The sequence below is a fragment of the Strix aluco genome, chromosome 7, assembly GCF_031877795.1.
Source record: "Strix aluco isolate bStrAlu1 chromosome 7, bStrAlu1.hap1, whole genome shotgun sequence".
Lineage (NCBI taxonomy): Eukaryota > Metazoa > Chordata > Aves > Strigiformes > Strigidae > Strix > Strix aluco.
The window spans coordinates 34,379,469-34,451,557 of NC_133937.1; the positions used below are offsets into that span (position 1 = coordinate 34,379,469).

General features: G+C 38.2%; 1 protein-coding gene across 2 annotated transcripts; it reads right to left on the reverse strand.

Moving 5' to 3' along the window:
* Positions 1-1,304: 1,304 nt before the first annotated feature.
* On the reverse strand, positions 1,305-35,674 carry RAB11FIP2 (RAB11 family interacting protein 2). Of its 2 annotated transcripts, XM_074831377.1 has the most exons (5): positions 35,079-35,672; positions 23,272-23,714; positions 22,109-22,571; positions 9,725-9,770; positions 1,305-5,994 (listed from the first exon to the last, which is right to left on the reverse strand). In XM_074831377.1, exons 1-5 carry the CDS (start codon positions 35,429-35,431, stop codon positions 5,767-5,769), a joined length of 1,533 nt encoding a protein of 510 aa, XP_074687478.1. In that variant the 5' UTR covers positions 35,432-35,672; the 3' UTR covers positions 1,305-5,766. The 2 variants fall into 2 exon arrangements, with proteins under 2 accessions (XP_074687478.1, XP_074687479.1); XM_074831378.1 differs by lacking the exons at positions 1,305-5,994; positions 9,725-9,770 and adding an exon at positions 10,071-10,200 and having other exon boundaries at positions 35,079-35,674.
* Between the last annotated feature and the right edge of the window lie 36,415 nt (positions 35,675-72,089).

Sequence of the window (72,089 nt, forward strand, 5' to 3'; positions counted from 1 at the left end):
CTAGATATTTCAATAGCTCTTTAACTGCTAAACTATATTTAAAATATCCTTGAAATCCTTTATTAGGGGGTTGAGATGTTAAATAATGAAAATTCAAAAACCAACTCCATGCTGGGGAAACTGGAAGCTATTTAATCAAGCTGGGCTCTTACATTGTCAATAGAATTACGGTTGGTATCAACTAACAAACATTATGCCTCTGAGGTAGGGAAATTGTGCTGGCTCCATTTTCAAATGGGCATAGGAACTGAGATTAGTTACCAGATGTGAATTACAGATGGAAACTGGTATTTAATATGCAGCTTTCAGAAAGCTGCCTTTCTTCTCTGTCCTCATTCCTCATTTACTCACCCATCGGGGCAGTTGCAAAGTCAGTGAGACATGGGGGGAAACAGCTGATGGAAACCTGCATAACAAACCATGTGTAAGCACACGCACATCTCCAAAATTGACTATGATTTCCTGTAACCACCACATTTCAGGGATACCTCAAGGAGACAAACACTTTCCAAACTTCCTAAGTCCATAGTTGTACGACGAAGGACCTAGTCATGAAGCAAGTTAACTGCAAGGAAAGGAAACACATCCCAGTGAAATTCAAGACTCCAAGTAACTGGGTGAACTACTCACAATGTTGTTCTCCTGAGCCAGGACCACTCTTCATATCCCCTTAGCATCCAGAAAACCTACTACTGTCAGGGGACAGACTTTGCTGTCTTACCGCTCCAAGGAAAAGACGACAAGGCAAAAGCATTTTTTTTTTCCTGAGAAAAGCATGTTGAAAAACTTGTGGGAGCATTAAAAAAAAATACCTATGGGGCAGGGAGGTGGGGAAAATGCTCCCGTTTTCTGTCATTCTGTCTGGGTTTTATTCTGTTAAGCATGAAGAGAAAGATGCATCATGTTTTCCATATCAAAATTTGCAGTGTTTGTCCTCATGCTAAATGCAGTTCTGGCCTGCAGTGCCAAATATCTCCCAGTAATATTTACACAACCACAGAATTAGAGGAATGGTACATTTAAAGGGACTGCAGCTGACATATAAAAAAAGACATAGACATTAGCACATTTAAAAACATGCCATTTTTTTCACTAATTATATATTTTGGACACTACTGAAGAGATTTCCCTTAATGTCTACCCTGCAAACAGCTGGGATATTCATTTGGGGTTGTCCTTAAGGAAACACAGCTCTCTGTGGTCTGAGAGTCTTAACAGCATGGTTCTCACAAACACATACTTAAGCAGAGCTTAGGAGTTAGATGCTTTGCATAACACAGATTAATATCACAATTCAAGAAATATTGTGGTAGTGCATTGTGGTGCTTTATTAGTGTTAGACATGCAATATTTATTTAATGAACAGAAATTAAAATATTAAGATAACATTTTAATCAAATTAAAGGAGTTGAAGTTGCAATAATGAAACAAAAATAAAGTTTTTCATGCATTCTAAGTTTATAGTTCTCACATGTGCATATAGTTGTGATTCCGTACCATTATTAAATGTAGACAAACTACCATTGATTGCACGAGACGAAATCAACCCTTAAGTTATAAGTAATGTTCGTATCTTTTACAGACTTCCTATATAACCTGGATCTTCAGCTTTTTATAGTACATTGTAATACAAGACATCTGGAAGCTTCTAAGATGAATAGGAATGGCTCTACTATTTGTAACATACAGTGGTTTCTTCAATGTACAAATTATGAAAGATAAAGCAAATGCCCACCATGCTTTAGAAGACCATGACATTTTCAACAGAAACAAATCTCAAAACCCTTCATAAACAGAGTAAAGTGCTACCTATTGCATATTAAATACTTCCAGTGACTGTATCTGCATTTAGAAGTTACAAATCCCTGAAAATAGGGTTTCATACCGAAAGCGCTGACAGACCTTTAAATCTAGCATCAGCAACACAGCAGCGCTATAATCCTTCACCATGTACTTCAAAGAGAGGAAGTTAGTCAACATGCTTTAAATATCAACATTTTAAAAGCCCACAGCTAACGCCTCTATCATATCTACAACAGTAATGGATACATAAAGAGCAAAAAAGCATGAACTTACTTTACATACTTCATGTAGGACAATAATTTTTCTTTAAAGCTGGAAGTGTAAATATACCTCCAGTGCAGCAGTAAACATATTAAAACAGCAGTTCTGTTTGTTTTAAGATGCACCTAAGAAAGGGCATCCTGTACAGAAAGAAATGCAGACTAGTACCCAACGAGCATGAGTTTCATGAGGTCCCCAAATCATGAAACCTTTCTAAATGCAAGGCAACATTTTCACAGCTGGAAAATTACAAATAGTTCTTGATACAGAGCCAACAGCAATAAATGTAGTTAGGTATAATCTAGGGAGAATGCTACATTCATTAGTAGGTGGAAAACCAAGCTAAACGTAAAATACAGCAGCAAGAGGTAACATATATAAATATTAAACATCCTTCTTGAATGGCAGAAAGTTTAAATTTGTTACTTACAACATTAAAGCATGGCCTTGATATTTGTTCTTTAAAGTAAGTAAAGTACATGGCTATGAGCAGAGCTGTTTCAGAGGATAATTTCAAAGTATAGTGTGTGCATGGATGAAATTTTACGCTAATTTTTGAGAGGAAAAAAATCAAAATAATGTGGACACGTCAAAAATTTTCATCCCTACTTTTTAAAGGGCAAGAAAGACTGACCACAAGTAGCAAGTTATTATGTTTTTAAAATGATTTGCAAGAAAGTTTACAGTTTTATCCTATGGGAGAAACAGAACTTTCTTTGTTTTCCATATATAAATTACTCTGTATGAAATGTTTTCATTTGAAAGCTGTGTGGTTCAAAAAATACACATGGGGTGAAGATGCTTTTCAAAAATAATCTCAAAATATAGAAAAATGATTCTTTCCAAGCAAAAAATGATGTGCATGTAATCTTCCCAGAATTGCTCCAAAAGCAGCCTACATCTTTAGCTATAAGAACTCTACAAAAATATTTTCATAGTTATAAGTGTCCCATTCTGCCTCTTGTAGTAACTTTACCTTTTCCTAAACTGCATTTGTCACTCTCACCTCTTTCTTAACAAACTCTTAGAAACAAAAGGTGCTTTTATTCACTTACAGATCAGATAAAGACTAGATAGCACATTCAAAGCTTCACTAAATTTCTTCACTAATGCACAAAAATTGATCTTTTCGCTACCTTTAATCTGCTTATCGTTCTTGGTATGCAAATATGTCAAATGATCTGCTTTTAGTCAATTATGCAGTTTGATACTCTACATTTACATTCTAAAAGAAGTGATTTCAGAGGTGCTAAATATAGTAGAGTTTCATTTTAATAATTATAAGTTGGCTTGCAAGTAAAAAGTCATTGGAGCATATTCTCTGGTTAGTTTACTTGTTAAACCCCATTGGTGTGTATGATTTCATCCTTGTAGATACTACAGATGGTCTCATACCAGTTAGTTTGAAAATGACTGTGGAATTCAAAACAATTGCACAACACTTCCCCATTAACAATATGAGAAAACCACTTGCTTCGGCCAAACATTTGAAAATGTTTAAGAACTTTTATGGAAATACTGAGTAACTGAAATACATCTTGGTGTAATTAGGAAATTAAAATCTAATTGAGTGCAAAACCTAACTTCCAACAGTAAACGTACCATAACTTAGTACATAACCTTTGGCACTTTGAATATATTACAACAAATTTACAGTCATTTAGATCTTAAGTGGGTCAAAAGAACATTCATGTGGTTTATGAGGTACCAAACTTGATAAATCCTTAGGTTGTCAAAAGAGAGACTACCTGATGAAGTGGGCCCGCTTCTGTGCTACAAACGTCTAAATGCAGAGCACTACAATTAGGTAGGCCTTGAATCACTCAGGCTCCATCCAGGCACAATGATCTATGGTAACGGATCCCAACGGTGGGTTGGGAACACTCAAACTGCATACATTTTAGGGACATAGCGCTAGGGGGATGGGAGGTAGCTGCTAAAAAAAAGAAGAAAATAAAAAGAAAGAAGAAGAAAGAAAGAAGAAAAAGCCCAAAATAAGTAAATGAAATCTGAGAACAATTGTACAAAGTATTATTTCCTAACAAGAATAATTCTGTGCTGTCATACAATAGTAACATTGTCAAAAGCATTCAGATAGTAGAACTTTTTCAACTCTTCCAGATCATCGTTATTCAAGATACTACTAATTTTTGCAGTTTTAAAAATGAAAACATATTTGGATCTTTACAACAACAACAAAAATATTGGAATTTAATTTCAAGCTTTTTTGCCTCCTCAGCAACAGCCATTACATGGTGCTGTAAGAAAAAAACCAGATCATGTACAGAAAAAGAAGAGGAGGAGGAAAAGATAGTCAGTTTCCTTAAATCCAAATCTGAACTATTCTCTGTACTTTTTTTTAATATCATCTTACTGTTTCACAGCAATAGACAATCCAACTGAGACTCTTATGGAGGAAATTAAAATTAAAATCTATTTATGTTAATATTGTGAGGATTCTTCTCCTACAGTATTTTCCCATTTACGTTTATCACTATATTTTGCCAATTTATTGAATAACAGATACCTTTTTCATATGTCATTTTACAATTATTAAAGGATCAGGAAGACATTTACTACATTCTTCTTTCATTTGCCTCAATGAAAACTGACTTTTAGAAGTACTTACAAGGAATACATATTTTTTTGTTAACGAAGAGCCTTTCTAAGTACTCTATATGTGTTTCAGCAACATAGCCTATTTCTAAAGGCATATACTTTGTTGTCATAAGATTTAAAAAACCTGACAGATATATATCATGTAAAACTCAACCTTAAATTGAGTCAGTTCTATATTTTTTGAATTATCATGTCTATTTAATTCAGTCTGTTCATTTCTCCTACATTTTCACTGTAGCAGACTTTGACTGAACAAAGTATTCATATCTTTATTCCATACTTTTCTCCAGTCCTACCTCCGACTCTATTAACACTGTTCAAAGAACTTTAACACATAAAAAGGCATGCAATAACTTCATACAAAAAGATCCTCAAAACAACCTTGTGTCATGAGCTTGCTACCAAAGTTCAATCATTATACACAAAATTTAGCGTTTAAGTGTAAAGTAACTGATTCCAGCATGTGCCATTACTGAAATGGCATGGTATTTTTCACATTGTTATACAAAAAGCACATTGTATAGAATACAGCATTTACTCCGCAAAGATTATGCACCAACTGTTTTCCTCTAATATGTGTAGAACAAACTACATTCCATTGCAACAAAACACACTCAGGTTTAGTAAAGCGTACTACACTGGCTTGAAAACAGTGGTCTTGATGGCATGCTGTAATATCAGAATCGATATATTTGCATAACACCAATAATCATTCAAGAAAACATTCATAACAACAAAGGCTTCCCAGTTGAAACTGCCACATGGTGAATACTAAGCTATTATATAAACTGCATGGACATATTTAATGTGTATTATTAACCCTACTGTAAGTATTCTGTACCTAAAGGTGTTTTCAAAAAGAAAAAAAAAAGTTATTTAGGTAATCTAACAGAATATTACTTTTGGCAGTCCCTGCTAGTGTTTGGAGTAAAAAACAAACAAAAAAACCCCACGCCATAGTCCCATCCTCCCCTGATTCCTGGAATTTCTTAGAAGAAAAGGAATGAAGAGAAGTCAAAATGTTAAAGTGTGATTTCCTTCCACTAATGTATTCAGCAGAAAGTACCATCAAGTATCGCTATCTTAGCTTTTGGAAAATTTGCCAGCTTTTCGAGAAGGTTCATATGGCACTCTGAGAATACTAGGTGTTTCTTCCATTACTCGTACAAGAAGATTATCAATGTAATCCTCAAGTTCACGAATATGGGTGTCCTTCTTCTTAAGTTGCTCCTTATGTTTCACCAGCTCCTGCAAAACCTCTTCATAAGTAAGGTTACGGTATCCTGCAGTGGCATCAAATGGATTTCCATCCTACAGATAAGTTTAAGAAAAACACCAGAATTTATTAAATAGTTCAGTGTTCTGAACAAATTGATGTGTTATTGCTTTTCATATGTTTCTCATGTGCAACTCCTGACAGAAGCAACTTCTCCTAGACAACATACCTCCATTTGCTCTAGAGCTATTTCCCTCCAGCACCCCCACTGGTGCAGGCAACGGGAGATAGGCTGCCCAGTTTGAATTAAGTTTCTCACACTATCATCTCAGAAAAAAATAGTGTTCTCAATAAGATGTATACATAGTTAATGACCATATGAGCAGTAACCACAAGAACACTTTGCAGGTCCATTCTGGGAAATCAACTACGTGCTAACCTTAATTATAGAAGAACAAGACAAAGAGCCCTGAAAATTCAAGTCCTACCATAACTTTCCAGAGTTCTTGTCTTTTGAGCGTATCATAGCAAAACATTTACGTAGCTCTAAATTACATCAGTCATCAGCTGTCTTTCATATTCTATTTTTAGTCATCAGTGGTTCTACAGACCTTGGCCTCTGAATCATACAAAACTTTCAATTTTAAATTTCAGGTGAAGCTAAAAGGCTGCATCTTATTTGCACCAGAGCACTTAAGAGAGAAATGTGTACTACTAAAAGATATTGCTTGCCTGCTTGCTTGCTTTAAAGCAGGAGGGGGCCAGAATTAAGCAGGAGAGAAAAACTGAATTGTTTCTGTAATGATTTCTGATGACTCAGTAAGTGCAGGTATTAACACAGATGGACAAATTAGTCCCCTTAACAAAGGGCAACATGTGATCCAAAACACTATAAAATTGAATGTCTTATCCTGTGTCAAGAAGAATTAGCTGTGACCTTAAGTAACCACATTACGAAAAATTTGGAAATACATAACTGAGAAAAAGATTGTGAGAGGTGGTTTATAAAAGTATTAGCACTGTTAGACATGGTAAGCAGTAAGTTTCATCTGATTCAGAAACAGGGACATTTAAAAGATATGGAACCTCTAATTAAGTAAAATAATCTAACCTCTCAAGTCCTGTACCTCTAACAGGGCAGAAGAACAATGTGGGATAGCTTTTGTTTACAGTAGAAACTTGACATTAAAAATGATAAAGCTTGCACAGCTAGGAAGCATACGACATAATAAAGTCATATTCATTCCTCTTCCATGCTCCATTCCTTCTCTTTCCATATAGCTCTGTATTTGCACACTGGCATATGTGGAATCATTAAAATACGCAGGTGGGGAAAGTTTTCAAATAAACCTAATTAAAAGTGATGGTGCACTGCAAATAGGCTGAAGTACGACAGATCAATCAGCCTCTCTCCATCAATTATATTCTAATAGTAGCTCTCGAAAATGTGCTTTTAAGGGTTTCTCACTACATTTGATATTTAATGTCACGTTTATGTATGTGTATTCAGTATTTTAAACTTACCAAGTTACAAGATTGCAAGTGATCAGTAACTCCCACCTCATTAAAATGGCCAACTTGATGAAATTTATAAATTGGCTAGTAATTTATTTCCAACAAGTATAGAAGAGAAAATACCTTCACTTTGTGGTCATTACATTTTAGCACATTTTCTTCTACAAGAAAGAAGTAAAATTTTCTCTTTATGGTACTAAATTTTTGTACACATTGGAAAAGACATCATTAACACTTCCATGTCTGAAATACAGAGTTTGCCTAATTTTCTGATTTGGCAAAGGAACAGGAATTAAGATGCAATGATGTCTTTAATTATTTTATGAAGTTTACTGGAAAATTGTGTGTAATACATATGCTTTAAAGATGTTTTGTCATACACATGCTCCATATAGATCTTTGAGGGGAATAACCTATCACATTAATTACGTAAGAAAATCCTAATTAAAGGATGCTAGTAACTTAGAAATAAATACTGTTAAAGTTAAGATTTTAAATGTTCAGTTTGAGCAAGTAAGTGATACTTAAATGTTTAAGGAACAACTATATCTTTATAAAAACAGATACTACAATTCCAATACAAAACATTAATCTTATAATGAATTATTAAGAAAAAAAGATTCTAAATAACAAGGTATGCAAAGAAAAATTGTCTCAGCTACAAACTACTACTGGGGTACACACTGACAGCTACAAGAAATAGATAAAATGAAGGCCTGGCAATCTCTGATCATCTCTTTATTGTTCTAATGAGGAATTCTGCTCTGGGAATATCATCTAAGCTACTTTCACATCTTTTGTCCTACTTACTTCATCTTCCTTTCAGTTCTTAATTAGGCCTTAAAGAGCTCACACTGCCCTTTCAACTGGCTACTGCTCCCGTTTAAACACTGCTTTCAGAGACAGGTGTTGGCACCAGAGTAGAAGACATATAAACATAATTACTAAATGTGATGCACAAGGAAGAAATATAATAACTTGGTGAGGGCTATTATTGCAGAACCTAATAATAAATTACTTCAAACACCTTAGAAAGCAATCTTGAACATTAAAAAAAAAAAAAATCAAATGATTTCATTCAAAACTATGGTTGAGATATAGTTTCTTCTCCTAATTTGTATTTTGTATTAAATAAGCACCACCTCATAATCCTACAACTGACATTTAGGATAGCTTGTATTCCAAAAGAAAAATCATCAAGGAATTCTTTTATCACCTTTAAATCCTTTAAATAAAACAATTCACATCTTGTTTCTTAAAAGAATTAAACTGATGCTTTTACCAGCAATAAATTACATGATTTGCAGTAGTACATTTGCAAGCACATAGAAACTGTAATTATGGTTACTTTACAGACAATAGCAGCTAAGTTAAATCAATTTTTTTGATGTTGCTTTTTGTCAGAGATTAAGTAACTGCTTGGTAGAATTCAGTTTACTATCTGATCAAAGGCAGCCTTCATATACTCTGACATCTCCCACCAGTTACTTACATTATAAAAACTTGGGCATTTACAATAACATCAAATGTTATTACAAATCATTTACATAAACTAGCAAAAAATAAACAGTACAAAGTCATATTTGCCTGCGAAACTTGTTTTCTATATATTTTAAAGACTGAAAACAAACCCACTTTTAAAGATTTCATCTATTCACAGAACAAATTCTAGCAAGACCACATTTCCCTTCAAAGACACTGCATAGGAAATAGGTGGATTTTTTTGGTCTTAGGACACAATTTATTCTAGGTATTTTTAGAGACATCAAAAGAGTATTTTGAATAGTAACTCCTCGTATTTCTATTTTTAGTGTTTTCTGAGAGGATGTTCATTTATTATTTGTATTATTAATCCTATCATATATCAGTTCATTTCTTCCATTTTGATTTGTCATCTAAAGACTCTCCTCAAGTCTCCAACTATAGTGATAGGAAGCTCCTGTTCGGTCAATTAATACAGCACTGACTAATGCAGAGTTCCTCACCTGACTATTACTTCTCTAGTCATCCGAAATACCCCAAAGCAACAGTTTTCTTTTTACTTTCTGTGCAAAGATCTAATTTTCCCCTTCTTCTCTAAATCATCATACCAGAAGTACACTGCATATTGGGTGTAAAAATCTCCTTTATTTCCAAATTTATATTAAGCCGGTAATTTTCTAATTAGATTTTTCTGTATATGTCAAAAAACCCCAAACGCCCCCCCAACATTTCTTTGTAAGAGGTTAAACAAGAATAGTAGCTTATATTGTCTCAAGCACCAATTAGGTGGCATTTACTGATGGCTTTCCATAACACTTCATAACTCACCATTGTTTTCCTGAGGTCCTCAATACCAGAAGGATTCATATTAAAACTGTGGGAAAAAAATAACCCCCCAAATATTAGTAGTGCACACTTATCTGACCAAAACATCTACTAAAAGTCACTAATGAATTAGGTATACAGCTACAGAATATTTAATATTATTTATTTTTGCAATTTGTTGAACTTAGGAAAAGTAGAAAAATATTTAAAGTTAATGGAAATCTTCATATATTCTTCACTCACAATTTTTTGTATTTTTCATATTCTTTTTTTCATAACATTTGAATAAGTAATAAAGAAATGCAAGAAAGGATATTATGGATTGGGCTTCCCTAGCTCTTATCTCTAGACTTACCTTGAGCTTCTAAGCAAAATAGGATACTTTAAATGAAATATTCTGGAAACAGGTCCCTGGGATGAGATTGTTCAAAACCAGCAAAAACCCGCAGACTAACATGTATTCCCAGCTTTCATGGCAGCTGCTAGAGGAGAAAGGTCCTTTAGAAATTCCAGCTTAAGTCAGAGCCAAAAAGCCATCTTCTGTCAGCAACATTTGTTTTGTACTTTAGATTGAGTAAATAATCTATTTTTTTTATAAATCTAGAGATTATCTCACATATCCAAAAAACGCCACTATTGTATGATGTTGTTGAGATTTTTTTTTCTTCCTCAATTGCAAAAGTGCAGTTGATCTTGATAAAAGCAGCCACTGTCTAAGTGTCAGCCCTAAGAAACGGTCCACTGGTGTCTCAGGTTGATGTAATTATTAGCAAATATCTTCAAAAATCAGTGCTGCTATGTTCTTATGTACTTGCTACAGCAAGTTTGGAGTGAAAACTAACTCTCTGAAAATGTGTTCAGAATTTGGATATGGCTCACAAATACTATTTATTTGGTAGCATCACAGCAGGCATCATTCTTTCACATCACAGAATCTACACTATTTAGTTAGTCTGCATGTACTGGCTGTCAAGGGTGATGTTTGTTGACTGAGAATAATGCAAAAAGTTACAAAAATACGTTAACCCTTCTTGACATTTTATTTTAAAGGTAGCTTAAAGTAAGGAATGTATTTTGAGATTGTTCATGACTGTTATCTGAATTTATAAGCCATATATTTAATGGTGTAAAAGTGGAAGGGACATAATTTACAAAAGTAAATTATGTAAAATGCAAAATCCAGTTTTCTTCTGTAAAAAAAATTAATTACATTACAATTTTTTTACAATAAAATTTTTTATTCTGTACATTATTTTTCATATCCAAAGTAGGCAGACTTTCGCTCATACGGAATTCCCATGAACCATCTGCTGGACTGAGGATATTAGATAGACTGGATTACACAAACAGTCACAACTAGAAATCAAGAGGTGTCTGACGAATGAAGTTCTGGCTAATTCCCATTGTACCTGTTTGTAACAGTGATCCGCAGCAGTCTGCCTAGTTTGCTGGAGACCAGTTTTGAATGAGGGGCCTCTTTCATCGGGTTATTGTCTAAAAAGCCAAAGGCAGGAACCCTCCCTCACAACCCGCCTTTTAGTTTCACACTGATGTGTCAAACACATGATGAACTTGCTTCTTTCATGGCTGCCTTTTGTGATCCGAGGACAAAAAAAAATGAGTTAACTGAACTGGATCGAATTAGCTTGGTGAAAACCAAGAATGTGTCTATTTAACGAAGTGTGGCGTTAATTTGGGATATCTTTCTTTTGGGACTGTTTCCTCATGTCAGACAAGATATAGAATAATACGGCCTGACTGCTCAACTGAGTGACTTTCTGAAAGGTTAAAAAAGCAAGATCTTTCATTGCCTTGAATGACTTTATAGTTTCTGTGAAATAAGTTCTAGGACACTTTTTCACAGCAGCAGCTTAACAGAAAAGCAGCAGTTCCATATGAAAATTAGAAATATAAATCACTGGCAATATGGACTAATTTTTTTTTTTTTTTTTTAGCTAAAAACCCTGCAACCATTTCCATAACATTGTGGAGATTGTAACTGCAATTACAAGAGAGCACATCTGCGTATTTTACATGAAGCAATTTGAATATACTTGCAAAAAATGAAAAACTATTAAACAAAATATTTCCCCATAAAAACCCAAACCCCATGAATACTCTTACTCATATTTTAAAGAGATATGTGGAAAATATACTGCTTCTCAAGGAAGAAACAGGTGCTGAGATCGCATATAACATTTTTTAAATCAGATTGTCTGCTAAGTAAGGTGGGAGCTCCACGGCCTCGCTGAGCCCCGCAGGGATTCCTGCCAGCGCTTCCAGCCTGAGGTGAGCGTGAGCAGATGCAGGCTCCCTACCCGTAATTCACTGTCTGAGGACCAAGAAATACCTCAAAAGAAAATACTGTAAAATTATGAATGTGTACAGTTGGGGGAGTTGCCTGTTTGGTATATTGAAATTCATGAAAGCGTTTATTTTCTAATTTAAATTTCATCACAATAATAAACCCCTAAAGTTACCATCTCACTTGATTACTGGTAATAGCTTACAGAAAACATGCCTCTAGGACTACAGCCCACACGCTGTACAACCATCGTAAGCCTCCTTTGAGCAGCCATTTTCTTAACTTCCTAACAGCTTTCTGAAATCATTGATCTGAGCAATTATAAAAAATGATGTTATTTTTTTTTTGCTGTGTTGCAATCACAGTTCATAGTGATAATGCTAGTTATAGTCCCAGCTCTGTTTTTTCCCCAGGGTTTGATAAATTGGCATGGAACTTTTGCGATGGAAGCACGGAAACTATGTTCACAGCTTGGGAAAATAATTTCTTTTAGCTTTTTTTTGAGTGCAGTTTTCTGTGAACAGTGATTGTAAAACAAAGTGGCATTGTGGGATTCCTTAATTATTGTTTCTCAATTATGCCCAAACTAAATTTGCTCAGTTTACAAGCAAAAAGATGTTTCTTTTCTAACAAATGGACTTTCTGTCAACTCACCCTGAGAACTACAGTCAAACTGGGTTTCTCTGGCTCATCGTCATTAACACTGTGTGTAACTCCTAGATGTTGTCATATCTGAGTCTAACGCCTCCTCGCTGAACGTACCTTCTAACCTACACAAACTGGCTTGACTACTCCTCTTTCTGCTCACTGAAAAGAGATCATCTACCTTCTTGCTCCTGTGTCCTTCATCATCTCAAGGAATCAAGTAATTTTCCACCTCTTTCGCTTATCCAGACAGGGCAAGAAGCCCGCTCTCCACCACTGTGGAGTCTCATGTGCCTCAAGGTGATGTCCCAGGTCCCATAACAATTTTTAACAGTTTGTCTCATACAACTAATAAGCTTTCATTCACTCCAATAACCTTCAAGAGAGTTAGGAACTAGTAAAAGGGAGGTAAATCACACCAGCACAGATTCAAAGTCAGCTGCAGTAGGATCATGCAGGTGATGCTGACCAAACAATCCACTCAACTTCTACACTGCCTCTACCCCACTATAGGTCAAATAGACTTCTTTAATCTAGCACAGCAATTAGTTGTGTCCCCCATTTCACTCATTTGGGAATTCAATTAGTTTCCTTAACAGTTACTTTATATCAGATATTGGTACCAGATTAAATAATTTTATTGCTTGGGATATAAATTTTTCTTTATACATACATTTTTACTGAATAGTAAAGTTTGCTTGAATTTCTGGGGTTTTATTAGCTTGGATTTCAACTTCAGCTCATCTGAGGTGAAAACCCTCTCCTATCACCATGTTGCTGGGGGGAGAAAAGTGATGAGAAATAAAACCAGTATAAGCTAATAATGGAGACAGATGTATTATAATGCTAATTCTGTAGAGTGTTTTGGATTACTATTTCATAACCAGAGCAAACGTATTATTTTATACTTTGTTATTTTCATTATTTAAATACATTTCATTAGAACTACATGAAACTTTTTTTTCATAACACCTAATTTTTATGAGGTAGTTAAATACATCACATGCTGATTATTTGCAGTTTGTATAGAAACTTCAACACAGTGGAGTTGAGTTTAGGACATATCACAAGCTCAAGTTTATGGCAGGAGCTTCTAATTCTGTCTTCTGAAGTTTAATGGTAGTTAAAAATTCAAACATTAGGTCTAGTGGCTGCTTAAATATTTAGCTTCTAAATGCCTAGAGATTAAAACAATGTTTAAAAAAATATCTCTCCTATAACTGATTTAAACATTTTAGTGCCTGAATCATTTACTCTGACAACATAATGAATAGGAATCAGACTCCTAAATTACGCGTACGGAAAGCATACTTTCCTAAGGAGCAAAAGCTTTTTACTTATCTTTTGTTATTCGTATTAGTTATATGATCGTTGTACTGTATACTATTAAAAATTAAAACTAGGATATTTACATTAATCACTACTATTCAAAATACTGAAATCTTTTATGTTAACTTGACATCCTGTAAAATATCCATTATACCAATAAGCTCAGTGTGAGCTTTCAGGTTTTTTCCTTTAACATGGAACATCTGTGTACAGGTAATTAGCAAAGCTCTACCATACTCATCTTTCATTAGACCTGAAATAATATTCCTATTCCTACTTCTCGGTCTTTGGACTGATTCTCATTACAGTGCTTACGCATTTTTCTTTGGATTCTCACAACACATATCAAAACTTTGAAATATTAGGACGCCATTTATGTACTAGAAAAACAAAAGAAATGAATAAAATCAGATACAGTTAATGAAATTCAGAAACTTTGCTTTCCATAGAATATTATTAGCCTGCTGTGCCTGGCAATGCAGACATCACTTTATACTCTGAAAAGGAATGACTGTCATGTCTGGCAGCTAAGCAAGTATGGAGTAAGCATATTACCATTTACTTCCCAATCAGATTCTGGGGAACATCACTTAAGACACTTCACTATATAAATTGTCCTGCTGTCAAGCCATGTTCCATGGCCTTCTGGAGTTTGTGTAACCCCAGGAGGACACAAAAAGAGTATCAGGTTTTGTTGCTATCACTCCATTTTCTTAATATTATTATAAAGTCTCATGCCAAGAGTTAAGAAACTGGACCAAAAACTCTGAATGTAAGACACACTTTTTCTGCAAATCATTTGTTCTCAAGCTACATATTCTTTACATAGACTTCTTTGGAAATGGTCTGCTTGTGATGATGCTGCTGCACTCTATGGAGCACTTTAAAGATGGCAGAAGGTTCCATGAGATAAAGAAGTTACAGTCTCAGAATACAGCGCTCAGTAGGTCCTGAACAGTACGCACTTCAAGGAAGCAGCCTTTTCTCTTGTGGCTCACGTATATTTCAATTTTAGTGCAGCAGAAACACAATAACGCAACTATACAGAAGCACAGAAACTTTCAGTTAAAACAACTTGAAGAATTTAACAAAATTTTGGCTTTGTGTATAAAAACCTTCATTTTGAAAACAGACAGGGATCCACAATAGGCTGATGACCAATTCTGAGGTGTCTGATACTGCTGGAGACACAACAAGGGAAAGTGGAGGCACACAGAGCTGCATTCATGAGCTCTGTCAGAATGCTAACCTTCTTCCAAAAATACAACTATCTTAAAAACTTGCACACCACTGGACACACTACTTGCGCAAACTCACTTACTATTCAGGACTTACAAGACATTCTAAAATCAAAAATGATCTCACACAGTGTACTCAACTGAATTTTAGTTTAAGTTTCTGGAAACAAACAACAACAGTTTTACACAAAAAGTTAATGTTTTTAAGCATTTAAATATTCATCCTTTTACTAGGCAGTTGTACTATGGCTAAACAACTGATGAAGTTTTATTCTCAAGAGGCCACTAAAGAACTGTTATACTAAAAGTTCTGCCAGCACCTCCACTAGAAGACCCTAATATTAGAGATCTAGAAGTCAACCAAAAAATCAAACAACCCTGAAGTAAAATTTTACATTGAAACTTCCAGAACCATTTTTAAACACTTAAAAAAACAGCACTAATACTTAGTTCTTATAATGAAATGGAAAAAAAAAACTTCATCAGTTTTACACAGCTTCTGCATTTATTAATAGAGAAACTGGATATAACTATTTAATTATTTTTTTAAAAGAAAACATAACAGGCAGTGCATTTCCCCTCAGGATAGATAACATGCCTTCTGCATCCACTCAAAAAAGATTTCACGTGCCCTAACGTGTACCGACAGACAATGAAAGCTTGAAAAAAAATCTTGTCACTCAGCCAGCAGGATGAACTTTCGAAACAGACAGTTTTGACACTTTCCTAAAACACAACTAATTAGGAGTAAGTGATTGCCAGTGAAGAGTTTGCAAAAGTCAAGATAAATACTAAACATTTCTATAGTATCTCTCTAGGAATTGATTGCTTCAAACCACCCTAGTAATATCCCAAATACTGTGACTATTGCTTTGTAGTAGCTTTAGGCAAGATTTCAGTATTATTCTCTCATCACATGCAGGGATCTTTCTAAATTGGATGAGTCTTGGCAGGACAGACGAAGAGACTAAGAATCCTTGCATGACTTCTAGTTTTATACTTTCCTGTTACCTCTCACATACCTGTAATGTCTTTGTTTTACTGAAATAATGTTCTACTGATAGCTTTACCACAACGAATTAACAAATATTAACGGTCTACAGTATAAGTGATGCACTGTCATAGTCTATCAATATTCTACCTAGACTATATATAATCACAGTTGACTAGAAGTATCTAGTCAAATTTCAGTAGAGAACTGAAAAAAACCCTTTCACTTCAAGAAAAGCAATGCAGAAGTATGCTGTTCTTAAAATAAGACGTGCTAACACTGACAGAGGTAACAAAATTCTGAAAATAGCATAGTTCACCTGATGTCATTTTTTGACTAATAGAGAAACATACAATAAAATTTTGGAACAGACTTTATTACTCTAGCAAGCACAGTAATAAACTTGTTAGAGATCAACATTTCTGAACTGGATAAGTAGTGAGTTGTATTGTACACTGGGAAAGGATGACCTACTTGGTAAAGAAATAACACAGCTATTACAACCTTTTGCTCTGACCAGGCAACTTCTGAGGTTCATTCCAATGGAGCTGTGGCCAGTAACTATATGCCTCCAGCACATCATACGTAACAGGCAATATTGAAACCATTTAACAGTCATTTATCTTTGATGATGCTCAAGTTACTGCACTAATAACTTATCTTCACTGTGGTTTAAACTAACAGATTTTACTTTACAACTGCAGTTGACTAGAGCCAGGCACCTGGTCTACTAACAGCTCAACTGACAAGCAGCAACCTAGAAAGCCAGAGTAACACCATGATTTTGCAAAAGTTTCTCTAACTAGCTGACCTTCACACATACAAAATTTTAGTATTTGCTGAAATGTAACAGACAGATGTTCTTTAGACTTAACAATTTAATGTGATCTGAAAACACCGTGGTTATCAAGAGCCTCATGTTTTCATGGCACCTCACTTGTTTGGTTTTTTTTTTGAAATCTAGTAATGAACATATCAAAATGCAGAGACATTGCTTATTTCAAACATTGCATCCATTGGGAAAAATGAAACTACAGACACAGATTTGTTTGGAACAGGCACCACTGGAGAGGCAGGGAGCTGTAACGAATGCATGTGATGACAGTATGGGGGAGAGAGGCTGAACAAAATAACCACATTCAGAAATGACAGACAAAGCAGAAAGATGCAAAAGAGACGAGTTTAAGGGTTGTGTTGTTTGTTCTTTTTTAGTTGCAATTTTTAAAAGGCTGAAGCAGTAAAAGAACACAGAAAAAAAAATATTTTTGTATTTTATGCTCTAATTGACCAATGACTAATGTCATAAATATGAGCATTACTCATAGTTGTTACAGTGAATCCTAGTAAGAGATATGTTTCTTTATCCCCCACTACTCTGCCTTCCACATTGCTTAGAATGTAACATATTTATTGCCAGAACTTAAGATATATAATCAGTATGCAGGCACAAGCTTTACCTTCTTTCCTCTAAGTTTAACAATACTTAGGTCATAGAAGTGCTACTTTAAAGGGGTTTTTAATCCATCTCTCTATATATGTGTATACATATGTATATAGAGACACATACTTATATTGTTTCTGTATACGTATATATATATTTATATATTATTTTTCTATATTAAAAAATGTTTCTTAGAAAGCTCTCAAGCACCTATCAATTCAGTTTCCCAGATCTGGAATTTGATCAGACTAGTAACAACCTGTCAGCTTTAAATATTGGACTATTTGTTTCCCTGTGTCCAGTGCCTAAGATCTTGTTAATTACCTAAACTCTCTTTCTGTAGGTCTTGTTAATTACCCGTCTCCTGTCTCAGAGGACCTTGTTAATAACTTGTACAATCTCTCTAAAAAGGTCCTAATAACACATTAAAATTAAAGATGCTTTTCTTTTAGCACTTGTCAAGTGGTGTAAATTGAGAAATTTTCACATCAGTTGATTAGCCTACTGTAGTGTATTTTCCTAAACACAAACAATTTCAGAGAAATGATGCACAAGGTTTGGTCATGGCACAAAACAATCTTTGTTTACCAGGAGTACCCTCAATTTCTTTAACTGTGTTCAATACAAAATCCACGTGGCTCCTGACTGCAAATTAACCTCTTGAGAGCCATGACAATAGCAGTAATTGTAAGACTGACAGCAATTTAAGATAATATTAGCTAAAAGTTTTAAAACAGTGAATTAAGAAGTACAAAGGCAAAACTATTATTGGTAAATGCTAGCTAAAAATAGTAGTCACATTGTGTGCTTAAAAATTCTTCATTGGCTGTATGATATAAATCCTCTGGAGCTAACAGATTTTGTAATATTTGGAAAAACAACGTTTCTTGTTTCACTGTGAGACTGCAGCGTTTTTAAATTGTCAAGAAATCAGCTCATAAATATCTATATTACACCTACACCAGACAATAAAAAACCCCCAATCTTAACACTTATGTAATACTGTAATACCGTATCTATAAAACCCTTAAAAAAATACTAATTTATCCACTCAGCATTTGTAAGAGGTAACAAAATATCATCCCCATTTTACAGATCAGGAGCAGGGAGACTAAGTGATTTAGCCAAAGCCACAGAACAAGACTTTGCCAGAGCAGAGATTAATAGAAATTAGGGGTTCGTATTTTGTGATTTCCTGACAACTAGTATTATACACAAACCAGGCGGGTTTTATTTTGCTTTTCCAAAATGCTTCTTAAACCTTCTTGAAATAACAATAAAAAATAATAGTAATAAAAATAAATAATACTTTTCAAATAATCTTGGGATATTAGTTGCTTTTAGGAAAAAAAATCCTATAACTATCGCTGAACCACCTCTACATTTTCTGTATCAGCAGCTGAGAAACACATGGAAGATGTATTTATCTTCATGCTTTTAATTAGTAAATAAGAGTGATTAGTGACAGAATATTCATACAGCCAGTTAGGTCTTAGCGGGTGGTTGGGTGAAAGGTTACTCAGCAACTCTGTTCTGCAACTCACCTAGCCATCCATCAGTGAGTGATGTTATAAGCTGCTGTCCTGCTCATCATTACTGCTTAGTCAGCATTACCAAACACAACTGATTAGGATGAACTTGAGCCTGAGCAAAAGCTCCCCAAAGTCACTGAAAGGACTCCTGCTAACTTTACAGACATAGGTTCAATTGGTGCCAAGAACCTGACCTTCACACTACACACATGAAGGAGTTGGGTTTGGTCAGGTTTTTTGAGGGTGGGGAAGAGGGTTGCTGTGGGGTTTTCTCTTCCACTTTGCAGTATCTCCAGCCTGGTCCCAGAGACCAAATGCCCTTCTGTGGCTACAGTGTGCTCCTGGAATACATCTTCCAGCTGAGTTTCACCAGACAGGAATCCAGTTCACATCCTCCAGGACCATTTCATCACTCAAACCATGGCTTTGCTAAGTGCAGTTAAATGGGAGATCCACCTGCTAAGCAAACTCCTCATCCACAGCAGAACACTGATTTTGGACACACCTTAATAAAAAGATACTGCCTGGTTTACTTGCAGAAATGGTATCCATCCAAAAGAGCTTAATAGCATGCTGAGTAAATAAAAAATAATTCAAAGTCTAAATTCCCTGTGCATGCTTTCTGCATACTGAATTTCTTACTCAACCTCATTTATTTTGTGCCCACAGATTCATACAACTCTTTCTTCACAGTACTAGTTCAAAAAATTAAAAATGGATTCTATTCAACAAATCCTCCACAGATAAATGGTAAACTTAAACTGTAAACTTATTAAATATGCACATTTTGTATTAGTTTCTACTTCAAAAGAAAATCATTGTACAAGTTACATTTGAAAGAAAGTGAACTTATTCTAAAAGGTTCTCACAGAACATAATACTGGAGCATATAAAAATAGAGAGTTTCTAACTTAAATTATTGCACACTAGATATTCCATAATAGCTGTCTTACAGGAAAGGTCAAAACATTTACTATTTTTGGCTTTTTCAAAATAGCAGAATATCTATTTGTCTTATCATATGTTTATGTTTACATAAAAGTCAAGAACTAGTCAAAGAGACCCATACAAAGAGGGGGAACAAATGACTACAGTCCTTCTGAATGGGCACTGTGATGAGCTTTTTAATTACAAAATAAAGAAAAAAAAGTCCATCATGATTACCATTAAAGATTTATATTTATCAAGATCTGCTGCATTCAAGAACTTCAAAAGATTTCACTACTTGTATCTAGCATCTGCCTGAATAGATTTTTTCATTTAAAAAAAATTAAATGCTATGTAATTTTAATTGTTATTTAAATTACTTCTCTTTAAAGGAGCTTATTTAAATGGAAGTTTAACTTCTGACAAACCAAGCTACATCCTAACCTTACTCTAATCTAGAGAAATCCTTTATTAAATAAATAATATTCTATGACTCTGTCTGTAAACATGATATTTAAGACACTAGGAACTTACTTGACTTGTAGAAGACGCTAAGATAATTCATTGAAGTCTGTATGAGCTTCTAGCAACCGAATCTTTTCTATAGCACTTCCATTTCAGTTCATTTATTTAATTCACATCCATGATTAGTTTTACTGAGAAAACGATTATAACTTTAAATCAAGAGTGCATGCATTCTAACCTATGAATAAAACTGAGCTGGGATACAATAAGATCAGTCTGTTCTAAATTCTTAAAGAACAAGATAACAAGAAACAAATTACCTTTTTTTTTTAAAAAAAAAAAAAGAAAATACTACTGTGTCATTAATTAAGGAATTAATAATAGGGAAAAGGCAAATTTGTTAGAACCATGTTTTCCATTTAAAATGCTGATTATTTTACAACCTTAAAATTCTAGTTTGGAGCATTGTAATTTTAAATTCAATTTCTACTAAATTTAAGTCCTTAAATAGAAATGAATCATTATGTTGCAAAAAAAAAAGCACTGTTAATTTCTGGCATTAATATACAGAAAAAAAAAAGAATGCAAATGAATAAAAGTTTAATTATTAACTGCTTAAACATTTATCTGTTGAGAACAGTACATAGGTGGGGGGTGTGTGTGTGTGTGTACATATATATATATATATATATTAAAAAAAGAGAGTATATTTTCCTCACTAGCAAACAAAAGCCAGAAAGGAAACACTGTGGGATACACATTTTTGGTTTTGTTTTGGTTTTTTGGTTTGGTTTTGTTTTGTTTTTAAAGAAAACAAGTTAACTGTTGATAGACAAACAAAGATTAAAATGGATTATTTAAATCAAAGTTTCTTACCAGCCCCCGTAACTTAATTCACTCTGCTTAGAACATAAATTGCTGCCTCATGCAATGACTTGAATACACAGGAGCTCAGCAAAGCTACAGTGAGCCAAATGAATTCAAGCACGGTAAGTGTCTATGTGGGTGCTCCCGTTTTGAAACGGAATGGTCTTCAATTCTTGTGCTTTAATGTATAGAATCTAAATCCATTTTTTTTCCCCAAATGGTGACATCCACAGGACTTGTTTTCATTACTCCCATTTTCTTTATCCTTTTATTTATCCCGTTTCATCTTTCCCTTAGATTTGAAACCTTTCCCTCTAAACCCTGACTTAGGGCAGTGTAATAATTAGCAACGAGTGTTCAGTGAAAGCAGAAGACTTTCAGGAAGAACGCATTCTGAAGCACAAACAAGGTCTTCCACAAACGCAAGCACCCAAGAACATTCACAGTACATATTAGTAATATAAATGTAACTACAAAACGAATTAAGAAAAGATCAAACTATATAAAAAGTTCATAACTTTTACTTAGAAGCAGATAAGCAATGATATAAAGGTATAAAAAGCACAAAGATTGTGTTCCTCAACACTTCACATTTTCATTTATATAACATGTTCAAGATATCAGATCGAAATACAGCAAAAACCTACCTTGAAGATGGCAACATGCTTGTAGGCTTGAAGTTTGTCATAAACGGATTAGTCGAATCATAATCAAAACTCTCCCGACGAGTTTCACCAAACGCACTAGGTGATTTCAAGTCAGTAGAACTGTCTGATCCCCCATTGCTAAGTTTATCTGACCTCTTGCTATCTTTTTTTCCCGTCACTCTTTCAAAAAGACTAACTTTCTCTTTTTTTTCTCTTTTAATTTCTTTCCTGATTTCGACAGGTTTGGAAAACAGACTTATGTTTTGATCCCATGTTGCTGGGCTTTCTTCAAATGGATTCTTCTGTCTTGGCAGCGTAGCAAATTTTTGGGGTAACGAAGCACTCACATTGGTAAATGGGTCACTCTGTGCTTCAAGTGCAGTTTCATTAACTGTGCTGTCAAGCTGGTTCATTTTAGAAGTATCAACACTTAATGTCCTTCTATGTGGAGATTTTAGACTCCCTGCAAACAATCTGTCATTAGTATATTATCAACAAGACACTATATCATAGTTTATGACATGCATAGAACCCATTTTAGCTTAGGTCTAGAAAGTTTGCAATCAAGCCTCAGTTCAAAACCCTGTTGAGTAACTGAGGTATTTTTTAAAAAAAGAACAGCTGTCATCCTGACGTTGTGATTCAGAAATGTTTATGGATAGCCACTATAGCAAACTTGTTTTCTGTGTGAAAACTAAGTTTTACAGAGAAGACAGCTGTGTCTAGTGCACCATTCCAGAAAGCGACAGTAGTCTACTGCTGCATAATAACTTTAAACAATGCAAACTATTTTCAGTTCTTTGTCTAAATCAGGTTTAAAACTTTGATGATAGTTTTCAACTTTTTAAACAGAATTTTATTTTTCACAAGATGTCATTTTGCCTACAGTTCCCTCTAGAATGCAATGCTTCACTACAACATACTCTCAAATTAGGACATAGAAGAAAAATGCTAAATGACCATAAATTATGACCAATGTAAGTTATTTCTTACGCTCAGAAACAGCAGTTATGAGCTACCACCTAATAGAAATGAAAAAAAAAAAAATAGGCCAGCAATAGTTCTTAACTTTTTGGCCTTGTAATTGCTTCATAAACTAAACAGACTTTTGAATGCTCTAATAGCAGTGAACTATAATTATAATGGTCATGAGTTGTACTTACCACCTTCATCAACTGAACCAAAAGAGTCTAGCTGACGCCTGAAAAGATGAGAGTAGCCAACTGTGCTGGATTTCATTTTTTCTGAGGACACATGCGATCCTGTTAAATCTGACATCGAATGAGCTGAGGATAACCGCTGAGGTCCCAAAAGGAAAGGTTTTTTTGGTTTTGATTTCATTTGTACTTCACCACTACATACCTCTATGTTTGCATCAGGTATGTGAGTACTTGGGATGATTGCAGAGGAGGTGTCTGAAAACGTCCCATCATTTTTTCGACCCTTCATTTTGTCTTTTAGTTTAGCAAAAGGGGATTTGGTTTTGTCCTTCATTGACAAATCAAACATACTTGCTGTCATGTTATTCCTCATAAACTGAATATTGACCTTTATTTCTCCTCTGTCTTTAGTTCTCTTCCCTTGTCTGGACTCTAGATGAAACCACCTTAAAGGAGAAAAAGAGCCAGTTAAGTTGTGTTTTCTGGAGGCTAATTATTAAACTCTGCTTAGTTGGTTAATGTATCTGGTTCGTATAACTTAACATACAAAAACCAAATTCCATACCAAAAATCAAAGCATTCCTGTAACTGAAAATTTTTTTTGTCTATATTAGTTTTTGAAGAGAAAACTTAGGAACTAAGCAAGTAGGAAATTCTTTGCCATGTTCACCTGTTTTGAGAACCAAAGTCAACTCCATGGAAGCTTACTAAACTTCATCAAAGCTAATAGGCTCACACCTGCTTACAAAGGAGAATTTGTATCTAATGTTAATTATAAATACAAATACATTTTATTTTGCTATTTATAAGAACACCTGATAATTTTCAAGTGGCCTTTATTTAGCTGTGATGCACACTACCTGAATGTATACTACATGGCAAATATTTCATCTAGTAGCCTTTTCTCCCTTGATTTTGCTCAGGTTTATATGCTAGCAAACATTTTTCCCCTCTGTCCCTTCCTTCTAATGCTGCCCTAGCAAAGAAATATCTAAGGTGCCTGAAGAGTCAACTCTCGTTTCAGTTCTGCAACGGCAACCCCTACTGATGTTGATGGTAACTCCATGAGCACCGGTGGCAGAACACTGTGTACGTAGGGGTATCTAACAGTCGTCCCTTCTCTTGCAGGTCACCAGTAGGATTTACTTCAGAAATACTTCCACAGGCTTTGGAACCACGACATAAACCCCACTCCTTGAAAACAGACCAAAGGTGTGATCATCTGTTTCAAAAAATGAACTGTGCTTCTCTGCCAGGTCCAACAAAGGCTTTATTATTATCCAAGTTTCTTACTCATTCCCTGTTGTGCTCCATTGTCCCATGGAAGCATCTGCAGAATTATGGCTCAATCTTCCTTCCACAGCTTCACCTAAATGAATGACCAACAGACAATCCCTTCTCCACACCCATCATCAATTGCCTTTTCCTATTTCAAAAAGAGTACAAGGGCAAATTTCAGACCCATCGGCTCCAAAGAAGGTCTCTAAACCCGCTGTCAGGAGAAATGCATGCACACATACTAACACAACAGTGCATTATCATGATGAAGTAACTTTTGAACTGGAGACTAAGAAATGAAATTGCCTATCAGCACAGATGCAAAATTGATTATGCAATTATACATACATCATTCAATACTGCCAAATATAGAAAACAAGGTCAGGAAAGGAGAAAAATAACCCTCAATTTCCTTTCAGATTTCATAAATATTTTTAAAGGTGACAGCTGAAATCAAATTTTCAGGCAGATACTATTTTTTGAGTTGAGAAAATACTTCTAAAAGTGACCTGCCAAAGAAATAACAAAAGGATAAAGAGTATTATGACCTTTTTTCCTGCTTTGTGATGCCCAAAAGGTTTTATATCCCATAGTAAACCAGAATAATTGAGAAATCTCAGACCTTCTCTGTCCCAGCACTGGATAACATGAATCCAGACCAGTAGATCCAGAAGTTCAAACCAGTAGGAGGACAATTAAACCTTTAGGAAGAAATTTTTTCTTCTGTTGTGAGGTAACTTCATTTATGTATTTTAAATGAAATGCAAAACCTGCAATATGTTATGTGTCAGAAGAAGGTGGATCATTTTTCTTTTTAGTTAATAAGTTCACTTCTTGGTAACTGATTCCAGAAACTCTTTAATTCATCTATAGATTTATTACAGAAAACACACAACAGAACCAAGAGTAAATCTTTTTTGTGATATATAATATCGCAAAAACTGGAAGACAAGATAGCCTACTTTATCTGAAACTCCTCTTTACTAGAAAATATGCTCAAATATTCTCTTAAAAAAAAAAATACACAGCCATAATGAGCAAGCTCTTGCTTACAAATCCCCATGAAACAGATCTTGCCTCTGCAGAAAAAAAAAACCCAAACCAAAAACCAGCCTGAAACTGAGAAAGTCTTCACCGTGATTCCTTAGACACACCGTGATTCCTTAGACACACTAAACATAAATAAGTCTTATGAGTGTTTTAAGATGCTTAATAGGCAGAGAGGACCCTGCTTTTTGACATTCAAATTTAATGGCTCAGCCTACCCTGTAAGAAAACATATTCCCCTTCTTCCACTTCCCCTCACCTCACAGGTCTCCAAAATTAATACTGTATCTCTGATAAGATTGCTGAATTTTCATGTGTTCCTACTTAGGAATTAGCAAAACTTTAAACAGATGTATGACACTTGCTAACTTGTTTTAGAACAGTATCAAGACATAACTTGTTAAGCTTTTGCTGTGTGGAAGAAAGCCTTTTCTTTTAAAACTTGATTTAACTCAATTATTGACATTGTTATCGTGAATCAACAACCCCTCGGTGTCACTACCAGTTCTCACCTGCTAACAGCATACCTCCGCATACTATTTTGACATTCACCAGGTCTCAAGGACAGAATTCCAGCCCACAGCTAATACATTGCCTTTGCAGCCTGCACATTTTTTTGAAAGTAGACTTTGAAGAACTTAACACTAAAAATAAGTTCAGCTGGGAAAACAAAGAAACTCTCCTTACCCTACGAAGAGAACACAACGGCATAAGGGACTGGACCTCATACCTGCTGGGACCAGGTTCAACGCTACCACTGATTCCAATAGAATTTAATCATAAACTCTTTACTCCAGCAAAATTCCTCTGGACTTCAGTGGAATTCTTATTTGAATAATGATTGCTGGATCAAATCCTTGTATAAAACACAGATATTTAATTTTCATAGGCATTTCAAGAAGGTTTCTTTGTTACCTTGGAGAGTTTATCTTGTTTTAGTTATAATGAAGGTTCCATATGCTTCAGCTCATAACAAGACAATATGCGAAGCAGACTCAAATCATGATTTTCTTCAAATTCAAAGGTGAATAATTACTTTTTTAAACAGATGAGAACAAATGCAGGCAATGCATTTGTGTGGAACTGCACGTGAATGAGCAACTGAGTCTGTAAATGTTTCTTATTAGAATCTGTTTCTACAACACATGGGCGTGAGCAACAAATAGAAAAAACAGCACTGTATAGAATAAAGAATTGGAAAATGAAGTCCACTGTTTTCAGATAACAACATTTGGGTCCTAAAATACTAAATTCCACTATACCACTGCCAATTTAAAAAATTGTAATGTATTATAAAAGCCAATAAAACTTGCTATTTTGGTTTGTTTACAGTACTTTTAGCCACAATAAATGCTCCATTTGTCAGGCTGCCATAAGCTTATTCTATAGAAGCCTGTACAAAGTAGGAAAATAGCCAATAACATACACGAACAAAACAGGGTGGCTTTTATGAGAGCAGATGCCCTTTTATTTAATAACCAAATATTACATCCAGTCTTGCAGACAGTCTTTATTTAAACAGACCTTGTACAAAGTCTGGCAAATTTTCCCAACTTCAAAGGAAGCCCTATTGCCTTCTGAATCACATTCATACTTCTTGCTCTCACCTTCAAATGTTCTGTAGGACAACGTCCTCCATACACCCTCTAATTTTGACTTTCCCCCTATGGTTTCCATCAGAACAACCCTTGCTTCTTTTTCTCATCTGTTTTTGAGTGCACTTATGGGCTTCGCCTGTCTTGCACAGGTTTCTGATCATTTTTATTTTGTAAGTATTATATAAATCGCCACTCTGTATGCTGACAATTTTTTTGAACACAAAAAGAGAAGATCAAGATTCAAGCCTGAACAGGAAAAATCCTGCTGCCCAGTCAGCCCTGAAAGACTAAACCCCTATCTGAAGAAACGTGGCTATTTTCTAACCATGACAAAATGACTCAATTTTGGCCATTCCTACAATTAGGGGTGCAAAAAGCAAACTCCCTTATTTCTGAGAAAAACAGTAACCGTCTTCTGCATACTATTAAAGTAAATTGTGTAGCATTAGCAGTACTGAACCCTTTAGCTTAGAAAAGGTAGACAGGAAGAGCGAAGTTACTATAAATGAGCAAGTTATAAAATTCTGGCTTCCCTATTTCATCTAAATAGCTAGTGATCTACAAAAATACATATCTTTTCAACACAGTTTCCTCAACTGTTCTTTTCCTCTCCCTTTTCTGATTTCATTTTCTTCCCATGAACTTGGGTTTCCAACTTACTTTTGCTTATCTATACTAGTCTCATTGCACCCTTCATCCTGCATTCAACACATATTTTGAAACCAGGATCTTGTTCCTCTTCTCCTAATAGCAGGAACCTGATGTCGTCGTGTCTTAGCCTTCAAATCTGCCACAGAATTTAACAGTTCCAAGTCTTAAACTTCTCTCTTTGACAAAGCATCACTCAGCCTATTCTGTTCACCATGTAACAGTGAGCAGGATAGGTTGACAGTATGGCTAAGAAAAATAATAACAGTATGGGTAAGAGAAACCACTATGTAATTTTAATTATATTTCAATTATATACGTAAAACTTTAACAGCCTCCAAAACCACCGGGATACTTGTCTACCAATTTCAAGAGGAATTAGAAGCCTTCTAGCCAACGCATTCAACCTGTGCTTGATACACAACCTTCTGACTCTGTCTTCTTGCCAGTGCCAAAGATGGAAAGCACTAACGGAATTTTCCCACTTCATTTTGCTGCTTCTAAAATACACCACTCTGCCTTCACTCTACTAGTAAATATCTACTGAGCCGATCTGATTTTTCTTTGCTGAGATCATTACATTGCACCCAAAGTTTTTTGCAAAATCTTGATTTTAATTCAAAATTACTGAAGGAATTCTGCAAAAAGCCACACACTCATCACAGCATCCACAAGGCTTCTAACCTTGATTTTACAGGTAAAAGCAGCATCCTGATCTGCTAACCAACTTCAATCTGCTACACAGTGATGAGGAGAATTTTCTACACCAGCAGATACTTCAAAAATTACCCCTAAAAAGACCATCAAAATCCCAGTGAGAGAACATGCCCATCAGCTGTCACATGAAAGAAGTGCTTCTTCATCTTAGATTACTGTGTTCAAACTGAAGAAACTTGCTTCACAAAATCCTACTAACATAGATGTCCACAGCTAATGGATAAAAAACAACATCCAAAGCCCATTCAACATTTTCATTAGCAGCAAATACACACGAAACATACAGCAGCAAATACACATGAAAAATGCAGAAGTATGTTTTGTGATAAATCACTCTGATATCATACCGAAGGACTGCTCCAAAAGTCAGTGAGTAGCAAAATTAAGGCAAGAGGCTGAGCACAGACTACATTGTGTATGAAGGGAAATGAAGAAGAAAAGAGATTATTTATTAAAATAAGTGATGACATTCACAAAGATGAATACTATTACTTTCTGGAAGCCAACTGAAATGAGATATACAAAGTAGAGTTTAAAAATAAATAGTACAGAATGACATCGTAACACCACAAAACATATGGGAACTGACACATATCACAACACCCTTACCAAGGGGTTAGCTAACATCAGCTGGAATCACAGTAATTAGAGTGGTTTTAGTTCACTTATTATTTTGGCTAAGACTATGTGTGAAAACTTTTATTTTAGAAACAAAATAACTGAAGGTATGAGAATTAAGGCCAATTATTTCAGTTGAGTGTGTGTGCAAGCATGTGTATGTGCACACAGAAAACAGAGTATTTCAGTCCAGATGACACTCAGACTGACTCAGAATTATGACTTATTCAGAGGATGTGCTTGCATTTGTTGTCAAAATGTAAATGCTGGGAATATTACTAGATAAGCTGAAAACAATGCTATAATCCTATAAAGCTACAACTGGGCACAACTTCTTGTTTTCCCCCATCTTTCTCTTCTGCTCCTCACTACTAACTTCCTTTAATTTTTTTTTTTTTTATGTTTAATGAGTGGTACCATGAAAGCAACAGCACAAATCCATATGGATCCTCTAGGCTGCTCATTATTTCTGTATCTTTAACAAATTTCTCAGTTACTACTCTTCCCACTTTTGACTAGAGTGGAACGAGTTTTTCCTCCTACTTTAAACCACAACATTTTGGTAATTTCTGTTAGAGCCTGCCATTTCCACTACTATTTAGTTTTCTCACCTAAAATCATCTAAAATGCATTTTCCTGGTTTAAACTTAAGCCTCAAAATTAGTAAATAATATTTATAAAGTGTTATGTTTTGTAGAATTATTTTTTAAAAGGCACTATTCGTTAAAAAGCACTGACCCATGGTATACTATCTATTTACTAGTTCTTTGCTTGTTCATAATTCAAGTTGTATTTGAAGCCACCTACTCGGGCACCTGCCTCTTGCTCATGCCGCTGCAGATGAGAGAGAGGACAGGGCAGAGGCAGTCAAAGAGGGAACCTGTCCATATCCAAGAAGGAGGCTGCCAAGAAGGAATTCACATTAATTTGGAGGAAGTCACACAATTTTTATATCTTTCAGGAAGCTCAGTAGCACTAAAGTGCTTACAGCACAGGGGTATTGATTGTAGTCAATCGTTAATTCTTTTTGTTTGTTTGCTGAGAATCTGGTTTTGACTATTTTATATGATTGATGTAAGCATTGTAGATATGACCAAGATTCCTTCACTGTATTATGCTCAAATAAGCTTTTTTTACAACACTGTTGTGATTAGGGGTGGGGTGGGACGGGTGGTGAGGTATTACAGAAAACAGGGAGAAGGGGAATTAAGCCACGAATAAAAGATGTCTCCTCCAACAAAATTTCTGTAAGAAATAATAACTCTACCATCACCTGCCCTCTCCAAATTTGTAACATTCCAGACAAGTGGTGCATCTTAAATCAGCTGAACGTACAGTAAAATTAGCTCTCCAGGAAATCTAATAAAGAAATGGGCAAAAAATAGAGTGGAACTGGAGAACAAGGAGGACGAAGCAAATGCTGATGAAGTAACGTCATGGTGAAAGCCAACTGAAATTTGTTATTCTATTGCTGTGTTCCTTTAGCACACAGGGAAAAAAAAAAAACCTACGCACAATCATTAAGAAAAACTACTGAAAAATACTTCAGTAAATTAAGACATGTCAGTGGGTATTTTTTTATTCTGTGATAATTCAAAAATTTGTTTTGATGCTACACATTGTCAGATCATCACCAGTATTAAGGCAACTATGAATTAAACTGAATTGAAATTATTACAAAAATGTTTATATGCTTTAAAACAATACATTCACTGATCAGCATTTACATTTAAACTTCAAGAGCAGAAGAGGTATATTTATTTTGTAACAGCAGACTAGAAAAAATTGTCATGTATTTCTCAGGATGAATTAAAACAAGATTTTACTGCAAAAAATAAAAACCATGTCAAAAAGCTAAGATCTGAAACTTATGCTAAATATACTTCCAATAAAGCAGTATCTCCCAAGCTTTTCGAACTGTTAAAAAAACCTCAGTAAAAATCTCACAGCATCTGGAGCCTAGTTTTCAACTATGGACAAAAGAGCAGAAGTAAAACCAGCCTGTCCTTTTCCAACTACAGCAGAGATGCCACAGACACAAACTTACAAAGCTAGCACAGTGTGATGGGCATTTTTGCACCAAGACAGAAAGAAAATAAACTAGGATCCTGCAGATGCTTTGGCTGAAGTCTCTGGAAAAGGCCTAGTAAGGGACCATCTGAGCCACATCTGGATCTAACCGTTCCAGGAATTTTCACTTTTAAGAATTCGAAAAATCATCAGTTTCGGAAAGAAAGAGAAAGGACATTCTGTGATGGCGTGTACAAAATTTTCACTATCAAATTATAGCAAACATACTGCTTTGTTTCATTAAGTCTTGTGCCAGAGCAAGTTTATTAGAACACAAGCCGCGCAAATCCTATCATGAGGCCTCTGCCTGAAAACTTTACTGTAGAGTATTTTTCTTAAAATGTGACAAGTAACAAAAAAAGCTATACAGAAAGAAAGGATTACTTTTCCCTAACATAATGTTTCTGAAGCTGCAGTGAATTTTTAAATTTATTTCTTCCAAATTATAAAATATTAAATTAAAAAAAATACAAAAAGCCGAATGTCACACACCCCACAATCTTCCTAGGAATTCAGAATCAGCTGGTAGCCTTCACTTCTCATACCTCCTTACTAAAAAAGCACTAGGGAATTGCTGACAGGGTTCAGCATTGTGCAGAATATTAAATATCTTTTTTGCAATACCCTGGTGACTCTTGAGTCTGTCTCTTACAGCACCATATGTACAGCTGTGTTGGAAAGAGGAAGCTATTAAATATATTAAAAAGTAGAAATATTACCAATAGACACTTCATCAAATAACTGGATCTCATTCATCCCCAAACAAAGCAAGAAATGTTAAGGTTACATCAACATAAGAAAATAACTCTGGATTTAATAACACCACAAGCCTGTTGAACATATTTGAAAGTAAAAACATTGCTTAATAAAACAGATTAGTGTTTCTGAAACAATGAATATAGCTTTCAACCATCAGAATGCTTTGGTAATAAAGACATTGGACTTGGTCTTGAAAGGCACTGGGTGTCTCAGTTCCCACACCACAGTCACGGCTAGAAGGTCTTCGGGTCCAAATATATTACCCTTAGTTTACTGCCAACACAGGACTAGGAATATTTTGTATCAAAAAGGATTTAATAAAAGGAAAAAAAGAAAAAGCTTTTTGTTTGAGATCGCATTTGCAAACATACTCTTGAAAGTTTGCCCTCCTCCCACATACACGTACAAATATTGCATCCACATCTCCGACTAACGCTTAAACGAGACAGCAACAACACACCCGCATTCCACAAAGGCATGCAAGTAGAGAACCACGAGAACTTTTCAAAAACATCTAAACGCTTAAGGACTCTGAATTATTTTTTTCAAAAGTGAGTTTCAAAAAGGTCATTTTCTAGGTTTCTAAGCACCTAAAGACATCAACAGGAAAACTGGACTTCCAGTGGCTCCTATCTCATAAGAATTTAAATCGGCATTAAGTGAATATGTGCTGCCAAAAATCCCACTAACCGCCTATCTGCACTTTTACACTTATGTAAGACTTTTACAAGTACGGCTGTTGAGCTCCAGAAGCCTAACGCCCATCAACTTTTAATAAGATTTGCAATCTTAAATGCTCGAGTAACTTCCGAAAACAGGACCTAAGCTGTTTGTAAAAATTTCCCCACAGGCCCCCATGTTCTGCAGTACAGCTCGCAGGCAAAGCCCAGCTTTCTCGGGGAGCCCTGGTAACTTCAGCGGTGATCTGGGGAAGCACTGTCGCACGTTTACATAGTGTGAGCTCCTCTCTCACACTTCAGAGAAAGAAATGAAAAAATAAAGAACACCTATGAAGCCCTGCTAAGCACAACTTCATATAAAAATACTGAAGAGATCTGAATGTTTATTTAACTATCACAAGGACTATGCTAATTATGCCACTTACAAATTTTTGCAATAATTCTGTGAGACTCCAATACTACTTTTGCTAAAATTGGTGCAAAAGCCTATGGTTCCTCAAAGGGAAAGGAGGTTTTATTACTCACAGTAACACATGAATAATTTACATATTTTCCTCCAGTTTCTGAATACACATTTCTACCTGGATTTACAAAGTTTTTACAGTTAGTAGTGTTTCTACTTCATACATTCTCCTTTTCTTCTGTAGAGCAGCAAGGTGTTTAAACTAAGGCAGCTGCCTACTGACTTGCAAGATAATTACAACTGATGATTAAAGAATGTTTAAGATGTATGTCTAAAGAGCACTGAAACTTCTTGAATCAAGTGTAAATAGAAATTAAGACCCTAAGGCTACAGGCATTACCATGTATTGCATCAAGATAACTGGTTTGACTTAAAAAGATAAGCAATTAAAAAGTGTAATACTTCAGACCATGAACCCACAAGAGATTCTGCACGGACACATTCTTTCCTGTTATATAATCAGTGAACATACTGTTTTGCTAAAAATGTAGTTTACAAAAAAACCCCACACCAGGGCAAAGACAGCTTTGACTTGTCTTTGGTGCTCCTTCAACCTCAGCCACCACACATAAGCAGGACCAGGTTTTGAGATGGTTTCTGGAGAGGCAGTCGCCTGATCCACAAGACCTGGCTGGTGGTGTTGTGATGATTTCCGCCTCCACCTGCCCGCTCAACTCTGATGCTGGAGGTTCACATCTCCCCAGCACAGTCAGCGACAACTGATGCCAGCCTCTTAGTCACTTTGATGGAAAGTCCAGCATCTCAGCATAGACCCACCATCACCAACAGAAGAAATACCCAACTTTAACAGCTGAGATTTGGGCACAGGAGCCTTTCTACTCTACTGAAGAGACACTAGAGGAGAAAAGGCACCTGGGGCAGGAACTTTTTAACCACTGCAGCAAGATTTGTCAGCACTCATACGTCACAGCCTCCATATAAGCTACCTTGGAGGTCTCCATGCTGTTCTCGGACTACTTCTGTGGGACAAGCATAGCTCAAACAGACACAAATCATTTAGTCACAGGCATGCCTGCAGTATGCCTACACCTACAGTTTATTCCCATACACTTTGGAGGATAAATTACACTGGTACCACACATCTTCGTGCAACCACGTCCTCCCTAGAAATTTAAACAATTTTACTAATTTAGTTGAAAAAGTCAGAGAGTTAGATACATACACAGTTCACCCTGATAAATTGCTGTGATGCTTACTTTCTTTTTTTTTTTTTTTTTTGTATTCCAGTGCTAGAATTTGCTGGTAAACAGCAATTTTATTTGACAAAGGCTTATGCTGGTAATCATAGAGGCTACTACACAGCAGAAATTTCTCTTCAGTCTTCTCTGTCGAGGCCTGCTGTACAGAGCAGCCTGCAGGATCGCGGCCTAAGACTAATCAGGATCAAAAAAGCACTGTGCAGCTGTGGTAAGCCTTCATTAAGTCACAGTTCATTGACCACTAAAACATAAATATAAAATATTTAAAGACGCTTGGTTGCAGCAATTGAAGGAGAACATTTTTAAAGAGAACAACACCAGGCTTTGAGGGAGTCTGAGTTTCACATATGGTTCAAACTGAGGTGGGAGTTGAATGGGGATATGGCCCTGAGCAGAATGAAGAAAAATCTTTAGAAAAACATACTGTAATGAGTTAGTGTTGCACACAAGAATTTGCAAAAAATGATAATGTTATTGACAGTCCTTCACTGTGCAGGGCAACCACTGTGATTACAGTAAACTTCTCTCTGGAAGAGGTCAGGACACAATGACGTAACTGAATACGTTAGGGGCTTTGAACACACCACAGAAGAGAGAAACATTCTAATTTCATTTCAAAGTACATTGATAGTAAGGCTACTATTTCCCACCCTCCCCAAGTGCAAGTGTAGAAGGAATACAAACAGAATGAAAAAACCCAACTATCACTTACTCTGTTTTCCGTCTTTGCTTGTCTTCAAATATGTCATTCAGACTTATCGCCACCTGTCCCAAAAACTTGTCCAGCCCCACCAGCGACCTGTGCATGACAATCAGGTACAGGATGTATTTTTCTGGATTCTCCTGCATGAGTAATCCAGGGAGCTCGAAGGAGGCCTCCTCTTTCCAGACGGGATCCAGGGTCTTCTCAGCCACCGAGGTGGAGTACTTCTCCTTGCCCAGCTGTATGATGGTGTAGGCATCGTTGCTGCCATTTTTACCTTTTGGCTTCAGACCTTTGGCTTGAAGGACCGTCACTTGCACGTGAGTTGGGAACCACTTCTGGGCTTGCTCTGCCAACATCATCGTTGAAGATTGCCGCAGCAAGAACGATCGCGACGTCTGTCAGTCTCGGAGTTACTGCGTAAGGGCACTTACGGCGCAGACACCTGTCAGGGGCTCGGCGCGGTCCTTCCTCCGGCGCTCCTCGCCGCGGGGGGCACTCACCAGTCCTCAGCTTCCCCCCTCCCCACGCAGCCCGACCCGCGACTCCATGGCTGGGGGCTGCAGGGGCCCCGCGCGGCACCGGCCCCGCTCCCCTCCCGCCCCCGGCCTCCCCCCGCCCGCCGGCCCCGCTCCCCTCCCGCCGCCGCTGCCGCCGGCCCGGCTCCCCGCCGCCCCCAGGGCATCCCCCGGGCAGGGCCCCTCCACCGACCGGCCCGGCGGACCGCGGCCCCCTCAGCGCGGCCCGGCCCGGCGCGGGCCCTGCAGGCCGCCGGCGGCCTCCCCCTGCCCCTCAGAGCTCCGGTGCCTCAGGGCGGCGGGCAGCGCCGGTGGCAGCGGAGGGGGGGCGGGGGGGTTCGCCGCCGCCCCGCTCCTCGCGGGGGTGTCGGGCCGGGCTGCCGCGGCCGTCACGGCGCTGCCCGCCCGCCTCAGCCTCTCGCCGCGCTCCCCCCCCGCCGCCGCCGCCCGGCCTGACGGGCCGGCTCCGCCGCTTCCGCCTTCCCCATGCTGCCGGCGGCGGCGGCGGCCTCCGCGGCGGTCAGAGGGCAGAGGGCAGGGTTCGCCCCCTCCCCTCCCCTTCCCCGCCGTGCCGCGGCCGGGCACCCGGGGCGGGCGCTGCCGAGGGCACCGGCCACCGCCGTGGACGGGCCCCCCACCTCCGCCCCGCGCTGCTGCCCGAGGGCAGGGCGGGGAGCGACCGGGATCCCCCCCCCCCCAGGGGTAACGGGAGAGCTGGGCCCTCGGGGTGCCCTCCTGCCTGAGATCCCTGCCTCGTTAATTAATGTGTCGCTATTTTTATTTGTGGAGGGGAGAGAGATCGCTACTGGAGCTGTGGGGAGGAGGGAACTTCTACAGACATCCGTTGTTATTATTATCATTATTATTATTTAATAGTCTATATTAGGGGCTCGGGGGCAGCTGTAGAGCTCTCAGTCAGCCCATCCTGCTGCGAGCCACCTCGGGAACTTCTTTACTTTCCACCCATCCACCCACCCTGGCACTTCTGTTGGATTTAAATGAGAAAGTGAAAATAATTGTCAGATGTTCTGAGGGCACATAATTTTGTTGATGGTATGCCCAGAGGCTTTTCGCGTATGTGTGTGTGTACGTGTGCACCTGTAAGCGGAGTCACAGGTATTAACTTTGTTTCTACAAAAAAAAAAGAAGCCCACACACAATTGGGGTTGCAAGGCTGTACGTCCACCCCCACAAACCATAACAACCAGGGAAATCAGCAACCAAGTCAGATAATACTTCATCCACCACCCCTCACTCATGAGTCCCCAGTCCACGGCTCACGGGTTAGTGAGCAACAAAAAGCTTGGGAGCCCTTCTCATACTGCTGAGACCTACAGGAAATTAAAAAAGTTAAAGCTGAAGGCCATTAGGGAGAGTAAAGTATGATGCTGCCCACAACCCTTAATGCTGAGGGAGTTATTGTCCAGGGTCAGAAAAGGTTGAGGATCACCAGTTCTACACATAGCCATTAGTCTGAGTCCCAGCTCATGTTATCTCTGTACACAATTTAAATAACTACTTAAATACCCTTTAAGTTTTGACTGGGAATGATACTTGTCTGCGTGCTGTGATAATTAACACAGTGCTGGCACTTCTTTCCTCTTCCACAATGTATTTGATTTTTGTTGATACTAGAAAATAGATGGTCCAGTTGGAAATGATAACTTCAGAACATGTCTTGGGATCATATTTAGACAAAAGCATATAAATGGATTATCTAGGGTACTGATTTCTTAAAGAGTTATAAATGCTATGGTTATCAGCCTTGGTTTGTATTGGTGAGATACTAATGGTCAAATTAAGGCTGCACATCAACTCGTGGGGATAAATCGCCATCCCCCTCACCTGAAAATTGCTTCCCCTCCTCTCCAGCTGCCTGTGTCCCACATCCTCAGGTGTCTTTCCCAAATGTTTCACAATGAGTTGTCAACAAAGCTCTCGGGGTGAACTGCTGTGCTTGGGGAAAGAGTAGCAGTTCTTCAGGCTGGAAGAGCCAGCAAGGATTATGGTGACAGTGTTCTGCAGGAGACGTAGGCCACAGGGCTCGTGTTGGAAACCAGGGAGACGTGTACATCACATTATTTCTTAAATGGATTTTACCACATACAAATTCTGTTTTAATAGAATGTTCCTCATTGCACTAAATTGAAACCAAGCATGATGCACTTGTCAAATCAAAACAAGAAATTAATTTTAGGTAGGCAGAATATATTTATTTAACCAGAAATTTAAGTCAAACATCATGTCTTGCATACTGTGTCTCAGGAAAAGTTTTATGAGTTCTTATAACAGGCAGGATTTGTGCTTTTTCCTTTTCTTTTATTGGTGTTATTCTATAATTTCTTATTATTGTCTCTTTCTAAACAGGGGCTGACTGGAATACATACGCACACAGTTGAACAGGGGAAGATGGAAGAACTTTTGTACCTCTATATACAATATATCAATACAATACCCGATCTGCCTTTCCTGCTTTCAAAAATAATCAGATTATTAGTCCCTTACTCCTTATGCACATTCTGGCATGTGAGAAGAGGAGAGTGAAGCCTTTCTCCCTTTCTCGTGTCTCTCCTCTCTGCTCAGCTGCTGGAGCAGGCGTTGGGGAGATGCCCTCTCACCTCCCCCACCCCTGTGTTTGAAGTGAATTCTGCTCAAAGGTGCACCAGATATATTTTATTCCCTTTTATACCCCTCTAGGGTCAAGTTGCAATCAGGCCTTTTGATTTCATCCTCTTTGGAACAGGGACATTGTCATCTTCTTGAATGTAATGTGCGATATAAATGACAAAACATTTCAGAGAAATAATGATATCTCCAGCCACACAGTGTCCCCTGGCACTATGTTGGAGCATTAATCCAGAAACGACTCAGATTCCCGTTTACTAAACCACCACCACGTCTCAGTGGCTGCATGCACTGTAGGTTTTGCTCATCACTGTCCATGATTTAGTGAATATTACATTAGAAAATCCTTTTTGTTTTCTAGGCACCATTTTGGTTATGAGACCATACCGTTCCTTCCCTTTTGCTTTTCCTCCCCATGTTGAGATCAAGCATTGTGGATGCAGGACAAACAGTGCGGGAATATCAGTGGTCATTAATATTAAATACTTTGCCTTAGCAGTACAGTGGGAATGCTAATGAGGATGACTAATCTTTGAGGAACCATTTTTTCTGCCTGAATTTGAAGCGGGCACTAACCAAACAACGGTTCATGTGAGGAAGGATACCGTGAAGCTGACAGAAGCGATGGACAAATTCTGTTTTCACTGTCTCTTCACTGATTAGAATATGCAGACAAAAATAGATACAAGAGAAGAAAAGTCTAGGGACTCTGAAAGAGATAATTAAAACTCATATGTCTCTTGGGTAAAGGGAGGAATTTTGCTTAGATTGGGTTTTGGCAAGATCTGTAATTCATGCTTTCTCTGTGAAAAGGACTTACAGCTTTTTATGTATCAAGGTCACCATATTCCTTCTTCTAGTTAGCTCACATCATCAAAATGCTCCTTAATCCCACAAGTTTATTTACAATTGTTTATTTAGGAAGGAATAGCTAAGTGGACTGAAAACGTGAGAGAAGAGAGGGATATTATCTACAATGAGAGGGGGCACTGGAGCAGCCACCAGGAGCATAGTACAGATAGTATAAACCAGAAATATAGAAACAGTTTTCTGAGGCCAGATGTCCCAGCTTTGATGGCTTTTTCTTCAGCAGCAAGAATTCTGGGCTTGCTTTTCTCCAATCCTACACAGGTGGTGGGAGAACAGGGAAAAGGAACAAGGCAACGAACAATACAGGAGCTACCAACCATCCTCAGAGGGAAATCCTTTTTACCTCAATATAGCGCACAAGGGAGCTACTTTTGATAGCAAGCTCCAAACAGCATTTTGAGCTCAAAATCCTTTAAAACAAACAAAACCAAGGACTGGAAAGTTTGTGATAGAACATCCTTAGAATGAGCGGACTTGAAGAGAAAACATGATACGGTGATGAGAGCGAGTTTTAAAAATGATTGTTTATCACAGAACAGCAGTGGATGTCTATGGTGTTTTTAATATGGAACCTTCATCCTCATGTGTGCCATCTATCTCTAATACACGTTCTTCCAGGCATTTCTGGCCCAGGAGATCTACACTGTTTTTTAAAGAGGGAATTCCAAGAATTACGGTGGATTTTTTTCCAATTTCAGTAATTTGAAATACCCTCTCAATTCTCCCTCCTGAGCCAACAGTATGTCTGATTAAACATCAGGCTTGATATTCTGGCTGCCCTTGCAAAAGAAAATGCAAGAAAATCTTTTTGCCTGTGCTGCTGAGACGATTCCATCCTCTGCTTTTCATTTCCAGTTGTGTACTCACTAAAGAGGATCAGAGCAGTTGTGCTTACAGTTGTAAACTGTAGCAGATAATTTGGTGATTTTATTTCTCCCTGATTTCTGTTTATGAAGTGGGAAGAATTTTGTTATTTTTTATGAAAATGCTATCCCTTCTTTGAAATTATTTGCTGAATAATTCTTTGTTGGTAGATCTCGGGTGATATGTTTTGAACATTATGTAGTTGTGAGGCACAGGCTGGTTTTGTCTAGAGATGCTAACAAGCTTCTGCTTTCCGTTTAGCTGACTAACTTTCAGTAGCTGTTGCAACTGTCCAGATTGCACGTTTTCTGGGGAGACCATGCAAATTTTGAGACTGAACATTGTTGTCTGATAACTTTATCTTAGTTGTTGTTATTTTTTCAATTAGTGACTTCTTCAGGAATTCACTAGAATTAATTGATTGCAGAAATCAAATAGTTGGGCTCAAACCCACCACTGTGAATTGGAAGGTTTTTCTCAAGCTACTGTTTTTGTCTGCTCTCTTGGTTTGAGAAGAATTCATTAAGCTGGAAGTATTTTGATGTAAATATTAAATGCTAGATGAATATTAATCACATTTCTGTCCTGAACCCAAGTTTTGCATCCCAAAATGTTGAAGGTTTTCTGAGGCTGGGTGAGTTAGGCACTGTTCTGCTCTGATGGACACTCTTATGGAACATCTCCTCAGAAGGAGGCAGTGTTTAGCGTCAACACTAGAGCTGAATCTTCTCTGATAGCTCTTGACAGCCCTACACACACCTCACTGGTACTGACCTCTCAGGTACTGCCACTGTCATTACTGCTGTGCCGTTGTTCTCTCTAGCCAGATATGGGTTTGTCCTGTGCAATTTGTGTCTCCCCTGCCTCATTCTTCACTGTCTTTCTTGCATTACTGGAATAAACAGGATCATACAAAAAACAGCAAAGGAAATGTATCTTTGAAGACGGGAGTGGGGGCCTGAAATCAGGCAAATGCCCATAGAGTTGTCCATTGTTCTGATAGAAATCCAGTAGTTTTCAACCAGAAACCTGGAGTCACAGATACAGTAGAACTGTGTGCAATATCAGACTTCAAATAAATGCCAGGTACCACTAAGAGTGTTGGAAGCATCATCTTTTTTGTTCATTTTTAGTTGAACTTGTTTCACGGCCTTTCAACGCGGTCATCCATTGTGAAGTTCAAAGAGGCTTAAATGCTGTAAACCAGTCATCAAATGCTATAATTAAACTTGCCAGCCATCCAGATTTGACCCAAACTGCCTGTGTCTCAAGATGTTAGTCAGCTGTCTAGGTTAGATTTCAATTCAGTCTTTGAAAAACATGATAACACCTAGTTCTCGGCAGCTTTTGCACAAATCATAAGCAGGCTCTTCTATCAAAACATCCCCATCATGCAAACTCCTTGAGCGCTTCTAACCTGAAATACCATGGGATACCTCAGGCACACTGAAAGGCCATTGCCCTGCCCTAGACCTGGTAGGATTCAGACTGTCTTCAGCATGGGGGACAGGACTCATTACATGCAGCTCTTCTAAAACTAACTGCTAAGGGCTAGATTCAGATTTGCTGTTGGCTCTCCTAAAACTTCGTGGAAACCTCCAAGTTGACCCTTAGAGAAGTACCCATTCAAAAATCATAGAAACACAAACTGGGGCTCAAGTTAAAAAGTTACATGAGAAATAAAAATTGGCTATATGACATGTATTTTCAGACTTAAATGTGCACATTCTTTTCTTGTTTTTAATATATGTTTGATGCTTGAAGATCACAAACAACTTTTATGCATTGGAAATGGACATAAATAATATAAAGAGAGTCAAAGGTAATTTTACCATCTCTGCAGAGAATAATTTTTTCATGCTTGACAGAACCTAAGAAACATTAGCAGTAGAAGCAAACAACTTCAAAATTATTACCTTCTTTCTGGTTTCCTAATGAACTAGGAGGAAAAAAAAGAAATAAATTTTTATCACTGTCTTAGTATGAGGCTTCTTCAGAGGTATTTTTCCTGGGCTTAAATAACTCATGCATTTATTCTCTCTTTATAGGGCTCCAAGGATCTCAGAGACCATTACCTCAGAAATTATACAAAGTTATCAACTCTCTTAAGGAGATTCTCAGCAAATACCAGAAAATTATGTCCTAAAAAAAAGCAGAAGTTCTGAACTTCTCTACTTCTTTTCTCTCTCTAGGGCCTCAAAGTGCTTTACAGGATCTACACATTCAACATCAGTAGGCTGCCATATAAGGGCAGACAAAAGGGAATCATTTGCAAGAAGATTAAATTGTTATATCATTCCTTTGTGTACTAAGTTAGCAGCTGCAGCAAACAGATGAAATACCTACCCACCTTAAAGCATAGTGTGCTCCTTGAAAAGAGTGAAAAGTCCTCCTTGAAGTTTGGTCTTAACTAAAACAACACATTTAAACTTCCTGCTCATTCCCAAGACTTTTTCCCAGGCTTAGCTGCCCCCAAAATTTCTTCCCAGAGATTTTCTTCTACCAAAGCCCTACCCCATGTCTCTTCTGTTGTTGAAGGGTCTAATGGAATCCACCTGCAGCACTGAGTCAGCCGTGATTAATCTGCAGTTAACTCCAGGGTCTCAACACCTCCTGCGTGTTGGTAACAGGAGAACCCTTCTTCCCTGATGATAAAAAATAACCCCAAAGCAAAAGAGTAAAATAAAATAACATAAAATACTTAAGGAAGGAGGGAGGATTCATGTATTTGTTACGCTTAGACTTAACATGTCTCCTTTCAAGCCCTGGTAAACCAAGACATGGATTTTCTAGCTCTTCACCCCACATTGCAGAGCTGATATAAAGCCCAGGACAATAATTGGTATTTTGGGAGAATTTTTTTCTCTTGCTGAGTTGATGAATAATTCAGATTTTATATCATCTTTGCCTCCTAGCAATAGAAATTTCAATTTGGCTTCAGCAAGGTCTTAATATAAATATGTGATTAGAGAAGGAATCTAAATTAAATTGCTGTAGTTAAGTTTTATGTGCATTAAATGTATGTACTCCAAGCACTCTTCTCCAACGTTACTTACAACCCTCCTTTCTTTGAAGCATGGTTTATTCTTAGAAAACTCAAGCTGCTCCTAAAATTCTGCTCCCAGTAAGAGACAAATTAGATAAAAACAACTTACTGAGAGGAGAGAGCTTACAGAGCTCGTGCAAGTAGATGTGGAGTGCTGCTTGACAGCTTTCTATGCCTTTTTTCTAAGAATTATCCAGTACCTAGTCAGATAACAGATAAAATTTCACTTTTCCAAAATATCTGCAGTGCATCTTCTTCCCAACACCAAAAGTTGGAAGGATTTTGAGGGCTATGGGAATACTGCAAATTTATTTTGGCACTGCCTAGTGCTTCACGCATCCTGGAAATCAGCACTGGATATGTTCTCATAGTCTGGATGTAAATTAGCCATATGTGCATTAGTGGCATTATTTACAGATTGAATTGTGCAACTATACTTAGGGCCTTAGATAAATTATTTCTATATTGGGTCCAATTTTTGCTGTCTTTTACAGTAATATAAATCTAGGATCACTCCACTGAAGTCAGTGGGGTAATTACTTTGAATTTTGTCCAGTGTGATGGAGAGCAGAATTTAGCCTCTGATTATTATTTGCAGCTCTGAAGCCCTTTCCCCTACACTAGTCTGAGGCTCTCTGTCACTTTGTCCCCTATCACTTTAGAATTGTGCTCTGAAAATGTACCTGCTCATGAAAGCAAAGAGATGCAGTCAGATTTAGTTTTTAGAGTATGAGTAAATAAAAATTAAAACAGTTACCTGGTGTTACGATCTTTTGTTGGATATATAGATTTGCTCTTCATGCTCCTTTGTCTTTGCTTCTAAAAGAGGAATTGCTGTGGAAGTTTGCCACCAGAGCTATCTCTGGTTGAGCCTCACTAAAAAAGTCAATATTAGCAGTCTCAGGATATAGACTTCATCCTCTGAGCTTCTTCACCCACCACTTTGAATGGACCTTGCATTAGAAAAACTGCTTTGTTTTCTTACTTTGGTCATTACTTCAGGGTTTTCACTGCATCTTCATGGCTTAAGCCAGTGGTGCTCCCTCTCTTTCCATTGATGTTTGACAGCATTGTCTATCTAACTGTGAAAAAACAGTGAATAACAGTAAAAGCTCTCTATAGCAGCTCTTTTGAAACTCCCATCTGCTAGAAAAATATGAAATCAAAGATGGAGTATACCAATCTCAATAGAAAAATAGAAACCATGCTAACACATCAGGAATTGTTCTCTAGAAACACTCTCACTGATGCTGGAGTAAATGTGATTGTCCATGTAAGAACACAGATGTCTCATCATCCAGCAACATATGATTTTAAGGCATACCAATGTTGGATGCAAGTTCGTAGCTGTGGTTCAAAAGCTCATGTAAGAGAAACACACTGGGATACTGGTTATATCTTTTTCAACTCAGTATTTCTAATGAGAAGAAGATGTCTGAATGTATTTTATGTAAGTCATAATCATTTGAAAAAATGCATTAGCAGGCACAGGTCTCATAAGTGATTTTAAATCATCTCCATATTTTGTTTTCCTTCAGCTTCTCCTTTGTTTCTTTGCTGCTGCTCAATCTCATTTTTTCTCTTCCCCATATTACTGCAACAGCATGTCCACCTTCATTTACAGTGATAGAAAAGGCTACATAATTAAGTGCTTCACTTTGACAATCAGGTGTTCGTGCTGATTAATTTATCTCAGGATCTTTTGTACAGTGTCCTGCCACTATGTGGGTCCTTCTATCCCCAGTGACAATATGAAGAGAACATGGAAATTTTTAGGTAAGGCATTAATAAGTGCACCATTGATGGGTTTGAGCAACATGATTATGCCTAGAGAGTGCCGACTGAAGAGGCACAAGACTGACATTACTGTGCAAATAACCTTTACTCAGCAAAACTCACAGGCAGTTGTAAGTACTAACTTAAATATCATCCCAGCCAAGATACCACTTTCAAGGCTTATTCATGAAATTACTTAAATCACAGAAACAGAAATTTCCTTCAACATTTAAGTATCCAGCATATGTTCCCAAAGAAATTTTTCCAGACTTCTATATCTAGTGGCAAGCCTGAAATTTAGGAGTCTGTGGGAGAAAAGAGGTTGAGAGGTAGAAGAAAGACTGGAGCAGTTGGGTTGTGCATGGCACCAGTGGGATTGGACAAAGCAGATTACCTGGCTCCATTTTTATATTTTCTACAGGAAAGTCCAGGCATGGAGGATATTGGGAAGGAAAGAGGGAGCTGTGCACCAAGCCAAGCACATGTGACAGGGCTTCCCAGAGCATCAGCGTTGCTGTGAAGAGAGGATCGTTCAGGATGTTCAGGTTTTACTGTGGTTCATATATTGATGTTGATTTTGTCAACTGAATACAGTTGACCTGCCCCAGCACATCTTTGGTCATAGGGATCATCATGACTAACAGATTTGCCCTGGCCAGAATGCCTCAGTTGGGAATCCTGCACCCAGCCCAGTTCACAGGTCTTCTTATGTCAAAGAGCCATCCAGTCTTGACTGAAAAGCTTCTGTGGTGAAGAACCCACGATCCTTTAGTAGAATATTTCCTGATGACTAATTAACCTCACTGTTAACCCTGTGTGCTTTATCCATAATCAGAATTTGACCATTTTCAGTTTCTAGGTCTTGATTCATTTCAATGCTAAATTAGAGAGCCATTACAAATCTTCACCACGTGTAGGTATTAATACATCATGATCAAGTCTCTTAACCTTTCTTTTGATAAAGTAAACAGATTAGGCTGCATACATCTATCTCTACAAGGCAGATATTCCAGATCTTGAAATCATTCCTTTCTGATCTATTTTCAATTTTCCATGGCTTCTTTGAAGTGTGAACACCAAGAGTAGTCATGATATTCCAGTAGTTTTCCCACCAGCTCACACACAGCTGTACTTCTTGTGCCAGAATCCCTGGCCCAGTAATTCTGCTGCTAGCTTAGGTTTAGGAAATTCAATCTAGGGTATTAAAACACTTGCTATATATTTTCCCTGCATAATTGGAAAGCAGTGAGAGATCAAGGAAGGGATCAAATCTGGGGAGAAAAAAGTTTCCAATTCTCAAGTCCTGAAAAGTTCGGAGAAATTTACTACAGAGATACTCTCCCATAGAGCAACCGAGTGCTAACTGTAAGTCTGTTTATGCTTTGGACACATCTGTATGGCAGCAGCATAAAGAGTGTGGCATGCTGTTTAATATCTGTCAGGCTTCTTTTTTAAACCACTTAATAAGCATGTATGTAAATTCTATGCAATAAAAAAGTTCTAACAACTAGAACAAGAATAACCTTTTATGTGGTGGCTCCCACCCTTAATCCCAGCTTCTACATGCCAGTTCCTCCCCCCACTTTCACATCCCCATTTCTTGACAGGTGCCAGAAGGTTTCAGAATTTTCTTGCAGCTTCACCATGGGAACTGCCATTTCACCAGGAATGAATTTGACCCGCTGAGCAATAAAGCTGAGGCAAAACACTTATGCTCTAGCCAGAATGGGGGAATTGCTTGTCTTTCTGTTGGCATGTTCTCTGGCAATTTTTTTTAGCCAAGGAGAGCTCCATGTTCATTCAACCTCCCTCTGACTTCACCTTGAGAAAGAAACAGGACTTTGAAAGTGTTGTTTTCCCAGCAACAGCTGCTGCTTTTAGCATCCAACAGTCTTTAAATCCATAGAAGGCTAGTTTATATGGACAGGGAAGCATTAAATGCTAGGAAATGAGGGTCTTTAGGTAACTATTCCAGATCTGCTATATCTGCAGTTACAGCAATTGGTGGTGTAGGTGGTGTTCTTTTACTGGCTTTTAATGAGACACATTTATTACTGCCTTGCGATAAACCAAAGTAAAGCCATAAAAGTGACTTTCATTGAACATTTGTTTGAGTCCTGCCTGGGTCTTATAAAGCTTCATTTGTTCAAGACTTTAGTTTTTGTTTCACATGCCTGCCACCTTTTTTGGTAACAGCTGTTATCTCCTTTGATATCTACATAAAATAGGCTTACCTTGCATGATGCAACAGAAATTTGTTTCATGACTTGTGTGAGATGATAAAGTTGGTAGCTGATCGTTCGTAATCTGCTAAATCAGTTGACTAACCCAACTACTCCATATGACCGGGCAGAACATGGGTTTGAAACTCCTCATGTTTATTTGTTATAATTTCACAATAGTTGAAAGCTGTAACAGTGTAAGTTGATAACAGAACTGAAATTTTAAGAAGAACAGCATCTAATCCAGCAGTCTTTCTTCAGACGAGTGAAGTCCCAGTGATTTAAGAGACAGATCCTTGTAGACCCAAACCTTCAACCATAGCATGATGATAAAAATAAATATGCTTTTTTTAGGTCCAGCAGTGAATCGACTATTGAAGGTTTATGCATTTTCTTCATCTACTGGGCTAGTTCACATTTCACTAAATATAAGTTCCAATATTGCAGCTAAACTGTCTGGAAACATTCTTCAAGAAATGTTCTTAACAACTCACCTCCATAAGTTAATACCTATTAAAACCTAAAAATGAATTAGATTTGGAATTTCCTGGATTCTTGTGTTTGTCATGCAAATTTTCAGTGCTGTTCTTTTTATGATAATATGAAATAAAGTAGTTTCTTATAGTAACACTGTAAATCATTTGCTTTCTATTACACGCAGCTGGTTTTGTTACAGTAATGATTTTGTATGGGTGCACACTGCAGTGCATATTAAAGGCAATGAGACATTCTTTTTCAGGGCTCACATGCAATTGATGTTTGTGCAAATATAACCAGATAATGACAAAACAGTAATTTATTATAATATATTAGCGAGGTTGTTTTTTCTCTCTTCTCCCAAAATGCACCTTCTCATAAGCTGCTCTCCCCCTGCCGCCCCCCCCCCCGCCCCAGCAAATCCTTATTTTTCCTGTTTACAGAAATGACTCCCCACCCTTGCAGATGCAGATTACAGTTTTCAGCTCACTAGAGATCCAGAACCAAAATCTAAACCAGCTGGTGTTTTTAGGCGGGTGTCTTACTTTAGCTTACTCAAAAGAACACAAGATGAACGGTAAGAATTAAATAAACCACAAATTATTTTGGGGACTGTCTGGTTTAAATTAGAAGTAAACTTTTCACTGCTGGCTGTTGTTTCAAAACTATTGCCTCTATTTTTGATATTCATCCTTGGGATCTAACACAAACTATGTCTTACTAGTTTAATCCATTGTTAGGCCATGTTTAAATATCTTTTATTATAGTCATCTGCTATAAAATAGTTCTCACTGGAGTTTGCTGGCTTGAAGCCAACGGGTAATACTGCTTCAAGTGGCACAGTGCAGTATTAAAAGAATTTTTTCCTTTGGTGTTGGTACTTACCAATTTCACACCTTGAAAAGAGCCTAACTACATCAAAATGTGATGTATCTACTTTGAGTGCAGGGACTAGAAAAATATTATAGCACAAAATGAGAGCAAAGAAAACATTTCAACTGTATCAACAGCTTATTAATTTCTGGGCGTGATTAGCAATTTGTGTAATTCCTTGCTATAGAGCCTAGGAATTATATACAAATATTTTTCAAGCTTCGTTTTTTAAAAGTGATTTTGTTTTTAACTTGCTGCAGCAGGACCATTTACAAGAGTACAATGACCATGACTTAGTTCATAGTTAACATTAAATTAGGTCATTTGTATTTAGAAAGATTTTATCCTTCTCTGAAATGATTATCGAACGAAGGGTGTGACATCTCCAGTTCAGTTTCTGACAGCATTTTTTTTCCCTCGTGCATAGCCACAATCACGCAAACACTACCAATAAAGTGAATAAAAAATTATAATAATGCTTAATAATGTGGACCTTCAATTCTGCAAGCTTTTTGGCAGGAGCAGATTCCTTCCCTGATACATTTCTAACTACTTCCAGGTATGGACTGGGTTCCATTGGGATAATCCGGGATTAGGACAAAAAAATTGCTACCATTACTTCATCGTTGTGGTTTGTACCAGCACCTTCATTCTAGGGTATTATGACATTCAGTTCTGTTGTTTCTATTATTCATGGTGAAAACATGCCCAGAAAGGAAGGAAAGAGACTGTTAGGAGCAGTTAACCTCTGCAACTTCCAAGGAGAGCGCTTACATTCAATATATGCCAAGTGCAGGCCCATTAGGTTGAATAATGAGTAAGTATATCTGAGACTTTGTACAAGACAAGATGAAAACAGATTGGGCAAGCTATTGTACCACACTTTATTACCTAGTGAAATGTAATTTGATCCATTTGCAGAAGGAAGAACCAGAGATGCTTGTTTCAGTATTCAATTGTTCCAGAAAGATGTAAGTACCCTAGTGTTGTTATTTTTATATCGATTTTTATGAAACACGTGTAGTTACATTTTTACAAGGCAGTAGGTTCTCTTAACGATGGCAGCAAGACAGGCAGTGCAAATGTTAGGGGGCTGAGTACATTCTTCTGTCAAATGACAGAGGGCAAGAATATATAGTTTAACTTCAGCCTTGCAGAAATAAAACCAGAACCAGACATCCAACTCCAGACAAGTTGCAGTCGGTTTAGTTCCTGGTGAGGTGACTCTCTGCCTCTTGCTTTATTCTCTCAGTCCCAGGTGGGGATGTTTGATAAAGTGCATGTACAGAAAAAATCTTGGGCTAGATTCACCATGCAGCATCTTTAGTGGTGGAATTTCAGGTTTATATTTGAACTTGACTATTGATTTCAAGGTGTGGTATTCTCTGCTGTGATTTAAATTTGTGTTCTCAAGATTTTTACATATTTGTTTTGAGAGTGAGAATAATTTTGAATTTTGATCCTGCATGCTTGAATTTGCACTAAGCATGTTAGCGAAAGATTATTCTTGTATCTTTAAAAGGGAAACACAGAATTTAATTAGCATAACTTCCACTTTTTTTCCCCCCAGTCCCTCTTGAGCTGAAATAAACAAGAAAAAAAAAGGAAGAGGAGATATTGTCAGACAAAGCAAAAAAAGAAATGTCCCTGAACTTGGCTGTTATATAAATCACAGTAGAAATGCTGTTGAGGCTAGGCATTATTGTAATTGGGAAAGTAGCCATTAAGCCAATATCAAATGAGACATATATTTGAATACAAAACTCAGCTTGCTGCATACCTTCAGGAGAAGAGAAGAAAAAAAAAATCATACTCCATTATCACCAACAATATTTAGCATGAAAAAATAGACTATAAATAAATTAACCCAGGAACTCAGACAGTAACCCGCACCTTTTAGACCGTTGCTTCATAAGGAAGCTGCACGTGGAAGTGTTCCGTGAAGTTTTATGGAGATACAGTCATAGCTACTGGTGCTTTTCTTACCTGTTTCTCTTTCAGCATCAGAAGACACTCTACTTTTTAGGAAGACCCTACTGAGCATGTGGAAAGTATCATCAGCATCACAGATCTCGAGGCTGACTCATTCACTTCTCTGTCCTGTTTTATTTTTCTTTTTTTCAACATCATTGGCCTTTTTTTTTTTTTTTTTTTGCAGACTCTACAGTAATTCCTGAAATGTTTAAAATCACATGAACTGACATACCTATTTTTTATTTTGTTTCTTTTTCATCAGTATGGTATGTGTACAGCAACTCTTTCAATTACTGCTGTATCTCAGCATCTTCCTCCTCATCTTGCAAACAGCAACTCCTTCCTTCTGGTAGTCTTAACCTCTTCTCACTATTTCTGATTTTGTGTAGTCCTGTCTTGTTCCTAAAAGAAAAATCCCCATCTTAATTTCTTTGTCTTTACTTGTACATGGCTCTATTTTGTATTCCTTCAATCACCCACTCCATTCCTTCTCCTGACAGGAGAAGGCCTCCTGCTTGCATCCAGCTCACTTCACCTTTCTGTCTAGAAGCAGACTTTGTTCCCCTTTACCTCCTGTCCCAGTTACTCTGACAGTTGTTCCAGCAGCCTGGGCATGAAGGCCACACACCTCCTCTAACTTTACTCACCTCAGCGTGTACTGGTTTTTAGCTCAGTATACACTGCTCAGGCAATCGCACTGTGCGGGACATGACAAACGATACTGCAGTTTCCACAGGTAGTCACTGGAAACACCATCTGTCCCTGCAGCCTCCAAGCAGCGGTCTGGTGGCTGCAGCTGAAGTTCAGCATCCCTTCTTCCCAGCTGCAGCCCTCAGAGGTCACTGATATAATTTTAGTACTTGAAACAGTGCCTTACACAAACTGTTACAAGAATCGGCAATCCTGGACGTAACAGGGAAGGACCTCAGCTGCAAAATTCATGTTGTGATGCAGAGCCACAGACTGGCGCAGAAGTGTCCAGAGGAGGGCTTTGATTCACACCCATTCCCAAAGCACAGCGTTTATATGAAGCAAGAATCTTTAAAGCTCCTTGAAATATGTCTGAATGCAAGAAGAGATTCCAATGGTTTAAACATCTTTGAAAATCCCAAATGCAAAGCAATTGTAGTTCATTATACCTCATCACTTCCTCACTTCCATATTTTTCAGTCTGCTTTTAAACTCAGCAGCATCTGAAATCCATAGATTTTATTTCTTTACACTCATTTAAATGCTTCTGTAGATGCCATTAAAATATTCATACATTGGAAATCTCAAGAAACATAGCTATATAATATGTTTAAAGTTTCATCATAGTGGAATAGTAGATAGAGGCAAAATTGCCCGAAAACCGTATTCTAGAAGCTTGTAGTGATAATGAAGAACCTTACCTGCAATAAAGCACTAGTGTATTTTTAAATTTTGTTTGCATAAGTATGCTAGCTAAATATGTAAATTAAATAAATATTTGCTGTACCAGCAAATCTGTCCTAATTTTTTGTGACTTTTTATTTAGAAGATTTCAACTGTCTTCACACAAGAGTTGTTTTACTTGCTCTGTCCAGAAGCTGAGTGTTTTTGTGAACTGACCTTCCAGAGTATTTCTGTATGGGGGCTCTTCATCATAGCTACTAAAGCCAGTCATAAAACCACTATTAACCTAAGAGGGATCATGATTAGATCTAAGTCTGATAGCTTCTGTTGTCTAAGGGGGAAAAAAAAAAGTATCTGAGGGTGTCTTTCCCTCCATATTTCCTGAGTGGAAGTACTTCAGAGACAACAGTAAGGTGATATTTCACCCTAGAGCCAGATCTGGGGACACTTGCTCAAGCTACACTAATCCTTTGCTCACACAATCATCTCAGTTTGTGCTGTCCTGAGGGAGATAGAATTCAAAGAAATAATCATGGGATCTTTATTCAATAATCTGACTTTTACAGTGATACAAAATTCGTAGGGCAAGTGATGAATAACAAATAAAAGCGCAAGGAAACATAGCAATTATTTAGAGTTTCCATAATATTTGACTCTGCTGTAGCTGGTAAGGCTCCCTCGGGGCAAAGGAGCCTTCTCTGGGGAGCAATAGGTGGTGGCCCTCTGGACAGAACACAGCAGAAGGCTCTTGGGAACAGAGGTCATACCTGTAACATAGCATCCGAGTTTTATCTGAACAGCAGATAGCTTTACAACTCACCTGCAGCAGGCATTGCTAAGGGTCAGATAAACTCATAGTTCATAGTGACAAAAACCCCACCCTGCCCAACCCAGCACAACACACACACATCTGATAGACATATGGACGGGAGGGTGATCTGGAAGTTAGCTCTTCGCGGCATGAGGATAAAAACAACTTCCAGATGAAATCACAGGTGTTCATCAAATTCTTTTTAAAAGCCCCAAAATCTAAATAAAAACAAACACAGAGAGATTCTTAGCCATGTCAAAATAAGGAAAAACATCTAGTGGTGTTATGACAGTAGAGCACAGAAAGGAAAGGAACTGTGAAGTGAGCAAGACTAATGGGTTAATTAACGATTATCCCGGATATCTGGAGTGGCAAGCTTCTCTCTTTACTGAAGCCATGCTGGAGATAAATTGCATGACAACAGGGCTTAAAGTGACACATCTTCCAAGATAGCATTAGAGGCTGGCTAAAACACTGCCCTCCAGGCTCTGCTAGGAAACTGTTATTTGGTGACTGTTCTGGTTATGGATAGACTTTCCACTGCTCACAAGCTCTGCCTGGTTATACCAGTAGTAGCACCTTGTAGGTTTAGTATTACTGGTTAGAGGATGTCAAGGTTCTTTAGGCTGGAAGAGTTCCCCAGCTGGGGCAAACTGGACCGGTGTAACTATTTGGTGGAACAGACCTGTGTTAATGCTGGGAGGAAAGTCTGTAGCATGGGACAGATGAGTTGGGTTCGCTACTTTAACTGTTATGGCACAGGTAACATGGAACAGCTTGAAGTTTAAGACAACCCTTTTTACACATGCACGTGTGGGAGTGTAAATGTCTTGAGCAAATACCAAGATTTCCAGTAGGTTTTGCTCTGCCATCTCTGAGGAGCAGAACAAGGCAGCCTGAGGGCAATGATACCTTTCCCTGACCCTTCTTCCTGCTTCCCTTTCAATCCAAATAGTTTCTCCATGCAATTGCCTCACCTATATTTTATTTCTGAGGAGCTGTGGGTTGTTTTCAAGGTGATTTACCAATGGCAGCTGAGTGTTATGAGGGCAGATGGTGATCAGGTAGTGGTTACCATACAGTCCCTGTCCCAAACACTGTTAATCAATAACAGTATGTAGTGACTATATCTGTTTTACAGTTCACTGTCCTGTCAGTGTGCTCGACCCTCTACAAATGGCAGAGACCCTGCTCACTGACCCTTGCTGCAGATCTTTGCAGTAGATCAAAAAGATTAATGGTGCTAGTTGGTAGTTTCAAGACCCAGCTCTCCAAATAAAAGATATTTTTTAATTACTGTCCAACCCTATTAGGCGTAGGGTTGGATAACATGTGTTTCCTTTTAGAGATGAACTGCCCCAATGGCAGTCGTGGAGCACTTTTGCATAACTCTTTCCCGCTCCCCCTTGCCCTATCATTGTGCTGATGTGTTAATGTGCAGACATTGTGCTAATGGCTTGGATATGCCTAATCTTAAAAAGTAATTCTGACTCAGTCTTTTCTTGAGTGCTGGGTTGGGTCTGTGTTATATCTCTGGGGGGGTGTTTCCCATGAGCAGGCAGGTGCTGCCCAGTGGCTTTGGGATCTTAACTCCTTCCTGCCAGGTCTGATTTCCATTCAAAGATCCTACCCCACCAAATACCATCCCTGTTTTGATCCAAAGGCTTGGTTTCTCTTCTGGTCAGATTCTCACCAGTTTTATCCATATTTTTGTCTTTTGATGGGGTTTAACCACTCAGGACATGTTAGCAGAAGGGGTTTGCAAGCATCTGCAGTAGGTGCATTGTCTTGTTTCAGCATTTGTCCAAATCTGGTTTAGAGCAATTTCCAGTGTTACCTGAGGTCACAGGGTTAGGACAGTGAAATCCACCTCTTTCCCACAGTGTGTTATTTTCTGGATTCAAGCAATAGTTTTCATGTGGATAGAAACATTTGAAAAGGTCTCAGCCAAGTGCTTCACTCACCAGTTTTTAGACATCAATTAAACTGGGGTGAATCCTGCAGCTTTTACCTGTATGGGTAATTCAGAGTCCTATGAGTAGACTTAGATTACCTGAATAATTACAGATTTTTCAAATATGAGATGGTTAAGGATCAGGCCTGTCATTTTCAGTATGACTGGAGCAGAGATGACACGCTTCGAGTAGGGTTTGCAGGGTGAAATCTTCATTTGTACTTCTGAAATGATCTAGTTTTCTGTGGCTTTATTTGCTGTCTACCCCTGATGCTGGTCAAGACAAAATGTTCCACCATTCAAATACCTGGCAACAACTATTTAATTTGACAATTTGTAGATGGTATTCCTGTATTACCCTTTAGGACCTTAATAATAGGTTTTTCTTTAGTGAAGCATTAAAACATTAAAGGCCATAAATTCCACAGTCACCTGTATCCATTTATTGCTAATTTATTATGGAACATATCATAAAACTTTGCTTGACATATAGGCCTCTTCATAACTATAAATCTTTTTTCAACTGTTTAGATAACTTATGCTTAAGTTCAAGGAAAGACCTCTATGAACAAATATTTTAAACATCTATTTATTATGCAATACTAATACATACAAACTATATGGCAAATACTGAGAAATATTACTCTATTTTCAAATTTATCACTTCAAACTTTTGGGGGATACATCTATTATAAAAATAAAATTAAAACTATGTGCCAAGTATCTGCTTTATTAAAGGGTTTAAGAGGTCTAACTGGATAAAGCTGTTATTACAGTTAACATCAAACATATAAATGTTTCTCTTCAGATTAGGTTTGTCGTTTGTAACCTGGAACCACTGAAAGGATTGTAAGTGTTCTTCATACAGGAGAGCTCAGCAGAGTGAAAACAAAAGTTTTCAGACTTTGTAATGCCAGATCAAAATAGAGTCTATAATATCATTGCTACTACAGAGCTTGGTCTTGCTCTCATGAAGTCAGTTTTAAAATCCCAGTGGTGCTGGGTCAGATATATGCACAGAAATAATTTGGGCATTTCATTTACTTTATCTCAAAATAATTGTTTGGTGTTTGATACTGTTTATATTTGTTGCTTTTAAATTACCTGCTGTTTCACAGGAGTAAAAATGTTCTTTTTCTCTCTTGCAGTGTATAAATTCAAAAGTTGCTGGGATATATCAAACCAGCCTTCTGCAGAACACTTGTTTTTCCTTTAATATTTTTGCCTGGCTGAGTTATTAGCATAAGTATTTGCTAATAATACATATGTATTATTAGCATATGTAGCAAACTAATTGGTTTTAGCAGTAATGCATGTGCATACATCCAGACAGCTTCTTTAGCAAGAAGTTGGTTTGTAAAAAAAATTGTTTGGTTGTTTCATTAAAAGACTCTGTTTTATTAGTTCTTTTTCTGCAAATCAGTTTGCTTGCACATGGAAGGTCATTTTAATTTTGAAACAAATTTCCCTCTTAGTGCTGTCTCCATCAGTTCAGCTTGATATGTGTTTCATATGCTCTGTGGCCTCAGGATTTTCTTATACATTGTTAAATTATATGACCAAAGTTTTCATGGTGAAAGGCCAGAATAGTACAGTAAGCACATCTCCCACATTGGTATATTAAAGTCAGAAAAAAGGGGTGGAAATCTACAAATCTACATGAAATCCTACTGTTTTAAGTGAGCTCATTCACAGTAAAATAATTAAGATTGTACAGAATTTTTTGTACTTGAGAAAACCAAAAAAACAACTTACCCTCACGCAATCACAACGTGCTTAGCATTCAAATGAAAGCAAAGCAACTGATTCTTTCAAAACATACACAAGTTATTCACCAGTTCTCTACTGACTTCATCACTGGTTTGTTAATTAGGGTTTGTTTGTCAGGACAGGACAGGGAGGATTCATACTATAAACTAGTATATCCACTCAACAGCCACACATGGACGAGGGTTGGTTGTCCACCGATGCTTTGGCCACATCTCTCATTTGCTTATTTCTGCTTTTCCAAACATCTCTATCCCCCTTCCTAATTTTCTCCTTGCTTTCTGCTTTGTCTCTTTTCCTCATCCTTTTGCCAGTTGTTTCCCCCAATATCCTTCCACTCTCCCCCTGCTTCGTATACTACATATGGACAGAGCTCTGACAGCCAGATTCATGCTGGATATTTAGTGTAGTATCACATGAAAAGTGCCGTGACCAATTTTGATGGGACTATTTGTGCGCCAGACTCTTTTTCTGGCATTTATGTGTTCATGGTTTGGGACTCAATGAATCAGTATATAGCTGTCCAAGAGAAGAATGCCAGCAATTTGTAAGATTAAACAAACTAATTAGCTTTTGATTAAATTATCTATAGCAGACATCATTTTAATATTACGTATGGACTCTGTGTGTCTTTGCAACAGGCTCCCAGCACATCTCTACATTTTGCAGTATCACAATAAATAACTTTTTATATTACTTCCCAGAAGTTGACCCTGATGGATTGTTTAATTAATTATATTGCTGATATCTGACAGAATAAGCAACTTTCCCAGTTATTTATGGTCTTAGATTTCACTAAACTACATAATACAATGTCTCCTTAAATGTTGTCAGGTGCTGTGAAAATTATCAGCCTCAAGCAGTGAAGCCTGGGGAACAAGACAAGGTTTAAAGTTAATACCATGAGTTTCAGTTACTGATACAATCTTACCAAAATAAAAGAATTACCTTTAATAAATATATTCCAGGACAGTCTGTGATGGGACTCAACAAGCCAATTAAGTGTTGTATTCAAATGTTTTGTTTTCCTCTGCAGAGAAACTCCTGGGCCAGACTCCCTTCTGGCACAAGTCTGCTTAAGTCAACAAATGGAGTTACACCCGAGATGAATTTGCCATGCTATGTTTTTCTAAATAGATTAGGGGTCATTTGAAAAGCTGTAAATAAACCTTTCAAATTCTTTAAGGCAAAAAGAAACAAATCTCCAAGAGGAAGAGAAAGGGGAAAAAAAAAAAAAAAAAGATTTATTCTGCTTTCCCAGAACTGCAAGTTTCCAGGTGTTCACCTTTTGATCTGGCTACAGGCAATGATTTTCTGAAGTGGTTTCTGATGGTGCCTGACATCATTTATGGCACTCTTGAACAATCTTGTAATGTGCTAAACTACACAAAATTAAGTGAGTTAGTGGCTAGCTAAGAGCAGCAAAAGGGCCATGGGTATCACAAGCACTTTGCTACTTGCAACAGCATGTGTAGCTCCAAAGCAGCATTATTTCTTTGATTTGATAATGAGAATAAAATAATGATTGTTCTTAATTATTAGTAGTACAGTAGAGTGGGAGGCCCTTGGAGGCTCACTGTGCTTGATGCTGTACAACCACAGAGAAAAAAAAGTTTTTCCTAATAACTTACAGCTCAACTGAAAGCAAAACACAGCAATGGAGGCAGCAAACCATAGGAGGGAAAAGGACAAGCAGTGTGAACCTACATTAAGCCAGCAGAGCTGTGTGCATGGTTGGACAGCCCATGTTACTCATGTCTGACTAATTTTTTTTATGTATCTTCTTATTTGTAGCTTGTAATTAAAAGGTAGAAGAATCCTTCCCATGAGCTAGAGGCACGGCAGAGCTGGACTTAGCTGGTAGATGCTGCACTGCTGAGCCAGTGGGAACTGTGCTGTTTATTTGCATGGGTGAAAGCACAAATGTTGTTGCTGAGTTTCAGGCAAGGAGAACAGAAGTTACCTCTGCAGTACTTATGAATGGGATCAAACTCAAAATGGCTCGAGTCAAAACCGGCACAGTCAGTCACCTATGGCAAATCACCAGCATTCACTTAGGGTCATTTCTTCCCCCAATTTCTTTCCCTAATGAAAAGTTCATTAGCTTTTTCTCTGACAAACCACTGTCAGAGAATAAATTTTCTGTTGTGCCCAAGGAGAGAAACTGTTGGCAGTAGTCTGCATCTCAAGATTTTATTAATTTTTGTAGCCCTGCTGGTCTCAACTTAGTGAGTGTTTTAGAGAAGGGAACTGGACACCTGACTGGTGGTGTGTGGTGGGAACAGAGAGCAGATCTGATATGGAAAACCTGAGGATATGAGCTATAACTTCTGTTAGTTGGAATTTCCTCAGAGCTAAAGGCTTCTTGTGCAGATTTGTTGTTGTCCAGGCAAAGGGTGATAAATAAAAGTGATTATTATGTTGTCTCCCAGGGTGGTCACAACACGTGGGAGGTGTTTCTTGTGAATGCTTCTATGAGACTCAGAAATCTGTGCAATACTTCAGTGCCCAGCATGGAAATGAGAGTGAAATGCTGCAGTTTTGTTTTTACAAAATATTTAGTCTATAAATAACTAATTAGGAGCCTTGCAGAATTTGTCATTACCAGCATTGATTCTAAAGGTTGAATTTGTTAATGACATTTTAAATTCTTATTTTACACCAACAAGGACTGTGAATGCTTAGCCAAATTAATAGAATTTGCATTGTCAATGAAATCTCTTCTCCCACTAAAAAAAAATCTAAGAAGAGAAATATATCTTTGAGATCCTAACGTGATTTTGGTAAGTCTTTTCCATGTGCTTATTCTGCAAATCACTAGATTAATACCATTTAGAAAGATCAGGCAAATGAAGCTGCAATTAAGAGAATTAGTTAAATCCATTATAGATTGCTGGCCTTACTCCCCAACTCAGGAAGGATTAAGCACCACACCCAAAGACTGTTTGATCCTATCTTCAGGGCACTATTTATTAATTACACTTAATTATTCATGGCAAACCCCAAAATGAAGCAGTTGAACATTAATCCAGCTGTTACTTTTCCCTCAATTCAGGGGCTTCTTTGGGATGCTTTTCTCATCTTCTTGTCTTTTCCATCCTTAGTCTTACAGAGCATTTGCCCAAGAGTCTCTTGCTGCAGGAGCAGGCTCATTTCTATAAGATGACAGGTCACTCTTTGCCACTTATCAGTGCTAAATCTAGAAATCAACTTACTTACAACATCAAGCATTATAGAAACAGAGCTGACTAATGGGCTCTGTGACCTGTGCTACTCCTGGTATTTGTGGAGAGGTAGCATCTTAATGAGAGGATTCACAGCACCAAGCTAGCTAAAGCAGCAGTTCAGAACACATCTGATAGGAAAGTCAGCTCTGTAAGGATTCATTTCTAACCAAAATTTGTATTTCAGAGAGCAAGTCTTCCACTCATCCCTCTCTCCCATAGTCCAATGGCTACCATATGTAGCTGGAACATGGGTAGCCCACGACTGAAATCCTCTATCTTATTTGGAGCAGGACTATGAAACCACTGACTTCCAAGTAAATCCAGAGTGCGACGAAGGTGATCTGTCCTTTTCCTTGACAAGGCTTGTGTTACTCAGGGTCAAAGCAAAGCACAGGGTAGATGACTGAAGGCAACATGGCACTTCAGGAGACAGAACACCCCATTGCAACCCTTTATTAATTACCAATAATAGATTTACTAGAGTTATAGAGTAACTCTAGTTAGACTCTGTAAGTAGAGTTATATAATGTAGATTATATGTTATTGATGTAGAGTTATGGCTCAGATGCTATTCATTGTTTTAAGGATAAGGAAGTAATAATTTTAACCACTTAGGTTTTGTAGCTTGTCAAAAACAAGGGCAGATTTCTGATTGCTTTTTGCAGTGAGGGTCCTTCTGTATGAAGAACTGAACTGAGATGATCAAAACATTACACGTGTAAAGTGTAAACAAAAAAAATCAGCAAACAGTGACTTTAAATTTCAGTCGTCGTGGTCTGAGGGCAGAATAATAAAGGAAAACACTACACACTTATCTGCTTCCTATTTCCACTACATGATCAAAGCTTTTAACTTCAGTTTGTTTAATTCTTAATGATCTTCAATCTGTTTTTTTATTGTGAAATACCAACAGAGAAGTGGTAGAAGGTATCTGAAATGTAGGTCCTTCCCATGTTGTTGAACACCAAATCTCCCTTTTGAAATCAAGCTTTTCAGCAATCAGATTTAAAGCTGATTTAAAAACAAGAATTATAATGTTCCCCCACCTAAACCCATAATAATCTCTATTCCTGCCTCTGGATTTGCTGATGTACGATGGCTTTTAAGTATTTACCTTCTAGATATGAAGCTCCTTAGGACTGCGTAATGTCTTCTTATTATTACCAGTCCCTCAAGTCATAATGAAGTCTGGATTATAGCATATTCTATATTTAAGTTTCCAGGACCAACAATTATTATATGTTCTTTGTTCTGAAATGAAAAAAAATATATAAGTCACATAATTAGTTCTTTTCTGCTCGCTACACAACAAGAATTGATTGGCAAGCTCATCACTGCAAATGCTTGGGAAAGCCCTAAAACTTTTTTTTTTTCTTTTCTTGATGGTGGGAATATATTTCACAATTTCATATTTTTGATTTACTAATCCAGAGAGCTGGCACAAGCTACAACTGTTAAATGATGCGACTGTGAATTTTAGAATGAGGATGTGTTATTACTTTAAAAAAAAAAAAAAAAGGACAAAAGGACTAATACCCACCTAGGTTTCCTACAACATATTTTTCTCCTTGGAAATTTTATCTGCATAGCAAGACTTTGGTCATTTACCTAGGATTCTGGGTCAGTGGTGTGTAGCTGGACAAATATATGCCAGCCTGTATAAGAACTGCCTAAACAGGACCTTGACTGTTTTGATTTTACCTTCAGAGCTCACAAAGGAACCTCTGAGCTTGGCTCCTGTAAGAATAGAGCCGATTTATGACACAGGTTGATTTGTTCTTTCCTTAGTGCACACAGACTCCTGCTCTGAGTCCTTCTATCTTGCCTGAGAAGTCATGCTCATTCAACTAGCCCTGGAGTGGAAAGTGACCTATCTTATATACTTAAATTGGCATTACTTTGCTAGGCCAGAGATGCTGAAATTACCTTTCACACAGAGTTTTGATTCATTCTTGATAGGAACTTGCTCGCAGACATTTTCTTTATGGTCTCATAGAGCCTGTGTATCAAGCCTGGTCAGCTCCCAAAGCTTTAACGATGTGAATGGCTTATGCTAGTTTTGCCATTATGGGCACCTAGAAAAATATGTCTGATAATAGCTAAAACAGGGTACTTTTTACTTATGAGCTGTTTCATAAGAAACAAATTCAAATTATACCTTTGTATGCACCTGTGCAGTTGCAGTGATATGAAAAATTTTAGAGCTGATGAAACAGATTTTGGAATCAGCTAATGTGATATTTGGTAACAATTTTTAATTAGATTTCAAAATGAGAAGGGTTTCCTTTAGACAAATAACATCTGTGGGATGTATTGCCATTGTCCTGTATCTTGCTGACATTGCTTTTTCTAAGCTCCCTTTTGCTACTTCCCCATTTCTTAAGCTGCATCCTGCTAGGGACTGAATCTTCCTTAGTATATCTTTTCTTAATAATAAAATAGATTTATGTTAGAATATGAGGCTTTTGGCCAATTTGTTCAATTAATATTTGGGTGGGTGGAAGTTGTTGGTATTTTTTTTTCAAATATTCAACAAGGGTCCTATTGAGTTTCCTATTGTAGCACAACTTATTGGCAGGCAGTAGCACTTGTTCACCGGTCCTTTGTTTTTCAAGAATTCAGCACATATTGCTGCTGCACATATTTCTGCTTCAGCACATATTTCTGCATTCAGCTCATATTGTGAAGACTGGCAAATATAAATGGGTATAAGAAGTCATTTGGTTTCAAAGTTGCAGTTCTAGCATAAATAATATATACGGAGGGAGGAAGGAAGGAAGTAAGAATGTGTTCTATATGCAAGTAAAAGGCATGATTTTCTCTTGAAAGCAAGAAATGGGAGTATGCTCAAGTATATATATTGTAAGAGCAGCTATTTTGCCAATGTAACTTCTAGCAGGGTTTCAGTCTCCCCAACAGGAGCTGAAATGAAGATTTTGTATGTCAAATGCAGTGGAATATCTGGGGAACATGCAATTGAAATCCTTATCCCCACTCTCTTCTTCTCTTGCTCATCTTCACTAAAACTAACCATCAGCTCATGGGTTTGTGCAATACGAAGCACAGTACATCATATTTTCCACTCACACCTGTGGAGCTGGGATCCTGCTGCTCTGGTGACATCAAACACAAGTACCTTTTTCCATCTTGCTGAAGCAGATTCAGAGCAGGGAGTAGAGCACAAACACCGGTCTGGTCTGTAGAAACCAATTTCCTGGCACTGGACTGTGCTAAAGAAGAGAGCACAGAAGGGGTGAAAGGGTCAGGGGGGAGTGAGGATGCTGAAGCTTGACTGCTGTGCAGAGGGAAGAACTGCAACATCGCTCCGTCTGCTAGTGCTGCGTGGGTGTTCACATAATAGCGTTCAGTCATCAGATCTGAACTACACACCTACACCGAGGGCTGTATGATATAACAGATTATGTGGGGGTGGATTAGAGGATTGAGTATATAAAGAATTCAGAGCCAGATTTTTTTTTAGATTTGCTTTATGTTGCAGCTAATCATTGTCCAAAAGCATAATGGAACCACAAAGAAACTCAGCCTGAAATCACCTCACCTAGGTTTGCTGGATTTTAGATGTTGAAAGCCAGGATCTGGGATGTAATTGTGTAACATTACATGACACGTCAGGTGTCCTAAATCCCCCTGAATTATAGGCACATAATTCAGGAGGTGCCTCAGGTGCCCTGGGAAAAAAAAAGGTAGGTACGTGTAGAGAGCAGTTCAGATCCCATTGACAAGGCTGTGGGAAAAGGCACGGCAGCCAAGTGCCTGAAAATGGGAGGAAACTGGCCCTGAGGTGTTTCAAGGCAACAGAAGGTGTGAACCAAGTAATTCATCCGCAACAGAAATGAAAGTCTTTGACAGAGCTCACACTTAGAACTTGTGTCCATGAGAGCTTGTCTATTTTTTCCAGTGATATCAGTTTTCCTCATAAAATGCATTACTTCTCCCTACAAACCTTGCCTCCCTTGCTCCTTCGAGTTCTCAAATAGGTGAGTAATCCTATTGAGTTCCAAGCTCTTGACTTGGAAATACTCGTGAGCTTTGTCTGGTCAGGGTCCAAATGTCCTTCTAACCTGCAAGCAATTATGGAAAAAAGTGCTGGCTGAATAGGAAAAATTGTGGTGCTAAAATATATTTAAAACCTCCCCTCTCCAAACCTCAACTGGCAAACAGAGCAAGACCAATGGTCTATTCTGAACTGTTTAGTCTCCCCAGTTTATAGTCCCCATTATATGCCAGTTATGAAGGTAAGCAATCACTTGTTTGCCATAGAGCAAAGCTATACTCCAGCACTAACAATGCTCTGAAAATCAGGCAGCTCTGCAGGATAAACCAGTACATTTTTATATGCAGCTGTGGTTTAGTTGGATTATGGCAGGTCATACTTGTCATTTCTGTCTGATATTCTCTTGTTCTAATAAGCCCTATTTACAAAGTAATGGATTCTGTGACCCTTATTCAGGTAATTACTTTTTAATTTTAGTTTTCAAGGATTTGTATTCAGACTTCTTGGGCAGATGCAGTGTCTGGCCTGTCTATCCCTTGGAGGGCATATGCTTTTTCCCAGGCAGGTATATTCAGGGCCACTAATTTTTCCTCTGGGACTCTCTCATGGAAGTCTTCATTTCACTGTGGCAGGTTAAATCACTTCAGATGCTTCTCAGTAGACAAGTACATACGCTATCTCTGTTTCATAGACAGCAAAGCACTTTTATTAGTGAAGGAATAGCCTTTGGGAATCCAGAGACCTTGACCTGTTACAGTACAAGCTCATTTCTTTTTCCTTTCCTGCTTTCATTGTATGTTCTAGACTCTGCCTATGTAACCTTCTCCATCTAAAAGTTGCTCTTCACAAAGGTAGGAGAGATATCACTTTATTTTTCAGTTACAGTACTTTGCACCTTCATCAGAAGAAAGGTTCTTGTTTTCATGTAGTCCCCTGGAGTTACCACTTAGTGTTATTATGGTCTTTGCTCAGGGTAACACCAGTTTGACAGCTTCCCATTTATTAATGTTGTTAAATATGTTAATAAATGTGACATTTATTATTAACATAACATTCTTCAATTACATTGGTACAGTCTTATCCAGCAAAAGCAAACCTGGGCCAAATATATGTTTAAAACGTCTGCACACATGCCAATGCCAGCCAAGGGTGTGACATTTTTTGTTTTTTATTTTTACAGTTTTTAAGAACACTTCACACTGGCAAAAGCTTTCAGGGAAACACAGCTTATACTGGCATCAAGTGATTTTCTGCTCATACAGCTTGCCTTGTTTGCAGAACTGTTCCACGCTAGACCAGAAAAGCACTCCTTGGCCAGCACAAGCTGAATGTGTGCCAGGGCGTGCACAGCCCAGCCTTGCTGGGCAGCTGCAGCTGCATCCTATCAACCCCCAATCAAGGTCTTTATCAGGCAGTGCTAACGGGGAGCTGTAGCCCCTTTAGCTGACCCTTATTTACACCCAGTAAACCCCTTCTTGGTTCTCATTAGAAAGGTTCACCATTATAGCTAGGTATTAGCACACCTTTCCTGCCTTCAGTTTTTAAAACTTTTCTTAAAGTTCAGATTCTTAGCACTCAGGTCCCACAAAATATGGGGCCAGTATATGCTCTCCCTCATAAAGGGAATGCCACAGTAAACTGAACAATTGCATATATGCCTGTTCGGCTTGCATGGTCTGATTCTGGCTTCATAAACAAGGAAAACCCTTGCTGGTCTTTCTTGGTATCCCCTTGGTACCATCTGCACAAAGGAAACAGGGAGGACCAAAGGCTTAAATCATGAAGAAATGTCTGGTCTGGGAGGAGAGCAAAAGTTCATAAAGAAGAGTTTTCTATTTGATGTGGGACATTGCATAAATCCCTTGTTCTGGAGATGTAGGGAAACTTTGTGTAATAAGTCTACCTGTTGTGATAGAGAAGGATGACTCTTCTCTGCCTTGAAAAATGTGCTGGTTTTCTTTTGTATAGCTGCAATTATTGTTTTCCATTTTCTGCATAGTTTTGGGGTGAGAGTGGTCTATCCCTCCTCTGAGGTCATGTGATAGAAGAATCATCCCTTCCCTGAAATACATTTGAAATCAGTTAGTACTCTAACTGCACAAATATCTTGCACTGAAGTACACCTGGGATGGTTTTTATCTCTGAGTTGTTGTTTCAGGTTCCTAAGAAGCTACTGGACTATGAAGTTGTGAGGTCTTGCCAATGGTAAGAATTGCATCTTCCCAAATGCATGTAAATCTGTAACGCCTGTGTTAAGAGTAACCTTTTACAATGCTCACCACACATTTATATGGGAATGTACAAACCCCGTGTAATAGACCCCACAGATTTTTCAACTTTGAGAACAGCAAGAACTCACATAAACTTTCTTGCATTTTACATACACATCTTTCATTGTGAGATATTGAATTGTGACATCAAAGAGTTAATATGGACAGAGATGTTTGATCTCATTCTACTTGAACTGATTACATTTTGAATTCTGATACTGTTATAGTGAAGCTGCAAATTTATCTTGAGGTAAGCCAGCAAAAAGGCACTATTTTCTAGTTACTAGCAGCCGTTCTGTTCCTTAAAAGAAATTTGGGACAGATGTGTCTGTCTTTTTATTTCAATGAATGCAGGGAGAAAATGTATTTTATTTCTTATTTAATAAATTTGCCTGTTCATCTCAGTATGTGGGACTGTCAAAGTTTATAAATTTGGCAGCATTTTAACATGATCATTCTGTTTTTCTTTAAACCAAGTTATTAAATTGATATATTTTTATAAAAAGCAGAGGCTGACGGAAATTTTTTTTCATCTTTTGACATTTAGTTGACTGTTAGGTGGTTTTAAGTAACACTGTATCTTAAATCAGAGTGGCAGAAAGATAAAAACTATTCCAAACACTGCTGAAAACCAACCAAAGGACAGGGATGCACTGGGGAGTTTGTTGCAATGTTGTAAAGCAGTGTTTGTTTGGTTTTCACTAGTGGTTTTTATGTCCTAATTTATCTTTAACTGGCTCATCCTTTTCTCCGATCTTCTATCACCTGACTGCAGAGTAACCAGAGATAAGCCATTCTGCATAGAGTTTTGCAAAACCTACTCTCAGTTCTGCTAAGATGGCTTTAAATTTACAGTCACCATAAAGACCCTTTACACCACCTTCAGTAGTGGTTCATCATGTGTAAACACAAATCAGGTGTAGGGCAGACCCTGCAGTTGTGACTTGGGAAAGTTTTCCTTTACTTTAAAAAAGGCCCCAGTTCCTCTGTAGACTGTGGAGTCAGAGTTTCTGTGCTGGAGTGGATGTGCTTAGCCACCAAGTTGCACAATTTCAAGCTGAATCTCTCTCTTGAAGAAAACACTTGGGTTTAAGTTGTACAGTGACAAGCTGCTCTGACTGGGTGAGGAGGTATTACAGCAAATCTTCAGACCAAGGGCTTAAGAAGGGCTAGATTTTTTTTTCATAGTCTTTGCAATTATGTTGAGAACTGTTTAACTTTCTAACAAACAAAACCAGACAATTCTGTGGGGAAGGAGAAAAAAGTGAAAGCAAAAGGTTTTTTAATTTATGGAAAAGAAGATGTGGACATGGAAATGAAGAAATCAGTTTGCAGTGAGCAGCAGGTCAACCATTCTGCAAAGAAAAGTGATAGCTGCTTGCTTGCTGTGCACTACTGCCCATACCTCCTGAGAAAGAAGGAACAACACAAAATTAAAAAATTAAGCCAATGCATCAAGATTTCAATTTGTTCTATTGCTGCTGATGACAAATCTGTTTAGTTACACCCTCAACTACTTGGTGTGCTCAATTCTCTTCTAGCCTATAATGGTTCAATACATAGAAAAGACCATCTGCATGACAGGGAGTGGAGTCAGACCCACAATCTGAACCTTTTTTTAAATCACATGTTGCTAAGAGTTTGCCCAAAAGAGGTCTCTCTTCCCATTTCTCAGGGCTGAACAAGTTTGAGTTTAGATAAAATTTTAAAAGGAATTTCAATCTGATGGGCAAGGGGCAAGTTCAGTATTTCAGCGTTTGCTGTAATCCCAAAACAGGACAGTGTTTGCAAATGCTGAAATTTTCCATGGGCAAAACCTTTTAAATATTGTTGATCCAGGGACCTGGAAATGTTTCTCTGGACATTTCTAATCAAAAGGTGCTTCACATGGAGAGAAAGAAGGTGTTCATTGCATCATGGGAGATGTAGTTTGGATCCCTTAGTTACAGCTGGGCATGCAGGGGAAATCTAGTTCTGTCATGCAAATATAAATTAATGCTGACTCAGCCCAAAACAAAGCTTCTCAGCTAGACTCCAGTAATAATGCATGAGGCTGAAAGCATTGCTTCCCACTCAGAATCCACTGCTGATTTGTTGTGTGGCTGGATGGGGCTTTGAATCAAGCACAGATTGTAGCAGTGGCAAGAACAGAAAGATAAGAGTAGGGAAAAGTGCTGAGGCCATGGTAGATCACTGCTACCTGTAAAATTCAATGTTTATTTAGGAGCAAATCTCTGATCGTGTTTTAGTCTGAACTGGTGGTCTGTACGCTGCCTTTAAATGCCCTCTCCTCTCTTCTGCTATCTGTTGGTAGAGCAAGTTTATCCCAGAAACTAGTACTGTATAAATACTTTAATGTTTATCTCATATCTACCCTCTGTAAAATGGGAGTAACATCATTTGTGCAGCTTTGTGAAACACACTGACATCCTAAGGCAAAAGATCTTGTGGAAAGTGAGCCAACTTTATTTATTTATTTATTCATAGTAAATGAGATTTCTCATTTAGTTTCCCCTTCTCCTGCCAGCACCTGAGCCATGACCCAGCAATGTGCATTTGCAACCCAGAAAGCCAACTGTTTCCTGGGCTGCATCAAGAAAAGTGTGACCAGCAGGTCGAGGGAGCTGATTGTTCCCCTCTACTCCACTCTCATGAGACCCTCCCTTGCAGTGCTGTGTCCAGCTCTGGGGCTGGAGCACCTCCCCTGTGAGGACAGGCTGAAAGAGTTGGGGTTGTTCAGCCTGGAGAAGAGAAGGCTCTGGGGAAGGCTCTTAGAGCAGCTTCCTGGTACTTAAAGGGGCTACAGGAAAGGGGGGAGGGACTCTTGAGGAGGGAGTGTAGGGATAGGACAAGGGGTAACTGTTTTAAACTGAAGGAGGGTAGATTTTGATTAGATGTAAGGAAGAAATTCTTCACTGAGAGGGTGGTGAGACACTGGAACAGGTTGCCCAGAGCAGCTGTGGCTGCCCCCTCCCTGGAAGGGTTCAAGGCCAGGTTGGACGGGGCTTTGGGCAACCTGGGCTAGTGGAAGGTGTCCCTGCCCGTGGCAGGGGGTGGGACTGGATGACCTTTAAGGTCCCTTCCAACCCAAACCATTCTATGATTCTGTGACCTGCTGCAGGATAGGAAGCAAACCACCAAAAGGAGATACATACACCTGCTTCAACTGGGTGGCTTGTGTCCTCCCATGCCAGTGAAGGTGAACTTAGGGTATCAGGTCTATGCAAAGTCGAAAGGAGCAGTTACAAACTTCCTCATGCCATGGACAGTAATGAACACTAATTGCTGTTCTGAGCAGGAAAATGGTGAAAAGCATAGTTTAGCCAGGTCAGATATGCTGTAGCACTCTGTGGAGTAGAGAGCTCATGCAGGGAGGTGGGACAGTGTAGCTGGTGCACCCTGTCCATGATTACTTCATGCCATGCATTTCTGCAACCGGCATTTGTTTAGTCAACAAAAGCAAATAGCATTTCTGTGAAGAGACCCAACTACTGTCAATGCACTTCACTTTTAAGTGGCTGGCCATGCCACGCTGGCAAATTAAATGGAGAAAGAATGATAATAGTTTAGCAGTGAGAACAACAATTTTTCCACCTCTTATCTGGAGATAATGGTGAAACATTGCAGGGGTTTTTTTCACCCTCTTCCCAGCACCTGTCCTTATTTGTTGAACAATTTATAGCTCCATCTGAAGTATTATCCTGCTAACAGTAGGAGGTATTTGCAGTTCAGCACAACATAATCCTCCCCTCAGAGATTAAGACTATTACCTCATTGATGCTCCTAGTCTCTGCCAGCCTTGGCATACCAATGTACAGCATGAATGCAGGTTTGCAGCATAATAGCTCACTATGCTACCAGCTAAGCCACTGAATGCTTCTACAGTCATTCCTTTTATTAGGAGAATGACATGACAGTAATAATGGATAATGAATTCTGTTAATGAGATGACTTATTTCAAAAGTAAATAAAGCTCAGGTGTCACGTGAATGAAAAATTTGAAATATCTGCAAATGTGATTTAGTCAAATGTTCCAGGGAAGAAAAAAGCCCCACACAAACTCTCCTTTGAGGCAGCTGCAATTGCATGGGTAAGACTCCAGAAGCAAGAAAGGAGAACAGTAAACTTGTACATGCAGCTTAACTTCGTCCCTGGTGCGGGTGATTGATTGCACAATCACTCACGCTCCAGCATAGGCGCATGCAGCCACGTTAAAGTGTGTAACATCTCACACAGCGAGGCTGCACTCCCATTCCCATGTGTGGTAGGGTGGGAGTGGCTCCTAGTGGGGGCTGCATCAGAGCTGGGGCTGCAGCCCCACAGCACAGGGTCCCTGGCGTCCTGATCTCATCCAGCAATGGCTTTCACTAGATTTATCGCAAGAGACTCTTAGCTTGGTTGAACCAAAGCCAAGGGAAATGCAAATATCCACTGGTGTTTCTACTAAATGATATTTACTCCTTTACTAAGTTATTATGATTTTCTCTCAATCACTTCCTATAACAAAACAACTTCCACACAGAATCATAGAAGCCTAGAATACCAGGTTGGAAGGGACCTCAAGGATCATCTGGACCAACCTTTGTTGGCAAAAGCACGGTCTAGACAAGATGGCCCAGCACCCCATCCAGCTGAATCTTAAAAGTGTCCAATGTTGGGGGATCCACCACTTCCCTGGGGAGATTATTCCAGTGGCTGATTGTTCTCATTGTGAAAAATTTTCCTCTTGTGTCCAATCAGAATCTCCCCAGGAATAAGTTGTACCTGTTACCCCTCATGTTTTCCATGTGACTCCTTGTGAAAAGGGAGTCTCCATGTTCTTTGTAGCCACCTTTTAAATACTGGAACATGGTGATAAGGTCTCCCCTAAGCCTTCTCTTCTCAGGGCTGAACAAACCCAGTTCTCTCAGTCTTTCCTTACATGGCAGGCTGCCCAGTCTTTGTGGCCCTCCTCTGGACCTTCTCCAGCCTCTCCACATCTTTTTTGTATAGTAGGGACCAAAACTGAACACAGTATTCCAGGTGTGGCCTGACAAGTGCTGGGTAGAGTGAGACAATTACTTCTTTATCTCTGCTAGTGGATGCCCTTGTTGATGCAATCAACATGCATATCTAATTTAACACAGAAATATTGGCATCCTCATCTTCTTCTCACATTCTCAAATGACCAAACTGTGTTTTGCTTCATTTTTGCAAACCAATTCACTGTCAAGCACAAACCAGGTTTATAGTTTGGTTTATCATACATGAAAATGTTACCAACAACATCAGCATCACACAGAGATACAAACAGACATCACCAATGAGAAGTAGCTGTGGTGAAGATGCTAATATTAGAACTGCCAGACAGCCTTTGTAAAACTCGAGGGGTTTTTATTGACCATAAAAGCATTAAAGCATCAAAGAAAGAGACTACTTGGTGTCTACAGGCATATTTATCTTCCCTAAGATTTTTTGCCCTGATGTGGACTCTGACTACTGCACATCTTTAATACATTTATCCTCTCAGTATGCCTGTGAGACACAGAAGAGCTACTATTTGCATTTTACAAACAGAAAACTGAAACACTGAGGGAGAAAGCAGACAGGCTCATCTCTTGCAGACACATAAGCAGAAACCTCCTCCATAAGCTCAGCTGCCTGGAGAGTCGTGACCTGGTGCTGCCTCAGCTTCCTCCTGCTGCTTGTTCCAGCACAATGGCATAAAGCGTGGGTCTCTGTGAGATGTGGTTTCATGTACCATACATTAACAACGCCAGTGGGCTTGTTTGCTGATCTAGCATGTTTTGTTGATGGAAGGAAGATTTTAGAAACAATGGATGGATGAGGAGTCCCAATGACAGGCCCCATGGCTTTGGCCCTCTTCTCCAGTGGTCTTCAGAGAATGATGTGGATTTTCACCACCTGACAGCTCATCAGTACTCTGTGTTTGGTGATTGGAGCAAAGACATTTTTGAGGAGCCCGGAAAGAAACCAGATTGTGACAGTTCCTGTTGCCAGTAGAGGCAAGACAGCCATGGCATCCTAGAGGATATTGTCCACGATACAGGGTAAGTATCCATGCAGATGGCCCACACCAGCCTCCCACCCAGCAGCTGCACTACCACTGGTACCCCAGGCTTTGACTGGGTTTGGGGATGGCACCATGGGCTTCATTCCCTGTGGACTGAGGGGGTACTGTGGGCTTTCACCCCAAAATAGAGAAGTAAGTTAAAATCTGATGCTTATATGGGCTAGGGGAAGGGGGAGAGGGAAGGTGCAAAGAGGTATGGAACTGGAAGAAGATTTGGGTACACGATCTGATACATTTCACCCAAAATAATCACAAAATAATCACAAAATCTGGGCTATCCTTCA

Excerpts from the sequence above, each read along its gene's own strand:
- RAB11FIP2 (XM_074831377.1), bottom strand. The coding sequence starts at position 35,431 with ATGATGTTGGCAGAGCAAGCCCAGAAGTGGTTCCCAACTCACGTGCAA. Across the intron at positions 23,715-35,078 it reads AAGCAAAGACGGAAAACAGA|GTGGTTTCATCTAGAGTCCA; the intron begins GTAAGTGATAGT and ends TTCTCCTTTAAG. Across the intron at positions 5,995-9,724 it reads AGGACCTCAGGAAAACAATG|GATGGAAATCCATTTGATGC; the intron begins GTGAGTTATGAA and ends ACTTATCTGTAG.